Genomic DNA, 72,089 nt, shown 5'->3' with positions numbered 1-72,089 from the left:
CGTCTCAGTGATCTCCAGCTTACCATTCAAAATCTCTACCAAGGCTCCATTCAAACTTTCTGCTACACTCAAAGTGGCATCAGTAGTCATTGCTAGACCAACTCCATTTCCATACTCCTCAGACAAAGCTGTCCCATGGGGATATGACACTAATGTTTACATTCATGGAGTTAAGCAGGATCCCTCGACTAAAGAGGACGCAACACTAACTACTTCAGCTGTAAGTAACATTGCAGGCACTAGCAAGATCACGAGAAGTGGAAGAATCTTTTCACCAGAAATTTCTCCAAATATTGCTGCTAGTCCAATCCAGGTTCCAATTCCTATTCCAGATGTCAACACTCGAGGCAAAGAGCCACTGATCGAACCAGTTCAAAATCCGGTAGAGATCACTGCTGAGGATCCATCAAAGCAAGAGATGGACGAAATATTGAAAATCATCTGCAAAAGTGATTACAATATTGTCGAACAACTGGGGCATACTGCTTCAAAAATCTCAATGTTATCTCTGCTAAAATATTCAGAAGCTCATGCTAAAGCTCTAATGAAGTTCCTTCAAGCTGCGCATGTGCCTCAAGAAATCCCAATCGACCAATTTGAGAATTGTGTCGCCAGTCTTACAGTGCCCAATGGTCTTGGTTTCTCTGATGTGGATCTAACCCCTGCTGGAAGAAATCACAACAAGGCCCTGCACATCTCTATCGAATGCAACGGCACCACTCTGTCTCATGTGCTAATAGACAATGGTTCCTCTCTAAACGTGTTACCAAAAGTAATACTGGAAAAACTTGACTTCAAAGGAGTTGTGCTACAACCAAGTGATGTGGTTGTAAGAGCCTTCGATGGGTCAACAAGAACGGTGTACGGAGAAGTTAAGCTCCCAATCAGAGTGGGCTCTCAAACTTTCGATGTTATCTTTTCCGTAATAGACGTTCTTCCAACATACTCCTGTTTACTAGGACGCCCTTGGATACATGGGGCAAACGCTGTAACTTCTACCCTGCATCAGAAGTTAAAATACCCAGTAAAAGGAAAGGTTGTCACAGTCTATGGCGAAGAAGAATATATGGTCAGTCACTTGAGCAACGACAAGTATGTTGAGATGGAGGGCGAATCCATCGAAACTCCGTATCAAGCTTTTGAGGTTGTATCTCCAGATATCTCTACCACCAAGCATATTCCTGCTACTCCAGCTACAACTATGGCTTCTCTCAAAGATGCCAAAGCCATGATTGAACAGGGTGATCGCACAGTATGGGGACAACTCCCTGATATACCCTACAAGTCCGACAAGCTAGGTCTGGGCTATAATGGTGAAAATCAAAAGAATGATCAAAATCCTCGCTCTGAAGGGTTAATATCACACTTCGCCAGCCAAGAAGTAAACGCCATTGATGATGAAGGGACATACTTGAACCACATCATTCAGCCATATCCAGACGAAATTCCACCCATTACCATGGGAATGTGGGATGCTGTGGGAGGACCAAATGACGGTTACAACTACCAGTATATCACACCTCAGAATTCTTACATTGCTCTGGAAGATCTTACTCCAACAGAAGAGAGTAATCAAAATGACGGAAGTATCACAAGTCCCGTCACTCAGCAATATCAAAATCCACCCAAAGAAGTATGGGACACGCTAGGAGAACCCAGCGGCAAATACGACTATATGGTGAAATATTCCGCTCCTCCGAGCTTTTCAACTCCCATCAAAGACATTGTCCCGACTGGATGGGACGAACAGTACGACGACAACTTCGCTCTTGAAGAAGCCAGGAAGATGCCAAACAACGAAGGTTATTTTCTGTCACAGTACACTCCTTATCAGGATGCACAAGTCTCTATTCAAAACATCATTCCTACTGCATGGGACGGCCTTATCGAGCATCTCGCTCAGCCAATAGAGGGACCTCCACCTGGATTCTCATATCCAACAAATCATCCAACTTATCCTGAAGAATTACCTACGCATTTTCCCACTAGCGGAATCAATGCTACGGAAGACGAAAAGAACAACTGCAACTGGAACAGCTGGGTGCTCCCTGCTAACAACGGTGGATTGAACAACTGGAAAGCAGAGGATGTGATCTCCTTTGATCAGGAGTAAATGCCATTTCCTGTTTTCTTTGTGTATATTGTGCAAAGATAAAAGTGGTTCCTGAACAATCGAACCATGAGCTTGAAAGCCGTGTGCCTTAGCACAACGGTCCTTCTACAAAAAGGGTTTGTCATATCATGATTATGTGCATTCAATAAAATCATGGGATGCTTGCATGTTCAAAATTTTGTGATCCTTTTTCTTTCTTTATTCGCTTTCAAATAGCTATGTTTTTCTCTTCATACACACTCACATATCTACCATGCAGATTCACATACACGCTGGATCCAGTCAATAACGACTCTGCTATTGCCCGTCATGACTTTGAAAATCCGATCTACCAAACTGAGGACGAAAGTGAGGAAGATTGTGAAGTGCCAAGAGAAATTGCAAGACTTCTAGAACAAGAAGAAAAAGCCATACAGCCTCATGAGGAGCCGATTGAGGTCATCAACTTGGGCAGTGACGAAGAAAAGAAAGAGGTCAGAATTGGGGCTGACTTAGAAAACAGTGTCAAGCAAAGACTGATTCAATTGTTGCAAGACTACGCCGAGATATTCGCCTGGTCTTATCAAGATATGCCTGGCCTTGACACGGACATTGTAGTTCATCGCCTGCCAATCAAAGAAGGAAGCACTCCGGTCAAACAGAGACTGCGAAGGAGTAAGCCTGATATGTCAAAAAAGATCAAAGACGAGGTTGAAAAACAATTCAATGCCGGATTCCTAAAAGTTGTAAGTTATCCTCCTTGGATAGCTAACATCGTGCCTGTACCCAAAAAAGACGGGAAAGTCAGAATGTGTGTAGACTACAGAGATCTGAACCGGGCAAGCCCTAAAGATGATTTCCCTTTACCGCACATCGATGTACTAGTTGACAATACCGCACAATGCAAGGTATTCTCCTTTATGGACGGATTCTCAGGGTACAATCAAATCAAGATGGCACCCGAAGACATGGAAAAAACAACCTTCACAACTCCCTGGGGAACCTTTTGTTACAAAGTAATGCCCTTTGGTCTAAAAAATGCTGGAGCTACCTACCAACGAGCAATGGTAACACTATTTCATGATATGATTCATCAGGAAATAGAGGTGTATGTCGATGACATGATCGCAAAATCCAACACCGAAGAAGAACATTTGAGTCATTTACACAAGCTGTTTGACAGACTCAAGAAATACAGATTGCGACTGAACCCGAACAAGTGTACCTTTGGAGTAAGATCCGGTAAACTCTTAGGTTTCATCGTCAGCAGTAAAGGTATTGAGGTTGATCCTGCCAAGGTCAAAGCCATTCAAGAAATGCCTATACCCCGTACCGAGAAACAAGTCAGAGGATTCTTGGGACGTCTAAACTACATAGCCAGATTCATTGCCCATATGACTCCTACTTGTGTGCCAATCTTCAAATTACTGAAGAAAGATCAAGTGGAAAGATGGAATGACAAATGCCAGTTAGCCTTTGATAAAATCAAAGAATACCTTCAAAAACCGCCAATCTTGTTACCTCCTGTGGAAGGCAGACCTCTGATAATGTACCTAACTGTGTTAGAAGATTCAATGGGGTGTGTACTCGGACAACATGACGATTCCGGTCGAAAGGAGCACGCAATCTACTATCTTAGCAAAAAGTTTACCGATTGTGAAACAAGATACTCACTACTCGAAAAAACTTGCTGTGCCTTAGCATGGGCGGCTCGCCGACTAAGACAGTATATGCTAAATCACACCACTTTCCTGATCTCCAAGATGGATCCAATCAAATACGTGTTCGAAAAACCTGCTCTCTCTGGAAGGATTGCAAGATGGCAAATGATCCTAACAGAATATGACATTCAATACACTTCGCAAAAAGCAATCAAAGGAAGTGTGGTAGCTGATCATTTAGCTCATCAAGCAGTAGATGATTATCAGGCATTGAACTTTGACTTCCCAGACGAAGACATTATGCTAGTCAATGACTACAAACAACCAGGATCCCGATGGACTATGGTTTTTGACGGAGCTTCTAATGCGCTCGGCAATGGCATCGGAGCTGTGATCATTTCCCCCACAGGAGGTCATACACCCTTCACCGCCAGATTGTGTTTCAATTGCACCAACAATATAGCCGAATACGAAGCATGCATTCTGGGTCTCAAAGCTGCAATTGATCTAAAAATCAAATTCCTTGAAGTCTACGGAGACTCGGCCTTGGTAATCTACCAAGTCAAAGGGGAATGGGACACAAAGCACCCAAATCTAATTCCATACAAAGAACATGTGTTGAGTTTGATTCCTTACTTCGAGGAGATCACTTTCGAACACATCCCACGCGAAGAAAATCAACTAGCTGATGCCTTAGCTACCATGTCATCCATGTTCAAAATCAATTGGGACGACGAAGCTCCTATGATCACCATTTACAGGCAAGACGAACCAGCCTATTGCAATGAGATCGATACCAAACAAATGGAAGACAAATCATGGTTCCATGAAATACAAAGGTATCTCGAAACCCAGGAGTACCCTGAAGGGGCATCTATTAACGACAGAAAGTTTCTAAGGAGATTTGCCTCCAAATTCTTCCTAAGCAATGGAACTTTGTACAAGCGCAACCATGACTCGACTTTACTTCGTTGCGTAAACAAGAAGAAAGCAGAACAAATCATGGAAGACATACACAATGGTACCTTCGGTACTCATTCCAACGGACATACAATGGCTAAAAAGATCTTGAGAGCAGGTTACTACTGGTCTACCATGGAGACAGATTGCCATCATCATTCCAAAACTTGTCACAAATGCCAGATATATGCCGACAAAGTGCATGTACCTCCAGTTCCATTAAACGTTCTGACGGCTCCTTGGCCTTTCGCAATGTGGGGTATTGATATGATTGGAGAAATCAAACCTACTGCTTCCAACGGACATCGCTTTATCCTGGTCGCTATTGACTACTTCACAAAGTGGGTAGAGGCAGCTTCATATGCTTCTGTCACCAAGAATGTGGTAGCCAGGTTTATCAAGCACAATCTCATTTGTCGGTACGGCATCCCCGAAAGGATCATCACTGACAATGGCACGAATCTAAACAACAAAATGATTACTGAACTCTGCACGCAGTTCCAGATCAAACATCATAATTCTTCTCCATATCGACCAAAGATGAACGGCGCTGTCGAAGCCGCCAACAAAAACATCAAGAAAATCATACAAAAGATGACAGTAACCTACAAAGACTGGCATGAGATGTTACCTTTTGCTCTTCATGGTTATCGCACATCTGCGCGTACTTCAACAGGGGCAACTCCATTCTTGTTAGTCTACGGTATGGAAGCAGTTCTCCCAATCGAAATCCAGATTCCTTCCTTAAGGATCATGAAAGAAGCCGATCTAGACGAAGACGATTGGATTCAAACTCGATTCGACCAAATACACTTGATCGATGAGAAAAGACTTGCAGCTATCTGTCATGGCCAGCTATACCAAAAGCGCATGATCAAAGCATTCAACAAGAAAGTCAAAAGTCAAGCATACCAAACTGGTGGCTTGGTTATCAAACGCATCATCTTACCACAAGGTGATCCCAGAGGCAAATGGACCCCCACCTACGAGGGACCATTCATAATCAAGAAAATATTCTCCGGCGGTGCCATGTTGCTTACCACCATGGATGGCGAGGATTTCCCACACCCTGTGAATGCGGACATAGTCAAAAAGTACTTTGCTTAAAAAAAAAAAAAATACAGCTCGCTAAGTTGAAAACCTGAAAGGGCAACTTAGGCAAAAATGAGCGTCTCGGTGGATTGAAAACCCGAAAGGGCGATCCAGGCAAAAATTAGAGACAAAACAAATACAATCCCGGTAGGCTGAAAACCTGAAAGGGCAGCCTAGGCAAAAATTAGGGAATAAAGCATACAACTATGTCCCGCTCAGCTGCCTACTCACCGACAAGGTTCAACACCTCAAAGACACCGATCAGTCCAATCACTTTCTTCCAACAAGTGAGGGATGAGATGCTCGAAGACAGATTGGCAATAGCAGAATTGAAACTTGACTGGATCGTTCTCACATAGCTATTTCTTTTCATAAATACTTTTCAAAACTTTCTGACAATTTCCTACTTCTAGGATTGTTGTCTCCCTATACTAATCCGCCTATCACGGCACCTTTTCAAAAATCAATGCAGCTTATAACTAACATTTTCATTTTTTCTGTTTTGAATACGCGAGCATCCCAATGATATTTTGAATGAACATATGCATTTGAATATGATTGATGTTTACCAGGAAAAACAGGAATAGCATTCCGGACATGTCCCAATTATTTGGACATTATCCTAAACCAGCATCAGAAGGAAGTTTCCCCAATGGAGACACATTCCTCAACAAATCCCTCAAAAAGATTTTTCTTTCGAAAGAAGTCTTATTCCCCAGCAGGGTTGTTCCAGATTACTGTCTTCAGAAGGTGTGATCTCCGCACCCAAACTTGGTCAGATAGTGCATCGGAGGATTATGCATCTTCCTCATTCCCACTCCAAAGGGCGTCACAGTCCGAACTCTCAAAACTACTGTTCATCCCCGAGCAGTAATCAAAGATCCTTCAATAGAACATCCTGGTTCTCAAAGAATTTCCCCAACCCAGGGTACTCAAGCGAGACAGAAGATCATCAACAACCACGATGCCTTCACTTCCAAATGGCTAGCAGGGATTTATTTTCCCAATCACAATGCCTTCATTTCTTGACGACTAAGCTGGGATTTATTTTCCCAATCAGGAGCTTGATACGCTCTAAGCTGCATAAACCATGCATCACATTCACACTCATATTCACATTCACAATCATGCATCATACGCATATTCATACACAACATAACTTGCATATTTCTCCTCTAGCTCGAGGATCTCATATCATACATGCATCATAGACATCGCATATTATTAACTTGATTTTTCAGGTAGACAGATGTCTTCAGCAAAGATGTTCTCACTCACATGCAGTGTTCATCCTGAATCTTATTCAGAAAAGCAGTCCTTTCAGATACAATCAAACCAAAGATTCACTCTGAAGAACTCTCATTCTCAACTCATTTATCATCTAACATTGCTAGTCTAAGGCGATACCTCAGACGGTTCCAGAACGATCTAGCATTTCAGATCTAAGGCGATACCTCCGACGGTTCCAGAACGATCTAGCATTTCAGATCTAAGGCGAAACCTCAGACGGTTCCAGAACGATCTAACATTGCAGATCTAAAGTGATACCTCAAACGGTTCCACAATGATCAACTTTCAAATCCTTCATCAAGATATAATCAACAGATTCATTCTGATGAACAAACCATCAACACATTGTCCAGGTGGCATCCGAAAGCCCATCTCAGGTAATGTTTCAATCTGCCAACAACATTTCACAGACAACATTCAAATGCAACTTCCAACATCTCTGCTGATCAAGGTAAGTGCAAATTTTCAGGGCATCTATTTATTCAATCATCTTCTACCCTCAGATTTCAGACAATCTCTTCAGGTTTAAGAAGATTGAATAGGGGCAACTGTTATACCCCAAAATTTGCCCACCTATTTTTCAAGAAAACTCCAATCTGAAAATTAAGGGTCTCATATAATCATGGATTTTTATTTCAACAAATATCCTGACATATGAAATACTTAGTTTTTAGAATTTTTCTTATACAGTAATTTGGCTTGCAGTTGAATTTATTCTTACGCAAACGCCAAATACTGTTTATTACTTCACACATGCTATTTATTTATTTACAGATAAATAGTACTGACACAATTGGTACAGAGTTAAATCTTTTTGCAGGCGCAGAATCAGGAAACTCAGACTGTACTGGTAACAGTATATATTAGTTATTTATTATGTCTGTGTTTTTAACAAGTCATGTAAATAACTTTAATTTTTCAAACATAAAACAAAAACAACAAAAAAAGAAAATTAACTTTGACTGTTGATTTTTCACTCTAACTGCTGCATCAATACCTGGACAGTCAGTTGACAGCCAAACTGCTGGCAGTACAATTCTCAGTGTTTTGTACCATCAATCAAATCAATCTTTCACAATTCAAATTTCCAAGATTTTTGTGTTAGAAGTCTTCTGAATATCACGCGATTAGCAGAAACTCAGCACTGCACAAAAATCAGGTACGCTTAACTGTCTCCTACACAAACAGTCCCTAATCAGGGTTTTTCTTGTTTTTACAGGAGCAACAAGTTTTTGAGAGCTCAAATGGATTTCATATACATCCATACATCTCAAAGTACCATCATACAAATTTTCAAACTTCAATTCACTCAGACGCACCGTCAGCAGCTCAAACAGTCAACAGACGACCCGTTTGACCAAAAAAGTCAACTGACAGTCAAAAATGAAATTTTTTGTCAAAGTCCATATTTTGTCAAAGGATTCAACATTTGATCATTGGATGATCACAATTCATCAAGGAAAGATCAAAAATCAACAAAACCCTAAGATTCAAAATTAGGGTTTTTGCCTGAAAAGTCAACTCAACTTTGACTGATCATAACTCTCTCATCCTTCATCCAAAAAATGTCAACCAAAGCTCATTTTGAAGGAAATTCAATTATCTTTCAAATGCAATTGATCCCATGGTCATAGCATTCACCATTTGAAAAATATGGCCAAAGACATTACAGGTCATTTTCAAAGTCAACAAAAAGACACTTTTTTCAAATGGACACACAAGGAGAACCAAAAATCATTTTGATATGAGACCAAAGACATTGGTTAGAGGACTCTTTGAGGTTTCCAAAAAGTGCAAGATCTCCTTCATATGACAAAAATTGAAGGATTTACACCTTGTTGAAGTTGGCTAAATTTTGGGAAAATGCATGAAATCAACATTGCTCAAAAATGTTTTTTTTCCAAATGAGTCCAAGTTTTTATGGTCCAAACATCTTTGCCATGTTACTATGGGCCTCCCACGACCAAGACAAAGCCCACATCTTTATTGGCCATTTTTTGCATAATTTTATCTTACTTTAAGATTAAAATTAAAAGGAAAATGCATGGATAATGGTTGCTTGGCCTCCAAGTATGACTCACTTCAAGGAATCTTCATTTTTTCTGCAAGAATTGAAGAGCAAGACAAGAGCATTGAATGGAGTCAAGCTTGGTCAACAATTCAAAGATTTTTAATATTTTAAAAATCAAACTTTCAACAAAGACAACAAAGCTTCTTAGCTTGAGTTCCAAGCAACTTTGGGCTATAAAAGAAGCATCATACTTCAGCAAAAGGAGGGACACACGAAATAGGGCAAGAGTATAGCAAGAAATATCACAAAAATTCTCAAAATTTGCATATACTTTGTAATTTTCAAATTCAAATTTCCAATCAATATCAATACCAATAAACACTTCTAATCATCTCCTCAAACATTATAGAGTAAGATTGAGCTCTAAATATAGACATATGAGAGTCGTATAAAGCACTTAAAGCTCTTCATGTACATATGAGTTTTATTTTCGTTTTTGTATATGCAACTAATTTCACTGCAAACTAACCACCCTAACATCCTTATGGGGACCTATATGTGTGATCTGGGCCTTAGCATGAGTGTTCCAACGTGAGGATCAGGCTCCACCATTAAAACGAGTCCATGAGTGTTTAAGCTTCATCTTCTTCGTATCCATAGCTAGGAGCTTCAAACCTTAAAACAAATGACATATTTGGATTCAGGACACTCTAATTAGTGGATCTGGGTCACTTGTTTCTATTGCTAACTCGTATTTTTTGCAGGTTCATAGGTTGTTAAAAAACTGGAATTTTAACGTCCAAATAGGGGAGGTTAAAAACCCCCGCTATTTGAAGCTGAAAACCTCACTTCTGGAGGTTGAAGACGACCACGCGTCCAAGCGTGGTTCGTCTGAATTTTCAGCGCGCCAAGGTGGCCCTTCCCTCAAATCTTATTCGCTGGTCAATCCAGCGTGGGCCCCTGCAAAGACTTTGAATCCCCTTGGATTCAGTGTACACCATCATACCATGCACCTACAAATCTGTGCCCTTGGATCAATCTCAAAGCCAATCCAACGCCTCACACATGCAAGCTCACCATGCTCCTTCATTAATTGCCACACCAGATCAGTATCCTTATATTTTTAATTTTATTTTCTATTTTTATTTTAGTTTCTTTGATAAATTAATTAAAAATAGTTAAAAACTTCCAAAAATTCCACAAAAAATATTTTAAACTTCTAAAATAATATATTATTTTATGAAACAAAAATATTTTATTTTTCTTCAAAATTTCAATATTTTTCATAATTAATTAGTATGTATTTGTATATTTGCTTATTAATTATTTTAATTAGTCAAAAAATCATAAAAAAAATTGTTCTTTGTGTTAAATATTGTTTATATATCATAAACTAATTTTGTACATATTTAGGATAATTTTCTCTTTAAGTTTTAATTATTTGTGTAATTATTTGCATAATTATGTTTTGATTAACTTAAAATATCCAAAAACAAATTTCAAAAATTCCAAAAAAATTAGTTTTGTTCTAAAATCAATTAACAAACCTTTTGTACATATTTTTAAACTTATTTGCTAGGTTTAATCATATTTCCATCTTTTCTTTATTTTAAATTAATTAATAATGCATTAATAATATTTAAAATAAATCACAAAAATACAAAAATATGCCTTTTATTTCTTGCAATTTAAAATTCCTAGATAAATGTATAGGATGTCAAATTCATGTAAATAGGCTAGTTTACATTTCCCGCACAATCGATGTAATAGCGTAGATTTACTTTCTGCACTTTACATTTCCGCATTTTAATTTCCAGCACCCATATAAACTGCGTGTATGTCAAAGATAAAACTGAACCGTCAGATCACTAACTTCAAAGATAAATATCTGAATTCAATCACAATCACATTTGCACCTCCTAGGGTAACCCCTTTTCACTCTTTTCAAAATCAAAGTTACATTTCTACTGTTTCGAGTACAAAATCGAACCTTTTGTTTATATCCGACGAATGGATAGATTTTTAAAGGGAACAAGGATAAAGACCTCCTAACTCAGGGTAGACCTCCTAGTTTGCTTGCTCAAAATCAAAACAAACAAAATTCTCATACACTGTTGTTTTTTAAAACGAATTTTCCAAAAGACAATATTTTGTATACATCCAAACACGGATCATTACAAAATTAACGATCTTTTCAAAACATCTTTCGAAAGATAAACAAGCATTTGTATATATCCGCACAAGGATCATTACAAATTCTATTTGCAAAGGTATTTCAAAAACACAGGTAAAGCATTCCGAATCAATTGAAAAGTAAAGCAAATGAGCTAAGCAAACTAAAGAGCCCATGGATAACCATGGATACAAAGGGTGCTAACACCTTCCCTTTGTATAACCTACCCCCTTACCCAGAATCTCTCAAAGGTCTTTTTTCTGTTTCTTTTATAAACCTTTCCTTCATTGGATAAAATAAAAGGTCGGTGGCGACTCTGTAAACTTTTTCAAAAGTGACGCGAAAGCGTCCGATCGACAAAAAAGAGTCAGTTCACGTATCCCACCCACGGAGGGGTATGGCCCGAAAGGACGGTCCACACAGACTATGCTGAGTGATAAAAGGAACGTTAGAAGCTACTAAAGGCAAAGTCAGTTAAAGCAGGAAAAGCAAGGCTCGAGGTAGTTGACAAAAGAGTGAAACATTAAATGCAAGGCTGTACTGAACATGCAACACATTAAATGCTCACAACGGTCATCTTCTCATGACGCCTATATATAGAAGTTCTGATGAGAAGCTTAATACAACACTTTCACGAAAAATACATAAATGTTGTCAAATTGAAAAGCTCTCAAACATCATCTTCAACCTCACATTGCTTTTGTAATATCGTAATGAGATTAAGCTTAGAACTTAAGAGAATACCACAGTTGTGATTATAGCTAATTAAGAAGCATTGAAAAACTCTTGTAAGAATTTGTTTACATTCATTTGTAAAGGAACTAGAGAAGATCAAGTTGTGATCGGATTCTCTAGAAGTCTTAGAGGGTATCTAAGCATTGAGTTCCTAGAGTGATCATGTTGTGATCAGAATACTCTAGAAGACTTGGAGGGTATCTAAGTGGAAAACCATTGTAATCAAGGTGGATTAGTGGATTATATCCTCAGGTGAGGTAAATCACTCCAAGGGGGTGGATTGGAGTAGTTTCGTTAACAACGAACCAGGATAAAAATCATTGTGCAAATTGTTTTTATCTTAAGAGTTTTAAAGTTACACTTATTCAAACCCCCCCTTTCTAAGTGTTTTTCTATCCTTCAATTGGAATTAGAGCGCCGGTTCTAAGGTGCAAGCACTTAATCGTGTTTAGAAAAGATTCAGGAAGAGAAAAACGCGAAGTTAATATGGCTGATGCTACTCCTACTCCTACTACATCTGGCTCTGATGAGCAGTATAATGGAAATGGAAACAATGGCTACACTAGACCACCAGTATTTGATGGTGAAAACTTTGAATATTGGAAAGATATACTCGAAAGTTACTTTCTTCGATTAGATGGTGACTTATGGGATCTTCTGGTGGATGGTTACAAACATCCAGTGAAAGCTAATGGAGTAAAGCTGTTAAGACAAGAAATGAGTGATGATCAAATGAAGCAATTCAGAAATCGTTACAATGAATGATATCTCTCATTCTAAGTATGAGAAGATATCTAACAGGGAAACTGCCCATGATATATATAAATCATTAAAAATGACTCATGAAGGAAATGCCCAAGTCAAGGAGACCAAAGCTCTTGCCTTGATCCAGAAATATGAAGCCTTCAAGATGGAGGATGATGAAAACATTGAAACAATATTCTCAGGATTTCAAACTCTAACTGCTGGATTAAGAGTTCTTGACAAGGGATACACAAAGGCTGATCGTGTCAAGAAGATCATCAGAAGCTTGCCAAGAAGATGGGGTCCTAAGGTGACTACATTCAAAATTGCCAAGAACCTGAATGAAGTTTCTCTTGAAGAACTGATCAGTGCTTTGAAGAGTCATAAAATTGAGCTAGATGCTAATGAACCTCAGAAGAAAGGTAAGTCTATTGCGTTAAAATCTAATTATATAAAATGTGCTAACGCATTTCAGGCAGAAGAAGAAGATTCTGAAGAATTAGAATCAGAAGAAGAAGATGATGAACTGTCCATGATCTCCAGAAGGGTAAACCAACTCTGGAAGAGCAAACAAAGGAAGTTCTAGAACTTCAGAAGTTCTAAGAAGCCTGAAAGAGGAGAATCTTCTGGAAGTAGAAGATCTGACAAGAAGAAGGTCACTTGTTATGAGTGCAATGAGTCTGGACACTACAAGAATGAATGTCCAAAGCTTCAGAAGGAGAAGCCCAAAAATAAGTTTGGTAAGAAGAAGGGTCTTATGGCAACTTGGGATGATTCAGACTCATCAGAATCAGAATTAGACTCTGAAGGCGAGCTGGGAAACATTGCGCTGATGGCCACAGTTGATGATGGATCAGAATCTACATTAGAATCAGAATCAGATTCTTTAGAGGTAGTTTCTAAACTTTCTAGAGATGAGCTAGCTTCCAGTTTAGCAGAAATTCTTGAAATCAAAGCTAAGCTTAGTATCAAGTACAAGAAGCTGAGAAAGCTCTTTGTATCTGAAACTAAGAAGCTTGAATTAGAAAATTCTGAACTTAAAGAAAAAGTTTTAAATCTATCCAAAGATGCTGATTCATCTTCTAGTTCAGAAAGTTCTACTCCAAGCCTGAACAATATTCTTAAAGAATATGACTTGAGTTTCAGGAAATTCTTATCTAGAAGTATTGGTAGAAGTCATCTTGCTTCTATGATATATGTTGTTTCTGGAAACAAGAGAGTTGACATTGGCTATGAGGGTGAAACCCCATACAAACTTGAACCTATAGATGATATGAAAATTACATACAAACCATTGTATGATCAGTTCAAGTATGGCCACTCATATGATATTAGACTCACCTCACATGCTAAGAGTTTTCATGTTGCACACACACTAAGAAGCATGTGACACAACCTAGAAAATATCATGTTGCTCAACCTAAGAATAATCATGTTTTTCCTCCTATTGTTTATCATGCTAAACCCAAGTTCAATCAGAACTTGAGGAAATCTAACAAGAAAGGACCCAAGAAATTGTGGGTACCTGAGGAGAAGATAATTTTTGTTGCAGATATCCTTGGCTGCAATGAAGATAAAGCACAACATGTCATGGTACCTGGACTCTGGGTGCTCGCGACACATGACGGGAAAAAGGTCTATGTTCTAAGACTTGGTGGTTAAGTCCGTTGGAGAAGTCAAGTTTGGAGGAGATCAGAACGGCAAGATAATTGGCTCAGGAACCATAAGTATTGGTAACTCTCCTTCTATAACTAATGTACTTCTTGTAGATGGATTAACTCATAACCTTTTGTCCATAAGTCAATTAAGTGACAATGGTTATGACATAATCTTTGATCAAAAGTCTTGCAAGGCTGTAAGTTAGAAGGATGGCTCAATCCTATTTACAGGCAAGAGAAACAAAAACATTTATAAGATTGATCTTTTTGATCTTAAGAATAAGAAGGTGACTTGCCTTATGTCTGTTAGCGGAGAGCAATGGGTCTAGCACAGAAGATTAGGCCATGCTAGTTTGAGAAAGATTTCTCACATTAACAAACTAAATCTGGTCAAAGGGCTCCCAAATCTGAAATATAGATAAGATGCTCTTTGCGAAGCATGTCAGAAGGGGAAGTTCTCCAAACCTGCATTCAAATTTAATAATGTTGTCTCTTCCTCTAGGCCGCTAGAACTTCTGCACATTGATCTGTTTGGCCTAGTCAAAACAACATATGTCATAGGGAAGAAATATGGATTAGTCATCGTAGATGATTATAGGCGCTGGACATGAGTAAAGTTCGTAAAACACAAGGATGAGTCTCATTCAGTGTTCTTTGACTTCTGCACTCAGATTCAATCTGAGAAAGAGTGTAAAATCATAAAGTTCAGAAGTGATCATGGTGGCAAATTTGAGAACTGATTCTTTGAGATTTATTTCAAAAAAAATGGTATTGCCCATGATTTCTCTTGCCCTAAAACTCCACAACAAAATGGAGTTGTATAGCGAAAGAATAGGACTCTATAAGAAATGGCCAGAACCATGATCAACGAAACCAATATGGCTAAGCATTTCTGGGCAGAAGCAATAAATACTGCATGTTATATTCAGAATAGAATCTCTATAAGACGTCTTCTTAATAAGACTCCTTATGAATTGTGGAAGAACAGAAAGCCCAACATTTCATATTTTCATCCTTTTGGATGTATTTGTTTTATTCTGAACACTAAGGATCATCTGAGTAAGTTTGATTATAAGGCACATAAGTGTTTCCTTTTTGGATATTCTGAACGCTCAAAAGGCTACAGAGTATACAATATTGAAACATTGATTGTTGAAGAATAAATCAATATCATATTTGATGATAAGCTTGGTCTTGAAAAACCAAAGCAGTTTGAGAAACCCGTCGTAAGAAACCTGCTATGCAATGTTATGAATAAAAATGCAATGTTTTCAAGGATCTTTAAGGAATTTAACTAGAAACATTAGAAAATGATTTGGTCGTCTCTTCGTTTGAAGAACTCTCATTCTTGGTTGTTCTTCTATGGGAATCAAGCTCACCATATCTAGTGGGTCATAGCCTCTGATTTGGGGTACGGTTTCTGAGTTTAAAAGCACATGGCTTGAGGAAAATAAATTCTCTTGCCCCTTGATAGGTATTGCATCTATGAATTGGAAGACATAAGGCCGGAGGAAAATAAATCCTCTTGCCCCTTGATGAGAATTTAGTCCCTGATAATGGCACATGAAATTGTGCGCCCTAAATACCTAAGATCCTTGAAAGGGTTAGTTAATATGCTATGTTATGATGTCATGATGTCATGCGAATGTAATGCATCAGGAAAAACATAAGGTAACCAGGACGAATAAGTCCTACATACAAATCCTGCAAGGAAATCAAAGGGTTAGTAGCACACACAAGCAAGTTACACAAGTGTCCTTAGGTTTAAAGACTTGCATGAAGTTCATAGGTAAGTACCCTCCCCACTAAAGTTTATTTGGCTCAACCTGTCCTAGATAAAGATCGGGTTCTAGGGAGCTCATATCATTGACCTTTCTCGAAGGCACTATTTTAGTTCAGCAATCGAATCACCGACCGGAAACATCCTGAAAGTCCAGTCCATATGAGTGTAGCTTTGATTATCAACCAACTTCGGTCGGAACCAAAGCCAGTCGTCTCTCTACCTTCTAAAAGGCGAAAGTCAAGTTCAACTAAGGTTCTAAGCGCAAATTAGTTATTAATGACGCTACATGGTAGTCAAATGTTTCCTCGAGTCGGATCCCAAGGAACATCTCAACAAATCTAAAGTGTCGCACTAATGATGGCCACCAGATCAACCATAACAGAATATGTCGTACAGTCTCTTAGGTCTCTTTCCATATACCTAAGGTACACTAGATCCGGGTGTAGGATCTTTCACACAGCTATATACCTAAACAGCCCTTGAAATATAAAGCAGAAAAATCAAACAATTAAAAGTATTAAAGTGATGCTAGCTCTAAGGTATCCCTCTTTTATTAGTATCCCCAATAGAGTCTCCAGTTATGTAATACGGTGGGAGAACTGACTTTTTTAAATGTTGCGGATAGCAAGAGTCGCCACCTACTTTTACTGTATCCAATTAGGAAAGGAAAAAAGAATAGGAAAGACCTTTTTAAAAGAGATTGAGTTTGGGGGGTAGGTTATACAAAGGGAAGGTGTAAGAATCTTTTGTATCCATGGTTATCCATGAGCTCTTAATTTCTTAGCTCACTTTGAATTGTTTGAAAGAAAGTGTAGTGTGTGTATATAAAAGATTTTGAAAAATGACTTTAACTTGTAAATAAGTGTAGCCTTTGAAATTGTTTTCAAAAGGAGGTGTAAAAAGAATTTTGTTTTGGTTTTTGAATTGAGCAAGCAATTAGGAGGTAGCTACCCTAAAGTTATAAGATCTAACTTGTTCTTTAAGTCTTTACTTAGGAGATAGTACTATCTATACCATTTGAGGGTAGGTAGTTCTATGCATTGGATGTGCGAGTCATCGAACGATCATCGTTTTGCCATAGGGCTATCCATACCATAAGAGGGTAGGAAGTCCTATGAATTGATGAGATTAGTCATAAAGGCAACAAGTAAGGATACCTTAGCAATCGAAAGGGACTATCATCATTAATCAAGGGACAAGATCATGTTAATCGTAGGTAACTCGAAGATACTATGATCTTTTTATGATGATTTTTATTCGTAGGCAGCAGGCTAAGGTATCCCTACATCCGAGGGACTTGACTATTTAATGAAAGACAGCATAAAAGGGATTACCCTAAAGGCGAGTGTGTGCAACAATTACATGTGTTAGATTCGAATATTTACTTATTCTTGAGTTAAATGTGATCCTAACGATTGATTTTATCTTTCCGTACAATCCTAAGCATATACCTAGCAGTTAATATATTTACAGGAAAATTAAGTGCGGAAATTAAATCCTACGCTATTACATGGCTTCGGGATTAGGGGGTACATAACCAAAAATCGGGGGATGCGGAAAAGTAAAGTGCGGAAATTAATTCCTAATTACTATTACAAAAACCTTTTGCAACCTATACATCGTTTCTAGAATTTTAAATACGAAATTAAATAAAAATATAAACACGCATGCGAAAATCAACGGAGTATGAGATGAGAAGAAGAATCGCGAAGAAATTCAAGGTTTGAAGATAAAAAGAAGATAAACCTATACATTAAAGGTTAACCTAAAATTAGTTTAAGGCTAAATAAATTATAACGTAATGATAAAAACGAGGATAAAACCTAATAAACCTAAAATTAAATTAATTAGCCTAAAAATATTTATTAGCCTGAAAATAACGCGAATGAGAAACCTTAATTAAATTAATTAGTTAAAAAACCTAAATGGTTAAAAACCTTATGGCGGACAACATTCACCTAAGGGAGAAAATAAACCTAATGGGTAAGATAAACCTAAAGGGTTAAAAACCTACATGACAGTTAATGGACAACACCTACCTAACCTGCGTTTTTAGAGTTTTTAGGATTATCTATGGTTTTTGAAGTTTAAGGTTAAACCTACAAAAAACACCTAATTAAATTAATTACAAAACTAAATTAGCTACTTAATTAAAATTATTAAACCTAAAATTAAATCCTAATTACTCAGTTAATTAATTATTAGGAACTAAAGTAAATAATTAACCTAATTAAAGTATTTAAATAAGAAAAGATCTATATTAAAAAAAACCTAATCCTAATTTGGGTGGACTAATTAGGGGTTAAATATTAGTTAATGGATTAATTTGGATAAAAATAAAATAAAAGGAAACAACAAAAATAAATAAATAAAAACTGAAAAAAGAAAAGAAGGAGAAGAAAAAAAAATGTAGCTGGGCGCTTAGATCTTGTACTGTTGTATCTTGAGGGTGCACCATGTGGAACGCTTTTTGTGGCCTTTAGATCTGGCTTTGATGAAGATTTGATGGTGGAGTCTCGAGGGTGCGCCTTGCACATGTGTGGGAAAGTGAGCACTGAATCTGAAATAAAGAAATTAAAAAAAACAAATGGCAACATCTGGGTTCGAACCCACGTCTTTTAACTCAATCCCTGCGCTGCTTGGCTGAGTGTGATGTTTATCTTCGTTGTTAATAAGACTTTAATGGAATAATATATAATAAAAGTGATTAGCATATTAAATGAAACCAAAATTTTCCACGCGTGGGACCCAGATGCATTTGACTGACCAATTGGAATGGTAGAGAGGAGGCAATCTTGTTGACTGACCAATTGCATCAAACGAAAATGCCACGCATGATGGTCAATTTAGTCACGCGTACTGTTTATCTTCTTCCCCAGCTTTCCTGCATATTTTCTTACCACTTTTGCTTCCGATTTAGCTGCAGATTTTCTGCAGTTTATTTTTCTTCCACGGCCACGATCTGGAACCTGCGAAATCACACCCAAACAATGACCAAGGTTTCCCAAATCACCTAATTAAGGTGCTATGAATTCAATGGAATTGTTAGTTTCAACAAATATATCTTGTATCTATGAAAAAGAAAGTGCATGTCCTTATTGCCCTAACTATGGCACAAGCTCAAACCTACCGTGAAACTTTGGAACGATGCTTCTAATCATCTCTAAACTTCATCATGAACATAAATACTTGCATGTAACCAATCTCTAACGCATGAATTGACGAGTTTGAATTTTAAAAGTCTTAGCACGATAATGCTCCTTGTAGAACACGATTTGCTGCACTCTAGGCTTTGAGGATGATTGGGAATTGATCCTAGAACCTTCGGAAGTGTAATGCAACATTTAGAATCACGTGGGAGAGGATGCCCTTGAAGATCACACTTGCTCTAGTTTTGTCTACTTTTTGAACTTTCTTAACCCTAGTTCTTTCTTCTAATTTCCGTCCCCTTTCTTGTGATCATTTCCAGAATATTTAAAGTGGTGGATTAAGGTCAAAAAAGGCTTGGGCTTTTGGTTTCTAGGTGAGTTGGAAAATTGCATAAAATATTTCTATTTTTGGCTTCCAATCTTATTCTTCTCTTCCCAATCTCCCTTGCACGAATTTGAAACATATACTTGAGATATTAATCAATTGGAATTGATTGAAAATTTAATTTGAAACCATCTATTTCATATTTTATATGAGTTATTAATGTTTAAATGAATAAAAATTCAAATAAATAAAAATAAATATCGTAAAAAATAAAATAATAGGTTTAAGAGTCATTATATGGGCCATGGTCACGTCGGGAATCCATATCTTAAGCCCATTGGTTCAACAAATCCATTTTCTCACATTGGCTTTTATGCACTTTTCCAAAATTGACCAACTTCAACAAGTCATAACTCTCTCAATTTTTATTGTATGAGAATGTTCTAGGACTTTTTGGAAAGCCCAAAAAGTCCTTTACAATCCACTTTGGTACATACTTTGCATTCGGATATCTTATCTTGATGATAATCGTCCTGACAAAAAATAGCTTTTTGTGAACTTCTAGAAGGACCTGTAATATTTTGGCCCGTATCTCTTTAATGGTGCATTTCTTGGTCTTGGGCCCAACATCAAAGTTGTAGAGAATTGAACTTCATTGAGAATGAGCGTTGGTTGGAGAATTTATAATAAAGTATGAGAGACTTATGGCTAGTCAAAGTTCAGTTGACTTTCTTCTATAAAATCCTAATTAAGAAATTATGAGTTTTGTTGATTTCTGAGCTTTTCTTGATGAATCATGATCAACCCTTGATCAAATGATGAAATGTAACTTCAAAATGTCGATGTTGAAGAAAAATCAGGAGTTTTTAGTATAATTTGACCATAGTTAACTTTTTGGTCAAACTAGTTGACTGTTGATCATTAGAGCCATTGATTGAACAAACTTGTGAATCAGAGCTTGAAACTTTGCATGAGGATCCTTTGAAGCATATGAGAGGCCATGAAGTCCATTTGAGGTATCAAAAACTGATTTTACTTGAAGAGAGACAAAACCCCAATCGGAGGCTTTTTGCTTATGAGATAGGTAAGTGTGCCCAATTCTTCCATAGTCTTGAGCAATTGAAAGTCATGTGAGTCAAAATATGATGAAATATGATGGGAAAATTTTGGGGTATGACACTTACAAAAAAACCCCAATAATAGATAATACCAAGAGAAGAAGAAAGATGAATCGAAACCTCTCCTAATGTTAAGACTATTAATGCATATCCAACTCCAAATCATCAAGATGCAACCTCTAATGTTATTTTCTAAGCCTCTATACTTGAAATAATTTTTTGATGGAGTTGGGAGTAAAAAGCCCCAAAACCATACCCTAAAAATCTATTCTAAAACTATATATACAAGTTTTTGTATAGACCAATTCGCCCGGTGCCAAAAGATTTGTCTGGCGAAACGTCATTTTCCTCAACAATATATCTATATTCACCCGATGAATAGAAGTTTCGCCCGACGAGCTTGTTTCATGTCCAGATTCGCCGAGTGTAACACCCCAAATCTACCCAACGAATATTTAATAAAATCAGAGTGCAGAAATTCAACATACAATTGGGATGTCACATTCAACGTAAAACAACAAACAACTTAATCACATATATCATAGATACATAGCACATAACTCGGATGAACCGATAAAACCTGTTTACTCTTTTAAAAAAATAAAACAACTTTTATTAATAACAATAATATTATCAATTATTCAACTTCACTTCACATAATATTTTTATTAAACAAAAACAACTTCACCAACATCATATTACTTCATAAATTCCACTTAAAAGTTAACAAATTATAGTTATAACAACAATTAAAAGACAATCGTTCATCCCCCGAGTGCTACGTATCAGAGCAAGACCCAACTCGAACTAACAGTAACTAAAGACCTGATAAAGTCACTTCAAACTTCCACCGCTATCTTGAGTACCTGTCCATTTCCCATGGAAGGGAAACATCATTCAGAAGGGTGAGATATCCAACAATATAAACAAGCGTATGATAAATAATATATTAAGATTATATCATACAATTTCACCACTTCATACTTATTCAAACAACAGCCATAATAACAAATAGCAACAACGATTATAATAATTATTTACCAACAACAAGTATAATAACAATTATCAGCAACAAGTATAACAACAACAACTTATAACAACAATAACAACAACAACGTAATAACAACAACAACGTAATGACAACAACAACTTCAAATGCGACTCAACTGTGCAAATGCATGTGGTACCATTGGAGCAAAACTCCCAACTTAAACATATGCCAAGTTATCGAGGCATCTCAACTTAAACAGGTTCCATTAAGGCCAACTTAAACAGGTGCCGTCAAGGCCAACTTAAACATTTTGCCCATCTAGGCCAACGTAATATGAAAATGTATGCATGCAACAATAACAACAACTACAACATCACAACACAACAATGCAACAACCGCAAACAACTTAATCAACCTTGGTCATAAGACCTGCAACTTAATCAACGCATCATCAATAACTTAAACAACATTGGTCATAGGACCTGCAACTTAATCAACGTATCAACAACAACAACCAGAACAACAACAATGAAAACAACAACTTAAACATGCATCAATTGCATCAACTTAATCATTACAAAACAACCCCTAAACATCTAGGTACTAATTCTTCAATTTATTAATTAATCTACTACCAACAATTCTTATCATTCTAATTCATATTCTACTATTCGTTAATTCTATTATTAATTCCAATTATGCTACTAATTCAGCCTACTACATATATCATCGTTATTACTACTGATATTGCTTCTTCACACCAATTCCATCTTTATACAACTTAATCCATTAACTACATATCACATCACTAAGAATCATCACTATAATTTCTACTAATTAAATTAATCAATTCCAACGGTATAATATACTAATTAATTTAAACCAATTTCTTCACTAATAATAATTATAATTCTTCTCAAGTTAATCCTAATAAGGCTTGATCCCAACAACCAACATAAAACATCAACAGCCAGAAATAAAAACATATTTCTAAAACTCGTATAGCACGCGCCGCGAACCTCTCTTGCGCCGTGAACACCACAGAAACCTTCAGCTTGCGCCGCGTCCAAACCTTGGAGCTTACCTGCGCTGACAGCATCTTCCAACAAAATTAAAACTCAATTTTCTTCCTTTGATTCCAGTACAACTCAATTTCGACCATCACAGGAACATAGCAATATTATAGTTATACTCCACCAACATCTAGCAATTTTCTACAACTAATTCCTCAATAATTATAATTATACACCCTAGGTTAATTTCCCACAACGATTGATTGAACTTTTATAACCTTATTCACAAACGTCAATCAATTTCAACATTCAACAATACAATCACAACACACAAAACAGAGGCAATCATACAACCATAACCCCCAGATATCATTCATCATAATCCCGTTTATAGAGCTAGAACCCCACCCTTACCTTGGATATGAGATTTCTCTACTCTCCCAGTTGCCATAACTTATGCCGCCGCTTCCAATTTTCCTCCGGAAATCTTTTCTAACAACATGCAGAGACGCACCAAAAACCTGTTCGGAAATTGCTTTGTCAGACGGACTTAAAATCAACTAAACGAAAATCGCTACGGTCAGAAGTTACCTCTACGAGTCTGGAACGTTGTGTCCAAAAACTGCGACAATCCAACGGTTGGATTGGGAGATACGATTGATTTACCAAGGTGTCTCACTGCAGAAACTTGCTGCGAAAATTGGACTTCCTCTAGCTTTTCTCTTCCGCCATGGCTCTCTTCTTCACCTCTCCTCTTTCTCCAACTTTTCTTCTTTCTCCATGTCTACTGGGACCTAACTTCTCTTCAATTAACCTAATTTCTTTCTTTTATTCAACCTAACCATATAATAATATTATTATTTCCATTAACCTTATTGCGCTTAAGTGATACACCCCTCTACTACTTCTTAACACCATAATTTGAGTCCAACACTATTCCTAAACATATTTCTAACATACATCCTCAAACTTATTTTAACCAAATTAATTGATTTCTCGACATGTCAACTTAATAAATAATTCCAACTTTGCTATTTCTCACACACAACTTAACCCGACTAAATATTCCGATACAATTTCTCATTTAATCCAATGTTATTTTCTACAGCTTCGTCAATCCACCAATTGAATAATACTTCATAGTAATAAACCAATTAATTCTCTTAGGATAATACCGATAATTCCCAACTTCAACAATTTCCAATAATTAATTCCTTTAATAATTTAATTAACTAATTAATTAAATTCAGGGTGTTACAACTCTCCCCCACTTGAATATTTTCGTCCTCGAAAATCTATCTGACACAACCATCCTCAACCTCGCTTATACTCGACTATACATCATCACAACATACTCTTAACAACAAGATTCTCGTTATAGCATCCATCACTTTACTCACCATCAAGATAGCAAGATTCGTCTATACCATCCAACACGATTTTCGTCCACTATCAACAAGGGATTAAGGTGATCAAGTCCTCAATTTGTCAATAGACAGCCGACAACGATATCGAAGTATAAACCATCATTACCAACATTAATAGTGTTCTTTTCCAAATTGTACTCACCGACTCGCATTTCCGATCCTAACTCACAATTCAAAACTTCCCAACAACTTCTACAACTTTTTCCAAATTTTCAGCAAGAATCACCCAACTTCAAACACACTTATCTCTTTCAATACAAACCTCCCAAAAACAAATTATATTCCAAAATGAAGGGAATTTTGTGTAGATTCCAGAACTTCAAGAATCGCTTAAATCCGTTTTTCGACTATAAAGTTATCATCCTTGTAATGGGACTGGTCCAGAATTCCCGTATGCAGAATTTTCCAAAAATCAGCATTAGACTCAAATATTAAAATGCATTTTTCTTCCTCTTCACAAATTTTCTGAAGACAAATCTTAAATGCAAACTGTAGGGAATTTCATAAGCTTTCCAAAAAGTCCAGAATCGCTTCAATCAGAATCACGAGTAAAAAGTTATGCCCCTTTTACAGACAGTTGTTCCATAACTGCAAAAATCAGAATTTGAGGTTGATGGACATAAGTTCCATCTCTCTCTCTCTTGCTTCCAAGATCTACCAACATCCTTTCTTCATTCAAGGCGCTCCAACTTGTCAAACAACTAAAATCTTAAATCCATGTTACCTCGGAAAACAACACAACTTAAACAATACTTACACTGTCGCCAACTACAGCACACCAACATCTTACAACTGAATAGATCCAAGAAGCATCACTTCTCCCCCACTTAGCTTCAAGCCAACTCCTGCAACCAACTACTAGAAAACAAACAAGTACCGACAGTGTTTCACACACTTGTCGCATACAAAGGGATAGGTAATATTAGACAACACATGCCGGACAGACCGACCTGCTCTGATACCAATTGTAACACCCCAAATCTACCCGACGAATATTTAATAAAATCAGAGTGTGGAAATTCAACATACAATTGGGATGTCACATTCAACGTAAAACAACAAACAACTTAATCACATATATCATAAATACATAGCACATAACTCGGATGAACCGATAAAACCTGTTTACTCTTTTAAAAAAATAAAACAACTTTTATTAATAATAATAATAATATCAATTATTCAACTTCACTTCGCATAATATTTTTATTAAGCTAAAAAAACTTCACCAACATCATATTACTTCATAAATTCCACTTAAAAGTTAACAACTTATAGTTATAACAACAATTAAAAGACAATCATTCATCCCCCGAGTGCTACGTATCAGAGCAAGACCCAACTCGAACTAACAGTAACTAAAGACTTCATAAAGTCACTTCAAACTTTCACCGCTATCTTGAGTACCTGTCCATTTCCCATGGAAGGGATACATCATTCAGAAGGGTGAAATATCCAACAATATAAACAAGCGTATGATAAATAATATATTAAGATTAGATCATACAATTTCACCACTTCATACTTATTCAAACAACAGTCATAATAACAAATAGCAACAACGGTTATAATAATTATTTACCAACAACAAGTATAATAACAATTATCAGCTACAAGTATAACAACAACAACAACTTATAACAACAATAACAACAACAACGTAATAACAACAACAACTTGAAATGCGACTTAACTGTGCAAATGCATGTGGTACCATTGGAGCAGAACTCCCAACTTAATCATATGCCAAGTTATCGAGGCATCTCAACTTAAACAGGTTCCATTAAGGCCAACTTAAACAGGTGCCGTCAAGGCCAACTTAAACATTTTGCCAATCCAGGCCAACGTAATATGCAAATGTATGCATGCAACAATAACAACAACTACAACGTCACAACACAACAATGCAACAACCGCAAACAACTTAATCAACCTTGGTCATAAGACCTGCAACTTAATCAACGCATCATCAATAACTTAAACAACATTGGTCATAAGACCTGCAACTTAATCAACGTATCAACAACAACAACAACCAAAACAACAGCAATGAAAACAACAACTTAAACATGCATCAATTGCATCAACTTAATCATTACGAAACAACCCCTAAACATCTAGGTACTAATTCTTCAATTTATTAATTAATCTACTACAGACAATTCTAATCATTCTAATTCCAATTCTACTATTCGTTAATTCTATTATTAATTCCAATTATGCTACTAATTCAGCCTGCTACATATATCATCGTTATTACTACTGCTATTTCTTCTTCACACCAATTCCATCTTTATACAACTTAATCCATTAACTACATATCTCATCACTAAGAATCATCACTATAAATTCTACTAAATAAATTAATCAATTCCAAAATATTCTAATTAATTTAAACCAATTTCTTCACTAATAATAATTATAATTCTTCTCACGTTAATCCTACTAAGGCTTGATCCCAACAACCAACATAAAACATCAACATCCAGAAATAAAAACATAATTCTAAAACTCGTATAGCACGCGCTGCGAACCTCTCTTTGCGTCGCGAACACCACAGAAACCTTCAGTTCGCGCCGCGTCCAAACCTTGGCGCTTACTTCCGCTGACAGCATCTTCCAACAAAATTAAAACTCAATTTTCTTCCTTTGATTCCAGTACAATTCAATTTCGACCATCACAGGAACATAGCAATATTATAGTTATACTCGACCAACGTCTAGCAATTTTCTACAATTAATTCCTCAATAATTATAATTATAACCCCTAGGTTAATTTCCCACAACCATTGATTGTCTTTTTATAACCTTATTCACAGACGTCAATCAATTTCAACATTCAACAATACAATCACAACACACAAAACAGAGGCAATCATACAACCATAACCCCCAGATATCATTCATCATAATCCCGTTTATAGAGCTAGAACCCCACTCTTACCTTGGATATGAGATTGCTCTACTCTCCCGGTTGCCATAACTTATGCCGCCGCTTCCAACTTTTCTCCGAAAATCTTTTCTAACAACGTGCAGAGATGCACCAAAAACCTATTCGAAAATCGCTTTGTCAGACAGACTTAATATCAGCAAAACGAAAATCGCTCCGGTCAGAAGTTACCTCTATGCGTATGGACCGTTGTATCCAAACACCGCGACGATCCAACGGTTGGATTGGGAGATACGATTGATTTACCAAGGTGTCTCACTGCAGAAACTTGCTGCGAAAATTGGACTTCCTCTAGCTTTTCTCTTCCGCCATGGCTCTCTTCTTCACCTCTCCTCTTTCTCAAGCTTTTCTTCTTTCTCCATGTCTACTGGGACCTAACTTCTCTTCAATTAACCTAATTTCTTTCTTTTATTCAACCTAACCTTATTGTGAGATATTGGATCGAACTCTAGTATGGTCGAAGGGTAGCTTCTTGGTTCGACAAGATTAAGCATGAAGTCGAAGGTTGTTCACATGCTTGTGTCGAAGATGCTAGGGTTGTTAGCATGTTAAATTAGGTTTAGTGTTTAAACCCTAATTTGTTAAGTTAGCCTGTGTATTAAGTTGGTTTGTGTAATGGGCCTTGCTGAAAAAGCCCATTAGTTAGTATGTTAGGTTTTATTATAAATAGCATACTAGTCTCTCATCATTGCTAAGCTGCAAATCCTAATTTAGGGTGAGAGAGGTTATTTGTTATTCTTGTAAACTTGTAATCTTGTTTTTAAGAGAAAGTGAAAGAATAGCAGTTATAACCAATTCCTGTGTTCCTCTTCTTCCTTGTCCTTTATTCTTCTCTTGCATTATACTTTGTTCTTGGTATTGAATTCACAACAAATTGGTGCGGTGAGCGTGCAGAAGATGCCTTCAACAAAGTATGAGATTGAAAAGTTCACCGGAGTGAATGATTTCGGTCTGTGGCGCTTGAAGATGAAAGCCCTGCTGGTTCAGCAGGGTTGTTTGGAAGCGTTGAAGGGAGAGGCGGCCATGAATGTTGCATTAACGGCTGCGGAGAAGACGAATATGATCGAGAAAGCACACAGCGCAATTTTGTTGAGCCTTGGTGATAAGGTTCTCTGGCAGGTATCAAAGGAGACGACGACATCAGGGTTATGGGTAAAACTTGAAAGTTTGTATATGACCAAATCACTGGTAAATCGACTCTACCTGAAGCAAGCTTTGTATTCATTCAAGATGATTGAAGACAAAGTGTTGGCTGAGCAGTTGGATTTGTTCAATAAGCTGATTCTTGATCTTGAAAATATTGATGTAAAGATCGATGATGAAGATCAAGCGCTGTTACTATTGTGCGCTTTGCCTCGATCACATGCTCACTTCAAAGAAACTCTCTTGTATGGAAGGGAGTCCCTGACGTTTGAAGAAGTTCAATCAGCCCTGTATTCTAAGGACTTGAATGAACGAAAGGAGCATAAACCTTCGACTGTTGGTGAAGGTTTGGCCGTTAAAGGAAAATTCTTGCGAAAGAATGGTAGGTTCGACAAGAAGGGCAAAAGTCAGTCGAAGTCTTACAGTGGCGAAGCATCTGGCATTCGATGCTATCATTGTAAGAAGGAGGGTCACACAAGAAAGGTGTGCCCTGAACGTCTGAAAGATCATGGAGGTAAGGATAATGGCAATGCAGCCATTGTTCAAGATGATTTCGAATCATCTGATGTTCTTGTGGTTTCAAGCAGTGACTCGAGAAGAGAGTGGATTATGGATTCAGGTTGCACTTGGCACATGACTCCAAACAAAGACTTGTTCGAGGAATTATGTGATCAAGATGGTGGATCAGTATTGCTAGGAAACAACAAGGCTTGCAAGATTGCAGGTATTGGATCTATTAGATTCAAGCTCCATGATGAGTCAATAAGGTTGTTGACTGAAGTCAGGTATGTTCCTGATTTGAAGAGAAATCTGCTTTCTCTTGGTGAATTCGACAAGAAAGGATATGTTTTCCAAGGAGAGAAAAGTATCCTAAGAGTCATGAAGGGTGCGAAGGAAGTCTTGAGAGGCGTGAAGAAACAAGGCTTGTATACCCTTGAGGCTGAAGTTGTAAGTGGTTAGACAAATGTTGCATCCACGAAACCATTGTCGAAGACAGAAATCTGGCACATGAGATTGGGCCATGTCAGTGAAAGGGGTCTGGTCGAATTAGGGAAACAAAATCTGCTTGGTAGAGATAAAGTCGAAAAGCTGAAGTTTTGTGAACCCTGTGTATTTGGAAAATCTTGCAGAGTGAAGTTCAACAAAGGCAAACAAAGAACACATGGATCCCTTGACTACATCCATGCTGATCTTTGGGGGCCTGCAAGGTGTGCATCACATTCTGGGGCAAGGTATTTCCTATCCATAGTAGATGATTATTCCAGAAAATTATGGGTATTCATCCAGAAGACTAAGGATGAAACTTTTGAGAATTTCAAAAGCTGGAAGACTCTGGTTGAAAATCAGACTGGCAGAAAGGTCAAGAGGTTGAGAACCGACAATGGCCTTGAATTTTGCAATGAGGCATTCGACAACTTTTGTGTTGCCTCCGGTATTGCAAGGCATAGAACTACTGCAGGTACTCCACAACAAAATGGTTTGGCTGAAAGGTTTAATCGAACTATTTTGGAAAGAGTCAGATGCATGTTGACTAGTGCCGGTTTAAAGAAGGTGTTCTGGGCTGAGGCTGTTTCGACAGCAACATATCTGATAAACAGATGTCCTTCGACAGTGTTAGATATGAAGACACTTGAAGAAGTTTGGTCGGGACATCCACCAGATCTCGACAAACTGAGAGTATTTGGCTGCATAGCCTATGCTCACATTAGGCAAGACAAGGTCGAACCTAGAGCTCTGAAATGCATGTTCATGGGATACCCTGAAGGAGTCAAAGCTTATAGGCTATGGTGCCTAGAGCCAGGTCACAGGAGGTGTATCACCAGTCGAGATGTAGTTTTCAATGAAGCTGAAATGGCTTTTAAGAAAGCTGATGATGTTGGTCAAAGTATAGAAACATATGACGAAGAGCTGGAACAGGTAGAGATTCCTGTTGAGGTGGAGAATGTTGATGCTGAATTGCATATCCCAGATGAAGTCGAAGAAGAATTAGAAGATGCTGAAGTTGAGGAAACTGACGATGACTACCTATTGTCGAGAGATAGGTCGAGAAGAGTCATTAAGGCACCTCAGAGACCTGGGTATGCAGATCTTATAGCTTATGCCTAAATCTCTGCAAGTGAGGTTCTAGACGAAGAACCTAGAGACTACAAGGAAGTTATGAGGAGTCGAAATAAGACTGAATGGTTGAAGGCCATGAATGATGAGATGAAATCTCTTCATGATAATCACACTTGGGAACTGATCAAGAAACCTGCTGGGGCAAGGTTAGTCAGCTGTAAATGGATTTTCAAAGTTAAAGAAGGAATTGAAGGAGTGACGTCGAAAAGATACAAGGCAAGGTTAGTTGCAAGGGGTTTCACTCAGAAAGAAGGTGTCGACTTCAATGATGTGTTCTCTCTTGTTGTGAAGCATAGGTCCATTCGAATGTTACTTGCCATGGTGGCACAGTTCGACCTTGAACTGGAACAGATGGATGTGAAGACTGCGTTCTTGTATGGTGATCTAGATGAAACAATCCTGATGAGGCAACCTGAAGGGTATGTCGAAAAGGGGAAGGAAGATTATGTGTGCAAGCTAAAGAGATCTTTATATGGGCTGAAACAATCTCCTCGACAGTGGAATAGGAGATTCGACAAGTTCATGGCACGCATAAGTTTCATTAGAAGTCATTTCGACCACTGTGTTTACTTCAGATTTCGACCTGGTAATTCATTTGTTATTTTGTTGCTTTATGTGGATGATATTCTCATGGCAAGCAACAATGTTAAAGATGTGACGAGGGTAAAGGCTGAACTCAATAAGGAGTTTGATATGAAGGATCTGGGAGTAGCTTCCAGGATTCTTGGAATTGACATTCGAAGAGATAGAAAGAAGTCGAAGTTATGCCTATCTCAAGAGGCATATCTACGGAAGATTCTTGAAAAGTTTGGTATGTCGAATTCGAAGCCAGTTGTGACTCCAACAAACCCTTAATTCAAGTTGAGTATTGATCAGTGTCCCAATACTGATATCGAAAGATCCTATATGAATAGCATCCTATATTCTAATATAGTCGGTTCTTTGATGTATGCTATGGTCTGTACTAGACCCGACATAGCATACGCAGTAAGTCTTGTAAGCAGGTACATGGAGAATCCTGGAAAGGCTCACTGGCAAGCATTGAAGTGGATTTTAAGGTACATAAATGGGTCTCTGAATAGAATCCTAATTTATGGTGGAGCCTTAGGTGAAGATAGTAAAGCAGTAATCGAAGGATATGTCGACTCTGATTATGTAGGTTGTATGGATTCCAGAAAATCTATTTCTGGATATGTTTTCACTATGTTTGGCACATCAATTAGTTGGAAAGCAACACTTCAGAAGGTTGTTGCTCTATCAACCACTGAAGCGGAGTATATTGCCTTAACTGAAGCGGTGAAAGAAGCATTGTGGCTTGAAGGTTTTGCAAAGGAGCTGAAACTTCAAGGTCGAAGTATCACTGTTAAATGTGATAGTCAGAGTGCAATACACCTGTCGAAGAATTCAGCCTATCATGAGCGAACTAAGCACATTGATGTGAGGCTGCATTTCGTCAGAGGAGTAATCGAGCGTGGAGAAGTCCAAGTGCTGAAGGTTTCGACTGAAGATAATGCTGCTGATATGATCACCAAGACATTGCCGAGTTGCAAGTTTTTCCACTGTATGCAGTTGATAAAGCTGCATGAAGAAAGCTAGTTTGTTCCCTTGAGGTTGTAGAGTTAGATCCAAGGTGGAGATTTGTGAGATATTGGATCGAACTCTAGTATGGTCGAAGGGTAGCTTCTTGGTTCGACAGGATTAAGCATGAAGTCGAAGGTTGTTCACATGCTTGTGTCGAAGATGCTAGGGTTGTTAGCATGTTAAATTAGGTTTATTGTTTAAACCCTAATTTGTTAAGTTAGCTTGTGTATTAAGTTGGCTTGTGTAATGGGCCTTGCTGAAAAAGCCCATTAGTTAGTATGTTAGGTTTTATTATAAATAGCATACTAGTCTCTCATCATTGCTAAGCTGCAAATCCTAATTTAGGGTGCGAGAGGTTATTTGTTATTCTTGTAAACTTGTAATCTTGTTTTTAAGAGAAAGTGAAAGAATAGCAGTTATAACCAATTCCTGTGTTCCTCTTCTTCCTTGTCCTTTATTCTTCTCTTGCATTATACTTAGTTCTTGGTATTGAATTCACAACACTTATAATACTATTATTATTTCCATTAACCTTATTGGACCTAAGTGATACACCCCTCTATTACTTCCTAACACCATAATTTGAGTCCAACACTATTCCTAGACTTATTTCTAACATACATCCTCCAACTTATTTTAACCAAATTAATTGATTTCTTGACATGTCAACTTAATAAATAATTCCAACTTTGCTATTTCTCACACACAACTTAACCCGACTAAATATTCCGATACAATTTCTCATTTAATTCAATGTTATTTTCTACAGCTTCATCAATCCACCAATTGAATAATACTTCATAGTAATAAACCAATCAATTCTCTTAGGATAATACCGATAATTCCCAACTTCAACAATTTCCAATAATTAATTCCTTAAATAATTTAATTAAATAATTAATTAAATTCAGGGTGTTACACCGAGGGGCCTCAAAAAGTAAAGTTACTAGAAGCTACTAATTTTTCCTCGCTCTACCATCTCTTGACAACCTTTGAGCGTGGATTTCGATCCTTCCTCGCCCTAGCATCGCCCGACGAATTTGCCAAGACAAAAGCTCATTTCCTTGTTGCCTCTTTATTCCAAAACATGCACAAATGAAGCCATGTTTTTGCATTTGATTCCAATGATTCAACCATGCATGAATACCTATAGAAATGAGATGACAACGATTAATCTGTACAATATTAACACATAAATGAGACTATACATAAAATGTATATATTTACATACAAGTTGAGGTTTTTTTTACTATATTCCAACAAAATAAGTCTATATGTACCAGAAAACTATACACACATTTAACTAAAATTTAACACTTATCAAACTCTCTCCAAGTAAAACTTTGTTTATCCTCAAACAAGAATTTCACCAACTAATAGAAACAAAAGCAACAACCCTTATACTAAAACTACACCATGTCAAATATTCTAAAACAACACATGATCAATCTGGAATCACATCTAGCACAACATTTTATAAATGGATGAAAGAAAAACATGAGGGACTTCAACTCACACCCAACAATCTTGTTAACAACAGATTGAATTAAGCACTCAGCTAATAAAACTTATATTGAAAGCATGAAAGAAAAAATCACAAAGGACTTTCAAGGGTTGCAATGTGGCTTGGATTACCAATAAGGGCCATATCTCAAGATAGGGGAAACAAGATTTCCTAATCCTATAAGATAATTCACTTCCAACATTTTCAAGCTTGCACAACTTTAGTTTACCCTTTTCAAATATTACAACCTTTAACTCAAAGGTTGGCATACAATGTTTGCCAATTTTATTCTTTCAAAGCATTTTTTCTTTTCTTTTGATTTCTTTTTTTCAACCACTTTCTTTTTCAAAACTTATCAACAAATCTTTTTCTCCCCAACTTGACTACAACCAAACATTATAACAAGAATGCTCCAAAACTTTCTAAGGCAATGGAAATAATTCTAACCACAATTTATGGTTGATGGTTCAAAAAAAAAATTCAAAATCCTTAAAAAAAATAAATGAACTAATTACTCGTGCATAAGTACCATAAATCAACTACAACATGGATTTTAACAAAAAGGCTCAAAGGGGTTAACGAAATCTCGCTCACTCACAAGGAAGGTTTATTTATTTGGTCAAGTGGTTGTGCTCAATTTAAACAAATGCCATGATCATTTTCATGCTTTCAAACTATTCAACATGAATGCAAGATTAAACATAATAAAACCTAGCTAAAACAAAAATTGCTTGTCTCCCATGTATATAGTGAACAATGAAAAGCTTCCTCCAAATTTGGATATGACCTAAACTGATTCAATCATGAAACATGTAGTGCGAATGAATGAATGACATGATACTTGTACAAATTCTAAGTTTCACGTTCATGCTATGGTTTAGAAAGAAATAAACATGTACCTTGACAATGTAATCTCCATTAAAACCATTATCATTATCATAACATTTTCTTGTAGACGCACTCAAATTTGAACAATCACACCATGTCACGTAAAGCCAATAAAAACCAAGTTTTTGGACAAACATAAAACAAATTTCTAACAACCTATTAAAATTTAAATTAATCTAAAATACTAAACACAAAGCTATAAAAACTTAAAAACCATCGGGTTGCCTCCCTAAAAGCACATGTTTAACGTTGTTAGCTTGACGCCTTTATTTATTAACACCCCTCCATATGTCCCTATTAACATGGCTAGTTGTTCACCAACAACTACTCCTAACCAACACTTTGGAAAACGTGAAGGAAAATAAAATATATACAATATAGACAAGTATGGAAAACATGTATAAATATAAAAGTATGGAAAATATAGACAAGTAAATATACAAGTATAACTATACAAGTGTAAATACAATATAGACATTACGTAAAAAAGCTCAAAAACATAGAAACTATTGCAATCTTTTTAATATCTAAACACCAATCCCCCGAAATGGCGCCATTTTGTTGTTACAGTAAAGCAGCAAAAAAAGTAAGTATTTTTGTTTTATTGTCTCCATATGGATTAGAGCAAGGGTTCTAATGCCTATAAATAGTTTTTATGTTTTTAGATTGGTTTGATTGGTTTAAAGGCATAAAGTGCGGAGTGTAAAACATATGAAAAAGAAAATAATGCATTATCTACAGAGGAGAGAACTCTTCGGGATTGGATTTCATCTACCCATGAAATAGTTTAACCTAATGACGAGTTGTACGCAACCAAAGACACTCGTCAATATCATCAAGCATCACCCACAGCAGAGGTTATCCAGTGATTTCTCACGCAACTAAACAATACATAAGCATTAAAAATTAATACCTAGTGTGAATATTAGCTCAAAATATGTTTCTAGAGTTTAGAACCTAATACGTGTTCATTCTAATTCTAGATTTGAAGCTCAAAATATGTTTCTAGAGTTTAAAACCTAATATATGTTCATCCTAGTTCCATATTTAAAGCGTATATGTCTATAGCAACTCAATCCAAACATAAATCAAGAAAACAAGGATGACATCAATATTTATATGTAAGACAAATATTATACAACGCCATGATAAAAAAATAAGCATAAACTAAGAGTAAACGTACAAACAAAACCCCAACAGTAGAGAATACAGAGAGAAGAAAAAAGATGAACCGTCATCTCTGACAGTGTCAAGACGATTGATGCAAATCCAACTCTAGGTCATCAATATGCAACCTCTAATGTTATTTTCCTAGCCTCTCTACTACAAAAAATGGTTCTAATGTAGTTGGGGTAAAAATCCCCAAAGCCATACCCTAAAATTTTTTTCTTAGACTATATATATATATATATATATATATATTTATATATATATATATATATATATATATATATATATATATATATATATATATATATATATATATATATATATATATATTAGTTTTTGTACATACTAATTTACTCGGGGCCAAATTATTCTCCTGGTGAAAAGTTACTTTCCTCAACAAAATATCTATGTTCTCCCGGTGAACAGAAGTTTCGTCCGACAATCTTGCTTTCGCCTCCTTATTCATCTGGTGACCTCAGCACGAATAGTTACTGGAAGCTATTGACTTTGCCTCGCTCTACCTTCGCCCAAAAACCTCAGAGCGATGATTTCAATCCTTGCTCACCCATACTCACCCGACGAATATTCCAAGAAACAAGCACAATTGTTCAAAACTTGCATAATTGAAGCCATGGTTGTTTTTTATTCCAATGCTTCAACCATGCGAGAATACCTAAAAAAAGAGATAAAAAAATCAATCGATACAATATTTACACAGAACTGCGAATATAGACAATATGTACATATTTACATACAAGTTGAGGTTTATTTACTATATTCCAATAAAATAAGTTTATATGTTCCACAAAACTATACATAAATTTTACTACAATTTGACACTTATCACTTTCTTCGATCCGTATATTGAAGGGACTAGTAGCGAGATGGTGGATTAGTGTCGAAAGCTACTTAAGAACTCGCAACATTAAGGAAGACTTAGAGCATCTCCAATGATGCAACCTATTATTTGGTTCTTTGTGGGACCCATTAGTCCATATCATCTTGAAGTAACTCACTCCAATTTTCACTCCAATGATGTAATTTTAAAAAACTCATATTGGGTCCCACAATTTTACTTTGTTGACCAATAACTACATTTTTTATAATATTTTAATGCATAGGACCGTTGCATTGCACACTACCAACTGCTTGTGTGGCGGACTGCTTGCTTGGAAATTTTTTTACAGCTGGCGTACGGAACTGCAAAATCCATGCGTTGGAGATGGTCTTATAACACTTCAAGGAAATATTTTGGGATAAGTAATTCTAGATACATTAATTGTGGGGCCATGAAGAGTATAGTTCGAAAAACTCAGGAAATGAAATATTTATCAAGGTACCAAACCAAGTCAACCACCATAAAGCAACGCTTGTAACAGACCTCACTTTGGATAATGAAAGGCAAAATTAGTGAGACGTTTTAATTTGCAGGATCAGGGACTCATAGTGAGTGTTTATCATTAGCAGAGAACCCAAAATGCCACCGTGAGAGGACCCAGTGAGTGGCCTGTTAGATGATGGCAAGCCAAAATCACCAAATAAAATTTGATTTTGAAAGTTAATTGAAAATAGTGCTAGCTGAAAGTATTCCTATATTTCATGTTATTATTATTATAAAAATTAATTATAAAAGTGTTGGAATTCCAATTATGACACCTTTCCTTTGTCATCTCAACAATTTAGTCATCACATAAAAAACAACACTCAAATGACGTGAGACTAAAATCTGTAAAAAAAAATTAAAATATAAAAACTAATAAATTGTATTTTAAAATGGAGGGACTAAATCTTTAATAAAATAAAAACTACGGGGACTAAAGTTTCAATTAATTTAATTGTTAAAAGAAAAAAAAGAAAGAAAGTAGATAATGAATTAAAAATATTATGTCAACATTTTTTTATTAATGTTTTTTTTGTTTTTAAATATAAAACTTTCTAATATAAACTAGAAAGAATGAATTATAAATAAAGTGGAATTTCAATTATTTCTCCTAACCTCTGTAAACTCATAATACTACGTCCATAGATAATAACCATCAAAATCCCTTTTAAAATGGAGAGACTAAAATAAAAAAAAAAACAAAAAAAACTAGAAGAACTAAAGATTCAATTAATTGAATTGTAAAAAGAGAAAACCATTAAAACTAGACAGCCAATTAGACATATTTTTATCATTTCGTTATATTTAAAATATTCAAATTTTATAACTTTTCCTAAATTGAGGTCTATTTTTTTAAAAGTAAAATTGTTATTTAGTTGATTTATATACTACTAAAGAAAAAAATTGAAATAAAAAGTTGATTTTGTGAATGAAAATACAAATTTTAGAAGTCAAATATGTTATACGTTTAATCTCCTTTTTTATTATAGAAAAATAATGAATAAAAAAGGAAACACACATTTTATCTATTTTAACCAAATTTTTGGTCGAATAGTTAAAATTTCTTATAACTGCAAAAAAATAATTATTGAATGGATTGTGAATATATCATCAAAATGTTTTAGATTAATAAAATATTTTTTTGGTAATCCTTAAATATAAAAATATTTTTTCTTTATTTATATAATTTTTTCCTTAAAAGTATTTCTTTTAAAATATTTCTTTCTAAAAAAGGAAAAATAATTAAATCTTTTATCAGCGCTATCGCGAAATATGTCATACCTAAATATCAAGACGCGTTTTCTTATAACAATTATTATTATTATTATAATTATTATTATTATTATTATTATTATTATTATTATTATTATTATTATTATTATTATTATTATTATTATTATTATTATTATTACTATTATATATATATATATATATATATATATATATATATATATATATATATATATATATATATATATATATATATATATATATATATATATATATATATATATATATATATATATATATATATATATATATATATATATATATATATATATATATATATATATATATATATATATATATGAGGAGGGTTATATTTACTTCAAGAGTAAATTATTATAACTTACTCCACATCTTAACCATTTGTTATTTTCAATCTAATGGTTAAAAATATTAAGTAATTAAATATGGAGAGAGAAAAATATTCCTTATTATTTTTAACTATTAGATTGAAAAGAATTAATGGTCAAAATGTGGGGTAAGTTTCAATAACTTACTCTTGGACTAAATATAATCTTCCTCTATATTTCTTATTATTTTTAACCATTAGATTGAAAAGAATAAATGGTCGAGATGTGGAGTAAGTTATAATAACTTACTCTTGAAGTAAATATAATCTTTCTCTCTCTATATATATATATATATATATATATATATATATATATATATATATATATATATATATATATATATATATATATATATATATATCCCAATGTAAGTTATCCAATACATAATTTCTTCCATTTTTTTATTTCAGTATTTTGTTGATTCTCTTCGTAAATTCTTTAGAATGCTAAAGGTACTTATATCAAATTGATTAAATATTTGCGGGAAGATTTTTTTTTCATTGGTTTGTTTGGTTTTTCATTAGTTTGTTTGGATTTGGCAGCTTTAATATATGTATCACTGTCTTAATTTTATTTTTCTTTGTTTAAATTCATTGTTAGGTTGATTTTCATTGAATGTGATCTTTTACCCAAGATTCTTCATTTTTTCATGATTTTTAGTTCCTTCTATGCGATCTCTTTTCAGATTCATTCAAACATTAGCAACTTAAAATATGTTTTAAAGTTTTTTTTTTGTTTTTTTTATTGTTGCCACAAAATTGAGTTTTTTAGTATTTTTTTAAAGTACTTCAAATTTAAAAATAATAATTTCGTGAATATTTGGGAGACGAGATCAGATGATACATATCAACATTTTATGAGTGAATTTTTTAATTTTATTATTTATTGAATTAAAATTAGTTGAATAGTATGAATCGTTCTAGTGGTGAATATCTTATGTTTTTTTTTTCTTAGAGTGTGAGGGAATCAGGTACAAAGAAACCTATAACAAGCGATGATGCACACATGTATCTAGAAGAAGTAAAGGATGCGTTTAAAGATGAGAAGTACAAGTACAGTGAATTTCTAAGGACCATGAAAGATTTCAATCTCAAAAGGTTTGATTTATTAGTATCAAGATAAAATGTTTTTAATTGGTTTATTGTAATTTATTTGATTCTTTTTCTTTAATGTAATTTCAGAATCGATGTTACGGATGTGGTGGCAAGAGTGGAGATATTGTTTAAGGGGCATGAAGAATTATTATTGAAATTTAATGACTTCTTGCCAGATGCATTTGAAATCAAATCTTCACCAAAGAAGCCAAGTATATCGGTAGTGAATAAAGAAGATGCTAACAAATATTTGGAAAAAGTGAAGGTATAAGGATTCTTGAGTTATAGGATATATTATTTTCATACACATTTTTTTAGTGTTTAGAGAAAAATATTAATATAATTTTCTTGTTTATTTTGTTAATATAATGGGTCCTTTCTATGCAGAATCGCTTTCAACATCAACTTGATGTATACGATTCATTTCTAGACATCATGATTATGTACAAAAACAAAGATAAAAGCCTTGAAGAGATATATGACATGGTATGTGGTGTGTTTTCTAGACATTTCATTTTTATTTTCTTTTGTAGTTCTCATTTGAATTATAATTAGATCATATTTTGCAGGTCATTTCACTTTTTGAAGACCATCATGATCTCGTTGATGGATTTACTATTTTTCTTCCATAAAATAACATGTGGTGTATACAAATTTTCTCTCATAAACTCGCATGTCATGAGTTAATAAGTACCAATGGTTTTGTCAAGGAGAGAGTTTATTTTAAAGATTTAATTTTAATGTTTGTACTTTAAGGAACTGCTTCAATAAGATTTTATCAATTTAGTTTAATATTTTTTGGACAATGATGAAGATTTTTATATGAGAATAAAACAAAGATAAATTGATCGACGAAATTAATTACAACAGAAACAATTAAGTAATAATCTAGTTAAAAATTATTTTGGAAAATTTAATTTGTGCATGTTTGTTCTATGGTAGGATTGTCGTCTTTGTTAAGGGGAGTCCGGCACAAGAGATTAATATTAAGAAACCTTTTTCCTTTGGTGATATTTGATTGAGATATTCAAACATATGTATGGTAATACTAAATATTTATTAATGGCTTAAAGAGGATGATTCTAAATATGTTAGAATCTTGCCATGAATCTCAAGTATTTTGTGTATATCTTATTTAGCCTTAGAGGCAATTTTTTACGGGTTATGCTCTTATGTGTTAATATATAAAATTATATGATTGGCATGGCGGAAGACTTCTTCATTATAGATATGTGCAACTAATTCTACAAAATTATCATGAGATCGATGGCATGAGGTGTTTAAACCTAAAAATGTATGAGGTCTTGGGGTAAGGTGTTAAAAAAGCTATTTTTTGGCCATTTTAGTTGGTGTATCAAATTATTCTATATGTCGTAATCGGTTACAATAGTTAACACATAAACAATAGTGAAATTGTTAGGGCTGTGACTCTGTACGTAAGCGGTTACAGCTGTTACTTCTGATTTTTCTGTTTTAGTTTTAAATGTGTTTTTAGCTTCCCACTCATTTTATAACTTGATGTATATAAGGGATCCAGTGCTCCCTAGTTTGGTTAAAGCCAATTTCACTACTCACCCTTAATTACTCTCTATCTCTCTTAACTTTTCTCAATTCTCTAAACTTCATCTTCTCCAATTGAACCTAATTTTCCATTGATACACCTTAATATATGTTGTATGTTCTAATATTTGGCATCAAGAGACCTGGTTCTGATCCAATTCCGTTGCAACAATGAGTATTGTTTCCAACGATTGAATCCCTACTAAGCTACCGATTCTTGATTCTTGATTTGGAGAATTATGAATCCCTACTAAGTGGTTGAAATAAATGAAGGTTTTCTTTGGGTATCAAGAAGTTCTCGATATCGTTAACAATGGTGTTACACCACTTGGGGATGAATCCACTACCTCGATTTCATTTTGGAAGCATTGTGATGATGAGGGTATAATGCGTGAGATTGTTTTGCCCTATACGTCCCACCAATTGGTATTGCCGAGAGGAAAAATCATTTGATTATGAATATGATATGAAGCATGTTAAGAAGTAAAAGCCTCTGAAGGAACTATGGGGAGAAGTTCTTTCTACAGCCACCTATTTGTTGAATAGATGCCCTACTAAGAAGCTTGAGAAACATACATTGGAAGAGGTATGGTCTGAACTCAAACTAAATATAAGCCATTTGAGAGTTTTCGGTTCGGTAGCGTATCGACATGTGTCAGGTCAACTTAGAAAGAAGTTGGACAACAAGGGAGAGGAAATTATTTTTGTTGGATATCAATCCACGGGTGGTTACAAACTGTTTGATTTGAGAAATCAGAAGATTACGATTAGTCGAGATGTAATTTTAGATGAAAATGGAAGCAGCAGTCCCACTGTAACCGGTTACATCCACCTAGTGCAATTTGGTGTAACCAGTTACCAACAGCAAAAACAGAATCCTAGTGCAGAACAAGGTGTAATCAGTTAAATTCAATAATGAAGGTGATTTCATTCATTTTGCGCTTATGGTCGAAGGTGAACCGGTGAACACGGAGCAGGCTCTAAGCGATCCAAAGTGGATTTGTGTAATGAAATAGGTGCTGAAATGTATTCAAAAGAATGACACTTGTGGTTTAGTTGATCTACCTCATGGAAAGATGCCAATGTGTGTGCGTTAGGTCTATAAAGTGAAGGAAAATCTCAAAGGAGAGATAATCAAGTATAAGGCTCGATTGGTTTGCGAAGAGATTTTTACAATGTGAAGGTATAGAATTTAAGGAAGTATTTGCACATGTGGATAGGCTTGAGACCATCTGTTTGCTTGTTGTGATTTCTAACAACAATAATTAAGGGATTTATCAAATGGATGTCAAATCTACATTTTTAGATGGCCCGCTTCGTGAAGAGGTTTATGGTAAGCAGCCCCCTAGATTTGTAGTGAAGAATCAAGAGATGACATGCTACAGGTTGCATAAAGCATTATATTGTTTGAAACAAGATCCAAGAGCTTGGAACAAACGCATTAATGGCTTTCTTGTTGATATTGGTTTCAATCGGTGTGTGTCCAAACATGGTGTTTATGTGAGATCGGATACGACTAATGGTGTGATCATTATTTACCTATATGTAGATTATCTTTTGATTACCGGCACCTGCGAGAAGAATATCTCAAGGTTCAAGAGTGAATTTATGAATGAGTTCGAGATAACGGACTTTGGGATGATAACATATTTCCTTGGCATATAGTTCCAACAGAAAAAAACAAGACTGCACATGCATCAAAGGAGGTACGCACTTGAGATCTTGAAAAGGTGCAAAATAAAGCATTATAATGCAACAATTACTCCATGTGAATCAAGGCTACAACTGTCCAAGAGTGAGGATAAGCAAGATGTGGATCCAACTCAATATCAGAGATTGATTGGATCATTGCGGTACTTGTGCAATACGCGACCAGACTTGGCATTTAGTGTCGGTATTGCTAGTAGATTCATGGAGAGACCAAAGGTGTCTTGTATGGCGGCGGTCAAGAGGATACTTAGATACATCAAAGGAACTCTCGATTGTGGAATTCTCTTTCTGGCATCAGATACGGGCCGAAAATGTGATTTACTTGGTTTCACCGATTCCAACTGGTGTGGTGATAAAGATTATAGAAATTCAATGTGTGGATACATCTCCATTGATACACCTTATTTGATTTTGTATGTTCTAACATAAGGGACTTCTAGAAAATAAAGATCCAGGTTTTCGAAAATATAAATTATCCTTGAAATTTACCTAGGGACACAACTAATTTAAACTATTTTATTTTTAAAAATTAATTAATGAAGCTAGGTAAATTTCTAATACATTGTTATTCTATGAGAATAATGGATTCCCATATAAACCTCATTACTATATGTCAAGCTACATATTTGTATATATCCACAATTTATGGTTAGTATTTTTAACGGTCAAAACCCTAATGTAATTACCCAGGAGCTAAACATTTGGATATCAATTTTATAGGGGATAACCCTTCGGGGTAATGATTTCTGACCAATTTTTTGTGCGAGCCCCGACCTCTCTGTAATTTCTTAGAAATAAATTTTATAAGGCTTTCTACTAGTTTTTAAAGGTTGATTCCTTAAGGTAAAAAAAGTGTTTTTCTTGTAGCATGATTATCAATTACAAAGGTCGTGCTGATGGGTGTGTCTATCAAAAAGTTCATCTTAGTTGGACTTTGTGTATTTTTTGTAGTTTTCATGTACACTCATATAGCAATATGTTTTTTATTTGTGATTTTTCCATTCATGTTTGGAATAGTATGATTAGTTGAGTGGGTGGGGTATACGATGTCAATAAATTTATTTCTCATTTAATTTTAAATATTTAGTCATTATGGGATGAGAAACCGATTGATTCTAGTTTGACTTTCATGTGGAGATTTAGGTACTTAGATTCTAAGATTGCTTATTGTTATACCCCAAAATTTGCCCGCATCTTTTTCAAAAGAAGGCAACAGACTTCTGTCTAAAAATTGGGAGTTTCATATAATCTTGAATTTTATTTCATAAATATCCTGATTTTATGAATACTCAGTTTTTAGAATATTTCTTATACGATATTTTGGTTCGCTGTTGAATTTATTCTTACACAAACGCCAAGTACTGTTTATCACTTCACACACGCTGTTTATTTGAGATTTATTTGCAGATAAATAGTACTAACGCAATTGGTACAAAATTAAATTTTTGCAGGCGCAGAGTCCGGGGATTCAGACTGTACTGGTAACAATTAATTTATTATTGGTTTTGTTTCCCACTAATTTTTGTACTATATTATTATTTTCAAAATCTCTTCCTTTATTTTCAAATCTCTTGCTTTCATTTCAAATCTCTTTCTTTCAAATCAAATCCTAACTTTATTCTATACATCTCTCTTTTCAAACCCTACCATACACTTTCTTTCAAATCCTACTACTACTCAAATTTTCCTTTTTTTTTGTACGGTATCACTTCATTCCCCAACGTCTCTATCCTTCTTTTCACTCTATAAATACCCCTCATTTTTTCCATAAATTCTCACTTAATATTTCACTCACTTCCCAAAATTTTATCTCATAATTATTTTCTCTTCTTCCCCGGCAAAAATGGCAAAGTGGATGGATACGATTTTTCTTATGGTCATCACTGTTTTGGTGGTGATCATGTCTTTTTTCTGTCTACATAGTCCTGAAAAATGCGGACCTGGGATACTTACACTCCCGTGCATCTATATGTTGTTATTTATAGCATGGGTTTTTAATCGTCATTTTTAAAGTTTGTCGTATCTTTCGCTTTCAAATAATGTACCGTTCATTATATTTGTCGTACTGTTCGTTATATTGTGTAATATTTGTACTATCAGTATTAAATGTTGTACTATCTGTCGTACTGTAGTTTAATTATCAAGATAATATTATGTGTGTTTATTGCTAGTTAAATATTTATTTTTCTGTGCATTAAATATTTTTCAAGATTATTATCGGTAATTTCATTCGCGTACGGTATATTTTATTTATTTATTATGTTTGTGTTTTTTCTAACAATTCAGGTAAATAAATTTTCACCATTAACACAACAAAAAAAAGCAAAAAAGAAAAAAATTAACTTTAACTGTTAAAGTTTTCAGTTTAACTGTTACGTTAATTCCCGGACAGTCAGTTAACAGTCAAACCCGCTGACAGCACGATTCTCCGTGTTTTGTATCACCATTCAAATCAATATTTTGCATTTCAAAATTCCAAGATTTTTGTTCTAGAAGTCTTCTGATAATCACATGATCAGCAGAGACTCAACACTGCACAAAAATCAGGTACGCTTAACTGTCTCCTACACAAACAGTCCCTAACTAAGGTTTTTGTTTTTTTTTCAGGAGAACAAGTTTTTTGAGACCTCAAATGGATTTCATGGATCACCATATGTCTCAAAGTACCACCAGACAAATTTTCAAACTTCAATTCGCTCGGACGCACAGTCAGCAGCTCAAACAGTCAATAGACGACCAGTTTGACCGAAAAGTCAACAGACAGTAAAAAATGAAATTTTTTGTCAACATCCATATTTTGTCAAAAGATTCATTATTTGATCAATGGTTGATCATAATTCATCAAGAAAAGTTCAAAAATCGACAAAACCCTAAGTTTCAAAATTAGGGTTTTCTCCTAAAAAGTCAACTTAACTTTGACCGGCCATAACTCTCTCCTCGTTCATTCAAAAAATTCCAACCAAAGCTTGTTTTGAAGAAAATTCAATTATATTTCAAATGAAATTGATCCCATGGTCATTGGATTTACCATTTGAAAAATATGAGCTCAGACATTACAGGTCATTTTCAAAGTCAACAAAAAGTGGTTTTTGGTAAAAGGCCATAAAATCAAGATAACTTCTCCAAATGCAAAAAATTTTCCGAAGTAGCTTGTAGAGGACATCTTGAGGTTTCTAAAAAGTACAAGAACTCCTTCATATGATCAAAATTGAGGGAGATATGCCTTGTTGAAGTTGGCTATTTTTTGGGAAAATGCATGAAACTAGCATTGATCAAAATGGTTTTTTTTCCAAAAGAGGCCAAGCATTCATGATCCAAACATGTTTCTAATGATGTTAAAGGGCTCCCATGACCAACATTAGGCCCATGATGATCAAGAAGAAAAAGAAGCCCAAGGGATCTGTAGGTTTAAGTCACCTTGCAAGGAAAGTCAAAATCCCAGTCAGGAGGTCCAAAAATGCGCCGATCCCTGAAATAGTCGGTTAAGGTGATCAAGGAGACAATCACAGCAACCAGGGTTTTGCCAAACCATCTCTCTCTTCTAACGGAGAAGATTATCATTCCAAAGACGAACAGGGTGATAGCAAATACCAGCAGTTGGAAGAACGCATGAAAACTATGGAGATACAAAAAATACCTGGTTTAGACTTCAACGATCTTGGACTAGTCTCAGATGTTGTTATTCCTCCAAAGTTCAAAGTTCCTGTATTTGCAAAGTATGATGGAGTCTTTTGCCCAAAACTGCATCTAAGGTCCTATGTGAGAAAGATACTACCTCATACGGGAAATAACAAATTGTGGATTCATTTCTTCCGGGAAAGTATGTCGGGTACACAACTCGAGTGGTACTACCAACTAGAAAGTGCAAAAGTTCACACCTGGGAAGATTTTGTTGCTGCTTTCTGCAAACAGTATCAATACAATGCTGACCTTGCACCGACCCGTACTCAACTACGGGGCATGACTATGGCACCAAAAGAAAGTTTCAAAGAGTATGCACAAAAATGGAGAGATCTAGCTGGAAGGGTTCAACCACCCTTATCTGATCGCGAGCTGGTCGACATGTTCATGGGCACTTTAACTGGCCCTTTCTACAGTCATTTGCTGGGAAGCTCGTCGTCAGGTTTCACTGACCTGATATTAACTGGAGAACCTGTCAAAAGCGGTATTCAAAGTGGAAAAATTCAAGTAGGCTCCTCCTCTGGTACTACAAAGAGGCCCATCAGTGGGAGAAACGAAGTCAATACAATGCACAGTCAGAAAAGTCGCAAAAGTGAACATCACCAATCTGTAGGGGCTGTTCTGATCTCTGCATCTGCACCTCAAAAAGATCAACCGCTAAAGTACACGCGTCGACCAGATGCACCAAGAAGAAACTTCACCAAAATCAACATGCCAATCTCTCAAGCATTGCAGCACTTGTTAAAAGCAAATTTGATTACATTGAAAGACCCTCCAAAGAATGTCAACACTTCCTCTCCTAGTTATCGCCCCGACGCAACATGTGCATACCATTCTAATTGTCCAGGACATGACGCAGATCACTGTTGGGCCCTGAAAAATAAAATCCAAGACATGATAGATGCTGGAGAAATTGAGTTCGATCCGCCAGAGACTCCAACTGTCATCACTGCGCCTATGCCAAAACACGACAAGATTGTTAATGCTATCATGGATACTGTTTATATCTATGATGTGAGAGAGATGTCAACTCCGCTCCTTGAAGTCAAAATAAAGCTAATACGAGCTGGTTTATTCCCAGGTTGTGACCCTGATTGCTTTTATTGTGCACACCTACCCAATGGTTGTAAGAATCTGAAAATAGGAATTCAAAAGTGGATGGATCGTCGTATCATTATGTTTGAGAAGCTCCCTTCTATAGATAATCTGTGCGAAGTTTTTTCAAATGGGATGAAGATAGAGGACGTCTCAGTGGTTTCTAACATATCGTTGAAAATCCCTACCAAGGCTCCCTTCAAAATTTCTGCTGCACCCAGAGTGGCATCTGTAATCATCACCAGTCCAGTTCCATTTCCCTACTCCTCAGACAAAGTTGTCCCGTGGAGTTATGACACTAATGTTTATGTCCATGGAGTTAAGCAAGACACCTTGATTGAAGAGGCCATGAATTTTACTACTCCAACTGTTGATAATATTGTGGGGACTAGTAAAATTACAAGAAGTTGAAGGATCTTTTCACCAGAAATTTCTCCAAATATTTCTACTAATCCAGTCCAGGTCCCAGTTCCTAATCAAGATATCAACACTTGAGGTAAAGAGCCGCTAGTTGAACCAGTTCAAGTACCTGTGGAAGTCACTGTTGAAGATCCGTCAAGGCAAGAAATGGAGGAAATATTGAAAATCATCTGCAAAAGTGATTACAATATTGTCGAACAACTGGGGCACACTGCTTCAAAAATTTCAATGTTGTCTCTGCTAAAGTATTCAGAAGCTCATGCTAAGGCCTTAATGAAGTTCTTGAAAGCTGCACATGTACCACAGGAGATTCCAGTCGACCAATTTGAAAATTGTGTTGCCAGTCTAACAGTGGATAACGGTCTCGGTTTCTCTGATGCTGATTTAACTCTTGCTGGGAAAAATCACAATAAAGCCCTTCACATCTCTATTGGATGTAACGGCACCACTTTGTCTCATGTGCTGGTAGACAACGGTTCCTCTTTGAACGTGTTACCAAAAGCAGTACTGGAAAAACTTGACTTCGAAGGAGTTGTGTTACAACCAAGCAATGTTGTGGTAAGAGCCTTCGACGGGTCAGCAAGAACAGTATACGGAGAAGTTAAGCTCCCAATCAGAGTGGGCTCTCAGATCTTTGATTCTACCTTTTACGTGATGGACATTCATCCAGCATACTCCTGTTTACTAGGACGCCCTTGGATACATGGGGAAAGCGCTGTAACCTCTACCCTGCATCAGAAGTTAAAATATCCTATAAAAGCCAAGGTCGTCACGGTTCATGGTGAAGAAGAATATGTGGTTAGCCACCTGAGTAACTCCAAGTATGTTGAGGTGGATGGCGAATTCATCGAAACTCCCTGCCAATCTTCTGAGGTGGTTCCTCTAGCTATCTCTACTGCCAAACATATTTCTACTATTCCTGCTACAAAAATAACTCCAACTATGGCTTCTCTCAAAGATGCTAAAGCTGTGATCGAAGAGGGTGGTTGCACAGTATGGGGACAACTCCTTGATGTATCTTACAAGTTCGATAAGCTAGGTCTAGGCTATGCTAATGGAACTCAGAAGAATGATCAAAGTCCTCGTTCTGGAGGATTAATGTCCCATTTCATCATCCAAGAAGTAAATGCTATAGAAGACGACGGAGTGATCTTGAACCATATTATTCAGTAATATCCAAATGAAGTTCCACCTGTTTCCAAGGAAGTTTGGGATACTTTGGGAGAACCAAGCGACAGGTATGATTTTCTAGTGAAGTACACTGCTCCTCAGAGTTCTTTTATTGCCATTGAAGACATTGTCTCGAATTGATGGGGTGATCAGTTCGAAGATTGCAAAAGTTTCACAAGTTCCATTATCGAGCAATACCAAAGTCCACCTAGTCCAAAAGAAGTCTGGGATACGCTGGGAGAACCAAGTGGTAAGTATGACTTTATGGTGAAGTATTCCGCTCCCCTGAGCTCGCAAATCGCTATCGAAGACATTACCCCAACTGGATGGGATAAACATTTCAAAGACAATATGACACTCACAAGCCCTGTCGCTCCTGAAGAATTTTGGGAGACACCAAATGACGAGAATGATTTTCTGATGCAGTACACTGCACCCCAGAGTGCACAAGTCTCTATCAAAGACATCATCCCGACTGGATGGGACGATCTTATCAGGTATCTCTCTCAGCCAACAGAGGTATCTCATCCTGGGCTCTCGTATCCAGCAGAGTATCATGCTCATCCTGAAGGATCAACAGCTCATCTCGTCACCAAAGAAGTCAATGTTGTGGAAGACGAAGAAGACAATTGCAACTGGAGTAACTAGATATTCCCTACTCACAACAATGGATTGAACAACTGGGAAGCTGAAGATGTTATCTCCTTTGATCAGGAGTAAATGAAATTTCCTGTTTTCGTTGTTTATATGTTCAAAGATAAAAATGGTTCCTGTACTATCGAACCATGAACTTAAAATCCAGGTGCCTTGCCCGAACCACACTGGTCCTTTTTATAAGGGTTTGTCATACCATGATCATATGTTCATTCAATAAAATCATGGGACGTTTGCATATTCAAATTTTGCGATCCTTTTTGTTTCTTTCTTTGCTTTATTAATTTTCAAATAGCTATGTATTCTTACACACACCCACATAATAAATGCAGATTCATATTCACTCTGGATCCTGTTGATAACGATTCTGCTATTGCCAGTCATGACTTTGAAAATCCGATCTACCAAACTGAGGACGAAAGTGAGGAAGATTTTGAAGTACCTAGGGAACTTGCAAGGCTATTAGAACAAGAAGAAAGGACTATACAGCCGCATGAAGAACCAATTGAGGTTATCAACCTGGGCAGTGACGAAGATAAGAAAGAAGTCAAGATAGGGGCTGATTTAGAAACAGTGTCAAGCAAAGACTGATTCAAATGTTACAAGACTACGTTGAGATATTCTCTTGGTCCTACGAAGATATGCCTGGTCTCGATACCGATATTATGGTCCATCACCTGCCAATCAAAGAAGGTAGCACTCCAGTTAAGCAGAAACTGCGGAGAAGTAGGCCCGATATGTCCAACGCTGGTTTTCTAAAAGTTGTAAGTTATCCTCCATGGATAGATAACATCGTGCCTGTGCCTAAAAAAGACGGTAAAGTCAGAATGTGTGTAGACTACAGAGATCTGAATCGAGCAAGCCCCAAAGATGATTTCCCCTTACCTCACATCGATGTACTGGTTGACAATACTGCACAATGCAAGGTATTTTCCTTTATGGACGGATTTTCAGGTTACAACCAAATCAAGATGGCGCCCGAAGACATGGAAAAAACAACCTTTACAACACCCTAGGGAACCTTTTGTTACAAAGTAATGCCCTTTGGTTTAAAGAATGCAGGAGCAACGTATCAGCGTGCAATGGAAGCTTTGTTCCATGATATGATTCATCAAGAAATAGAGGTTTATGTCGATGATATGATTGCAAAGTCCAACACCGAAGAAGAACACCTAGGTCATCTGCACAAGCTGTTTGACAGACTCAAGAAGTACAGGTTGCGACTAAATCCGAACAAGTGTACCTTTGGAGTAAGATCCGGTAAACTCTTAGGCTTCATCGTCAGCAGCAAAGGTATTGAAGTTGATCCTGCTAAGGTCAAAGCGATTGAAGAAATGCCCATACCCCGTACCGAGAAACAAGTTAGAGGATTCTTGGGACGTATGAATTACATCACCAGATTTATTGCCCATATGACTACTACTTGTGTGCCGATTTTCAAATTGTTGAAGAAAGATCAAGTGGAAAGATGGAACGACAAATTCCAATTAGCCTTTGACAAGATCAAAGAATATCTTCAAAAACCACCAATCTTGTTACCTCCAGTGGAAGGAAGACCTCTGATAATGTACCTAACAGTGTTAGAAGATTCAATGGGGTGTGTACTGGGGCAACATGACGAGTCTGGCCGAAAGGAGCATGCAATCTACTATCTTAGTAAAAAGTTTACCCATTGTGAAACAAGATACTCATTGCTCGAGAAAACTTGCTGCGCCTTGGCATGGGCGGTGTAGCGGGGAAATTCTGAGAACGAAGCCACTAGATTGACTCTGTCGCACGCTCGCGAAAAATGAACAGAGTCGCCACCAATATATTTATCCCATAAGGGAAAGGAATATCAGAAAACCTAACAAAGGAGGGAACAAGGTCTTGCGACCAGAGAATCAAGGTACGGGAGTCGGTTACGCGAGGGGAAGGTGCTAGCACCCCTCACGCCCATCGTACTCGATGGTATCCACCTATGTCTGTTTCTATCTAAAGGGTGTATAACTATGTCTATGTCTAAATGCAAAATGAATGCAAAATGTAGGGAAAATAAAGAATTGTACTCGCACGGGCCCTACCCCGCTGCCTACGTATCCTTTTCAGGAATCAGAGTTACCGTAGCTCGGCTAAAGATTTTCTGTTTGTTTTTGTGTTTTTTAGTTGGGCGGCGTTAACGCTCACGCTCTTGCATAAGGGATCGCCTAGGATGCAATGGAGCGGAGATAACTTGCCCTTAAGAAAAAGAAAAAAAAGATTGGTTTGTGTCTTTTAGGGTAATTCCATGATGACGAGAACCTACTACAAGGCTTCGTACCACTTCCTTACTTTGTTTTAAATCTGACCATTTATTAGTGTTTTAAGTGTTTTTGGTTGGTGTTTTTTAAGGGAATTTTGTTTGTGACTTAGATCATACCAAAAAGAGTTTTGTTTTGCATATTTAGAGAACGCACATCGTGGCCTACGCCACAATCGTTTCTCTAAATGCGGTTAAGAAATACATCGAGGCTTCACACCTCAATCATTTCTTCTCCGCTGAGTAAAAGAGATACAAAAAGAGTTTTTTTGCGAGTATTTAGAGAATGCACATCGAGGCCTACACCACGATCGTTTCTCTAAACAACGGTTAAGAAATACATCGAGGCCTCACACCTCAATCATTTCTTCTCCGCTAAGTAGGAAAGAACGTACATCGAGGCCTACGCCTCAATCATTTCTTTCCTACCATGAAATATAGCAACGGTATGATCTTCATCGGTATTTATTAAGTATTTTAAAAGTTGAAAAGAAAAGAATGAAAGAAGGGAACTACTTCTAAATCTAATCTAAGTTGTCTAATATAAGGGATTTAAAATGAAAAAACTATACAATTTATTAACAAAAAACTATACATGAAATAGGTAAAGGAAAATCAATATGCGGCAAATAAAATTGAGAATTATAGCAAACAAACGGTATTCCCAAACACACATATATCAATTAGTTCTATAAAAAAGCAAGACTAAAATTAATTCCTAAGTCTATTAACAAGTTTTATTTACAAGGGAGTATCGATACAAAGAAAATTCAAATATATTGTGAAGAGAAAGATTTATTAAAAGGGTTAAAACAAATGAGAAAAATTAACAAAAATCATGGCGATTATTTACACACCCTACAACATCTATGAACAATTTTTATGTACTTTTATTAGAATTAAAAAGAAATTTAAGAAGCAAAAATAAAAGAAAACAAAAAATAAAATGAAAACTAGAACTAAACTACCAGGGGGTGCACTAGCATTTTCAAATGAATTAAAATCAGTTGTGGGCAAAATACAGGGCCCAAAATAGGGGGTGTGAAAAGTAAGGGCGCTCAGGCCCGGTCCATTGGCTCGTGAGTGTATTAGCAAAACGGGGGTATAATCCACAAAGTAACACAGCCCACTCAATTCCGTGGCCCAGTCACACTAACTACTCACTTCCATCTTTTATTATTCCACTTTATTTTTAGTCAGCAAAGCAATTATTTCTTTTATTCTTGTTGTTCAGCAATTATTTTCATGTGGTTTTGTGTGTGAAACGTGATATGGCACACACATTATATCAATTGGTCAAAGATTTTAAGTCACAAAAGACAAAAACAAGCCATAGGCCAATCAACAGCCAACACACAATATTCCAATCATGCAAATAAGAAAGAGAACGAAATTGTTGCAAGCACAGGACCTCTTAGAGCCGGCCACGTAAGCAAGACGGCGGACACACCATGCACACACACAGATGCCGGAGAACAACCTCCGGTCATCTTCTCCGGCACACATGCTCACCGGACCGCCACCAACTGCCCGAAAAACCAGAAACTCCACCTCCATTCCATTCGATTTCTTATGTAGAGTCCGAATCCGAACTCCCTTCCATCTAATTCCCTTTCTAATTTGTAAACCGAACAGAGGATCAAAGCCCTAACCTCTAACCATTTAACAAAACCTCAAGCTATCTACACCAAAACATTCCTCACGCCATGCTTAATCTAAAAACACAATTCAGACGTTCAAGTAACCATTATTTCATGCAATCCGAATCATAGTTCAAGAACTAAAAAACTACGCACAAATTGCATCAAATACCGCCACAACACAGCTCATACATTTGCTAACATGTGAGAGGGATCAAGGCTTACCTACTAGTGAATCTTGCAACCGATCTTTGAAAAAGACTTCCGCTCTTCTTGGAATGCTAACGATGATGATATCAAGCGGAGTAACTTCAGACCTATGGATGATGATGCGAAGACGATGATTGTTATGACCGAAGGTGATGATGAAGATCAGCGAAGGTGATGAGCGCAAATCGCATGTGAAGATGCAGTTGCGTTGTTGTTGCTCGCGGAGGAAGGATGAGCCGGATGGTGGTGCAGTGGCGGTGATGAAGGTTGTTGTGGTTGTTGCGTGGTGGTGATGAAGTGATGTGTGGTGGTGGTTAGGGAGGTTACGGTGGAGAGAGAAAGGGATGAGAGGTGAGAGAGAATAGGAGTGGAGGGAGAGTGATGAGAGAGTGGTTCGGTTATGGAGTTTGTTAGAGGGTTGTAACAAACTTTTTTTTGAGAGAGAGAGAATAGAGAGAGAGGAGAGGTTTTCAAGTGTGAGAGCGTGAGAAGAATGAAAAAAATGTCCCTGAGTTTGTGAGGGGTTAGAAGTTTTATAGTGAGGTTGCACCTGGAAGTTATGGTGGAGAGTGGAGTAGAAGATTATTTCCCACGTATGCATGATACAGTGAATTACAACTGCCTTATGCTGAGGCAAAGAAGTGCACGCATGTCCAGTCATAGCCGCATGAAAACTCATTTGATGTCCCACTTTATGCCTTGGTAACTCAGCTTCCGTGCCACTTTTTGGTCCAAACCTGAGCTCATTGTGAAGAGGAGATAGAGGATAAGGAGTTTCCAGTTGGAGGCCCTTCGAAATAAAGTTTAAAAGTATGAGTAATATGGCCAAGAACTCATGGTGTCACCATTGTTAAAGTCATACGCGCGCTTGATGTAAATTGGCCCGTGTCTTGGTTGACACGTAGCTTAGTGACGGTGCGACTTCAGGCATTTGTATCTCAGCAATCGCGTGACCAAAAACGATGATACTTTGTTCATTGGATTTCGGGCATGGAGAAGAATAGCATGATATTAGATTTGACTCCCCATAATGTTTGTACCTCTCTAAATTTGAGTTTTAGTTAAGCATACCAAGTGTTTGACAGAATTCCCTTGCGTGACCTATAATTCTGCCCAGCCAGATGTGTAGTTTTATCCAGTGCGAGAGTGCTACTTTGGAGCTTCACAATTGATTCAATATTCATCCAAATGGCTTGATTCTTGCTTCATTGTGTACAGGACATGGCAAAGGGTAGATGCATACCGAGTTTCCATTTGTAGGATTCTTTAATTGCCCTTAAAATGGCTTCAAATATGGCACATCACGTGTTTGATGAAATGCTTTACGTGTGCCCTGAAGTCTGCCCAGCTTTGTAACTTGATCCAAGTGAAAAACTTCCACTTAGAACTTCAATAACTCTTCAATCAGGAATCAAATGAAAAAGTGTCCAACTACAAAGTTGTTCTCCTCCATGAGATGAACAACTTTGATGTTGGGAATTTTTCCAGAAGACGTCGTTTGCCACGTGTAATTATGCTGTGAAGTAGGCTGATCATCAAGCTTTTGAAGGCCAAAATTTTTCTAAGTATGAAAACTTTCCATTTTTGATTTTTTTTCTATTTTTGGCAACTTTTGTCAAACTCTCGATTTTATTCATTTTTTTGACTTTCCTTGACCGATTTTCCACCAAAAGTCAATATTTGAGTAATTCTTCTGATTTTGACCCAAAAGTCAACTGTTCTGATTTTTCCGACTATTGATGAAATTCCCGATTAAACCTCTTCCACTCACATCCAGTCAAATAAACACATCCACACAGTCAGTATGAGAAGTTTTCCCACACATAGAAGCCATTCCTGATTAAATGTTGACCAGAAAGTCAACTGGTTGACTTTGGTCAAAGAAACCCTGATTTAAAGGACCAGATGATTTGCAAGCTTGTACCCTCTAGTCAATGCCCTGATTTGAAGCAGAGAGACACCCCAATCCAGGAGGACTTCAATGAAAATAGAGCCACATGATTATACCTCAGTTTTCTTTGTTCTCTGATCAAACTTCTTTGCAATAGAGCTCTTTCTTTGCTAGCCTTTTGAATAGTACCAATGATATGAATGCATGAATGTGAGTTATGACCTAAGTGATGTATGTACATGAATGTAAAACCTAAGCCAGTTAGAAGTTAAAGGGTAGGACAAATTTGGGGTATGACAGCTGCCCCTATTTAATCGTCTTATACTCGAAAGTGAGATTGGCGCTAGCCTTTCGAACATTCGAGGTAGAAGAAGATTAAATATCAGAGTACCAGAAATTTGTCTTAAAGAGAAGATGGTGTAAGTGTTATTCTTATTTTTTGTTTTGATATCTGCTGGGGAAAGAGATTTCTTTGGTTTTTCTGGTGGGAGAATTTACAATGGGTAATGGATTTGAATGGTGGTGATAGCTTGTAACGTGGTAACGGTGCCGATACAAGGTTTTCCAAGGGGGGTGTTACATGAAACAACGACTGGAAGGGAATAGATCTCGTGCGATCTACGACTCAACATCGACTCGACAACAGGAGAGGAAAGAAAAGATCTCGTACGATCTTTAGGACTGAAACAAAAGGGGTCTCGTGCGATCTAAGACTCAACATCGAAAGAAGATCTCGTGGCGATCAACTCGTCAACATAAGAAAAGGGAATAAGATCTCGTGGCGATCTTATGACTCAACATCGAAAGAAAATCTCGTGCGATTTTCCATACTTTGGAAAGGAATAAGATCTCGTGGCGATCTTATGACTCAACATCGAAAGAAAATCTCGTGCGATTTTCCACACTTTGGAAAGGAATAAGATCTCGTGGCGATCTTATGACTCAACATCGAAAGAAAGTCTCGTGCGATTTTCCACACTTTGGAAAGGAATAAGATCTCGTGGCGATCTTATGACTCAACATCGAAAGAAAATCTCGTGCGATTTTCCACACTTTGGAAAGGAATAAGATCTCGTGGCGATCTTATGACTCAACATCGAAAGAAAATCTCGTGCGATTTTCCACACTTTGGAAAGGAATAAGATCTCGTGGCGATCTTATGACTCAACATTGAAAGAAAATCTCGTGCGATTTTCCACACTTTGGAAAGGAATAAGATCTCGTGGCGATCCTATGACTCAACATCGACTCGACATCGAGGGACAAAAGAAGACATTGTGTCAGACACTCATCAGAGATTGAAGATACCTCGCATCGGCGCCGTGGTTGGAAGAGATTTGAAATGTAGTAGCAGATATCAATCGGAATTTGTAAGGACAACCTTTTGTGTGGGGATGTATTATTGTCTTGACTGGGTGCGGATTTGTATTATCTGGCTTATGCTCCGTATGAATGTTTGAGTTTTTATGGCGTAATGATCCACTGTAATGGATATGCTACGCTTTCGAGGATGCAATGCTATATGCAATGGATTCTATATGCAGAGAGTGCCAAATAAAGGCCCTTGGTGGGACAGAGGGGTAGGATCATTGGGGTCCGTTGCTTGTGATCTTGAGACGCCATTGTGGATGGGCGTTGAAAACCTCATAGTGCCAAAGATGATTGGCAACTGTGTGGAGGATTAGAACATAACTCTGTTGGGGAGGAAGTGACTTTGCTCGACTTTCCTTACATCTTATACTGCTTGGGGAGACGTGGGTTCTGATGGACACTTCTTTGTCGGCCGTGTAGGGGAGAGACATGGATTTCTTCCGGTGTCTTGTGCTTACCAGTACTGATGAATTATATGCTTGAACTTTCACGCGGGATGATGACGACCTTTGTGGCATGTCGTAAGCCAAGATGACGACTAGAACCTGCAACCTGCACAGAAAACAACGTTTGGACGCACATGGTGCCCCTTAGAGCACTTTTATGTCTATGTAACATCATGTTTCGTTTTGATCTTGTGATCATTATTCCCCATGTTTTCAATGCAATGTTTAATAACGAATTAAGTCACACCTCGCATGCGAAAAAAAGAAAAGCAGGAAAGAACACTTCTTATCAAAAGATTACTTTATTGATGGAATGCCTATGAATAGGCTTCTGTACAAGGAAGCAACTCCTAAATGAGGTAGTTGCGAAAGGAAAATAAAATGCAAAAGGCAAAATGGCAAAGAGAAATGCTCGAATTTCCATTAAAACTGACGCTGCTACAGTTCCCATATCCTCGGTCCTCTCAATGCTTTGCTTCAGAAGGGTAATGATTGGATTGATCTGTCCGTTCTGCCAAGGGCGTATAGGGGTCTTTGTGAAGGATATTCAGACTGCAGCCTCTCGCTTTTGATCCCTAACTTTTGCCTGGATCGCCCTTTCGGGTTTTCAATCCAGCGGGATGCCCCCTTTTTGCCTAAGTCGCCCTTTCGGGTTTTCAACTTAGCGGGTTATTCTTTTTTGTTTGTTTTATCCCTAATTTTTGCCCAAACCCTTTTGGTTTGCCGGGATGCCCTTATTTTTGCCTAGGTACGTCGACCTAGCGGGTCTTTTATGCGTAGTATTTTTTGACTGAGTCTGAATTGACTGGAAGCGGAACGTCTTCCCCATCCATCTTTGTCAGAATTAAAGCACCACCTGAAAATGCTTTCTTCACAATGTATGGTCCCTCATAGTTGGGAGTCCATTTGCCCCTTGGATCAGTGTGAATTGGCAAGATCTTCCTTACGACTAGGTCACCTGTGTGGAATTCTCGAGGCCGAATCTTCTTGTCATACGCTTTCTTGATCCTCTTTTGATACAACTGGCCATGGCAGATAGCAGATAAGCGTTTCTCCTCAATTAGATTGAGATGATCAAGCCTCGTTTGAACCCATTCTGTTTCATCGAGTTTGGCGTCCATCAAGACTCTCAACGAAGGAATTTCCACTTCGACAGGTAGTACGGCCTCCATGCCGTAGACAAGAGAAAAGGGAGTTGCCCCAGTTGAAGTACGAACCGAAGTCCTATAGCCATGCAAAGCAAATGGCAACATCTCATGCCAATCTTTATACGTTCTAACCATTTTCTGGACAATCTTCTTTATATTCTTGTTAGCAGCTTCGACTGCGCCATTCATCTTTGGCCGATAGGGTGATGAATTGTGGTGTTCAATCTTGAACTCTTCGCACAACTCCGCCATCATCTTGTTATTAAGATTGGACCCATTATCAGTGATGATCTTGTTTGGAACCCCATATCGGCATATGATCTCTTTCTTGATGAAGCGAGTAACGACTTGCTTGGTTACGTTCTTGTAAGAAGCAGCTTCAACCCATTTGGTGAAATAGTCGATAGCAACAAGAATAAATCTGTGCCCATTTGAAGCTTGTGGCTCTATGCGCCCAATCATGTCTATGCCCCACATAGCAAAGGGCCAAGGCGACGTCAGGACATTCAGAGGAGTCGGAGGAACATGAATTCTGTCAGCATACACTTGACATTTGTGACATTTCTTCACATACACATAACAATCACTTTCAATCGTCATCCAATAATATCCTGCTCGCAAGATCTTTTTGGCCATAGAATGTCCACTGGAATGAGTTCCAAAAGATCCTTCATGAATTTCCCGCATGATCAATTCTGCTTCGTGTCTATCCACGCATCTGAGCAAAACTGAATCATAGTTTCTTTTGTACAGGACGTCTCCTGACAAGAAGAATTTGGATGCTAACCTTCGAAGCGTTCGCTTATCACCAATCGTAGCATCTTCGGGATACTCTTGCTTCTCAACATACCTCTTGATGTCGTAATACCATGGCTTTTCGTCATACACATCTTCAGTAGTGAGACAATGAGCAGGGAACACATGGGCAGGCTCTTTGTAACGGAGGATCGTTATGTCTGGCACTTCTTTAGGGGAGCTAACTCTGAACATAGCTGCCAAAGTAGCCAAAGCATCTGCCAATTGATTTTCCTCTCGGGGGATGTGATTGAAAGTGATTTCCTCAAAAGCGGGCAACAACCCCAAAATATAGTCCTTGTAAGGAACTAAGTTGGGGTGTCGTGTTTCCCAATCACCTCTTACTTGATGTATGACCAATGCAGAATCCCCATAAACCTCAAGGATCTTGATCCTCATATCAATGGCTGCTTCGAGGCCCATCATGCAAGCTTCGTACTCTGCGACATTGTTTGTGCAATCAAAGCATATTCTAGCTGTGAAAGGGATGTGAGTTTGACGAGGAGAAGTCAAAACTGCCCCAATACCATGGCCCATAGCATTTGATGCACCGTCGAATGTGAGAGTCCATCGCTCTCCTGGTTCGGGTCCCTCATTATCATCCAGTTTCATGATATCTTCATCAGGAAAGTCAAACTTCATTGACTGATACTCTTCTAATGGCTGATGAGCAAGATGATCTGCAAGGACACTTCCTTTGATGGCCTTCTGTGTGACATACTGGATATCATATTCTGATAAAAGCATTTGCCACCGGGCTAGCCTTCCTGTAAGGGCCGGTTTTTCAAAGATGTACTTTATCGGGTCCATTTTGGAAATCAATAGAGTGGTGTGGGTCAGCATATACTGTCTCAGTCGGCGAGCAGCCCATACCAAAGCACAGCAAGTTTTCTCGAGTAGTGAGTAGCGGGATTCACAATCGGTAAACTTTTTGCTCAGGTAATAAATGGCGCACTCTTTTCGACCGGACTCGTCATGTTGGCCCAGCACACACCCCATAGATCCTTCAAGCACAGTTAAGTACATAAGAAGCGGCCTTCCAGGAACCGGAGGCATGAGGATTGGCGGCTCTTGGAGATACTGCTTGATCTTTTCGAAGGCTTCCTGACAACGATCATCCCAACGGATATCTTGATTTTTGCGCAGCAGTTTGAAGATGGGTTCACAAGTGTCAGTGAGATGAGAAATGAACCTAGCTATGTAATTCAATCTTCCAAGGAACCCTCGAACTTCTTTTTCATTCTTCGGTGCTGGCATGTTCTGTATTGCTCTTACTTTATCAGGGTCGACCTCAATCCCTCGTTGGCTCACAATGAATCCAAGTAACTTTCCAGATCGCACTCCAAAAGTGCACTTGTTTGGATTAAGCCTCAACTTGAATTTACGCAAACGATCAAACAGTTTCTCAAGATATGCCAAGTGTTCCTCCTCAGTTTGGGATTTTGCAATCATATCATCGACGTACACCTCAATCTCTTTATGGATCATGTCATGGAAGAGGGTCACCATTGCTCGTTGATATGTTGCACCAGCATTCTTAAGACCAAAAGGCATCACCTTATAACAATACGTACCCCACGGAGTGGTAAAGGTAGTCTTGGTCATATCTTCAGGAGCCATCTTTATTTGATTATAGCCAGAAAAACCATCCATGAAAGAGAACACTGAATACTGAGCAGTGTTGTCAACTAGCACATCAATATGAGGCAGAGGGAAATCATCCTTCGGACTTGCCCTATTCAAATCTCGGTAGTCAACACACATGCGTACCTTTCCGTCCTTCTTAGGAACAGGTACTATGTTTGCAATCCAAGGAGGATACTCACACACAGATAAGAAACCAGCCTTCAACTGTTTTTCAACTTCTTCCTTGATTTTCAAAGCCATATCAGGTCGTGTTCTTCGTGGTTTTTGCTTTACAGGCGGACATTCTGGTTTGAGAGGTAGCCTATGCATAACTATATCTGTGTCTAAACCAGGCATGTCTTCATATGACCATGCGAAGATATCAACATACTCTCGAAGCAGCTCAACCAACCTTCTCTTTACATCACTTTGCAAAGCGGCACCTATCTTGACCTCTCTTTTTGCTTCTTCCGTACCGAGGTTGATGATTTCTATGGCTTCTTGATGTGGCTGAATAGATTTCTCTTCTTGTCTCAAAAGTCTTGCCAATTCCTCGGGGACTTCACAATCTTCCCCACTATCCTCATCAGCTTGGTCAATTGGATTCTCAAGGATATCAGGACGTGGAACTGTAACATTATCATTTTTGATGGAATTCGAGCCGGATCTGCACGATGGATGATTTATGCCTTAGAATGCCACACATAAAAAGGAAAAAAAAGAAAAAGCTTTGCCATTTTTGAAAAAGTTTTCAAAGTAAAAAACAAAAATGAAAGAAATGGAACAGTAATTGCATGCGAAGATATGATTTTCATTCAATATTAAACAAATTGAAACACATGGGGGGCCCTTCTTTATACAAGAGGTCAAAAATGCTTAGGGCGAAGCATATGACTTATTGAAACAAGAAAATTACATCTCCATAAAAGTGACTTTGGGGATGTCCAAGATAGTCCAATTGTTGAGTTCCTGTCCAGGCGCAGCACGGCAAATGAATCTGGAGAGATCTTCTTCATCATCGTCATCCACGGCGAGAACTTGACTTCCAGAACTGGTGCTTGCACTGACGAACACTTGTGAAATGGGGGGGATCACCTTCTTTCCAGGAATTATGCTGAGCTAAGTAGAAGAAGATGGTTGATACCCAAGGCCATACTTGTCTCGCTTCTCATGAACATCAATCAGCTTGCCCCAGGCACTATGGGGAGTACCAGCTTCTAAGAAAGCCTTAGCATCATTTAAAGACGAGAGGGGCGCTCCGAGTTCCTTCTTATTCTCGACCACAGGGAGTTTGTCAACTGACACAATCTCTAAGGCCTGAAAAGGTGTCTCTTGTATCTCTCCCTCCACTTCAACATAACGGTATGATGCCAGATTATTGACTATCAAATCCTCCTCACCAGTGATCACAACAATCTTGTCATTCACAACGAATTTCAAACACTGATGGAGGGTAGATGTCACAGCTCCAGCAGCATGAATCCAAGGACGACCCAAGAGGCAAGTGTATGAAGGGTTTATATCCATAACGTAGAAGGCAATGTAGAACATGTGAGGACCGATCAAGACAGGCAGATCAATTTCTCCTTCTACGGACCTTCTAGAACCATCAAATGCTCTAACACTCATGGTGCATGGTCTCATCATAATCCCATCCATACTCAGCTTAAACAAAGTAGCCTTGGGCATCACATTAAGAGAAGAACCTGTATCAATCAGAACTCGAGACAACACAGCATCCAGACACTTGACGGAGATATGCAATGCTTTGTTGTGTGCCCTACCCTCAGGTGGGAGTTCATCATCAGAAAAACCCAAACAATTACCAGCAGCAATGTTGGTCACAACCCCTTCAAACTGAGGCACGGTAATGTCTTGAGTCACGTGAGCGGAAGCCAGAACTTTCATCAGAGCATCACGATGAGCTTCAGAATGTACCAAGAGAGACAGGATGGAGATCTTGGCTTGGGTCTGATCAAGTTGGTCAATCACTTTGTAATCACTTTTCTTAATGATTTTCAAGAGTTGCTCGGCATCTTGGGCATTACGTGTTACAGGAGGATCAACAGCAACTTGCTTTCCTTTTGCTTGTGTACTAGCCTCTTTGTTGGTCTCTTTAGGAGGCGGAGGAGGGGCAGCAAAGATCCGACCACTACGGGTAATGCCACTAGTGCCAGTAATATTTGTGATACTCGAAGTACCCACTGGAGGACAGTCAAACTTCTTCCCTCGAATATACACGGCATTATAACTCCAAGGAACAGCCTTAGAATCATTCACAGGAGAGGGAACAAGAGGCGAGGTTGAAGGCGTCGAAGGAACACTTGGAACCTGAATAACCAACGGAGTCCTCGGAGCCTGAATGACCAAAGGAGTACTCGGAGCATGAATGACCAAAGAAGTGTCCTGAGTCTTTGATATCTCCGCAGGGTAGTAAGGGATCTCTAAAGTAGCCACATCTCCGACAGGAACGACCCTTTCCACTCTAAGAACACCTTCATCCATTAATTCCTGGATTTCTTCTTTCAACCTAGTGCACTCCTCAGGATTAGAAGAACATTGCAAACAGTAGTCATGTAGTTCACACAAAACCTTTTGTTGCATAAGATACTCTCTGATAACTGCTAGCGGCATCCTAACCTCATTAACATCCTTTACCAGGATCTGATCATCACATAACTCAATAGCATTGGTCGTACCAGCATGAGGAGGCATAGGATTATTCTGCACATTAGGACCAGTAGGAGCGAACGAGATAAGCTTGTCGTCAAGGAGGTCCTGAACCTTCAATTTGAATGCTCTACACTTTTCAATAGTATGGCCTGGAGCCCCTGAATGAAATTCACATCGAGCATTAACATCATAACCGGGAGGGAGAGGACTAGGTGGAGGTCCAAGTTCACGGGGTTGTACCAATTGACCAGCAAGCAGCTGAGGGAGAAGCTGAGCATATGACATCGGAACCGGATCAATACGCCTATCTTGAAATCTTGTTCTTTGCGGGCCCCTTTGACCTTGAGGCCTAGGGTTCTGTTGACGATTCTGAGGAGCAGCAGCTTGTTGTTGTGGTACGAAAGGCTGTTGGGGTGCCATCCACGGTTGTGGAAGAGCAGCAGCATATGCCTGAGGGACATATGGGCTAGGAACAGCATAAGGCATCGGATAATAAGGAGGTGGAACAGCAGAATATGCAGGAGCTCGGACTTGGTCAACAGAAGCGGTGATAGTCTCACCCTCTTTCTTCTTCACAAACCCAGAATACGGCTTCTTACCATTACCACTTGAGTTGCTAGGATTAGTAACACCTTGAATGGTACCAGCTTTGACACAGTTCTCAACCCTCTCACCAATGATGACCACATCCGAAAAAGAAGGAGAAGTATTACTAACCATGTGCTGAAGATACGGCCCTTTCAAAGTCCCCATAAACAGATCAATCAACTCTCGGTCCAATAAAGGAGGTTGGACTCGAGCAGCGAGTTCACGCCACCTCTGGGCGTATTCTTTAAAAGACTCTTCAGATTTCTGTGACATATTTTGCAGCTGGGCACGGCTAGGAGCCATAGCAGTATTGTAGTGGTATTGTTTCAAGAAGGCATCAACAAGTTCTCCCCAAGTACTGACATTATACCTCTCGAGTTTCATATACCACTCCAACGGGGCTCCAGTGAGACTATCCTGGAAGAAGTGCATAAGCAGAGGTTCGTTCTCAGCGTGAGCGGCCATCTTACGGCAGTAGGAACGGATGTGAGTCTCTGGGCAGGTAACTCCCTTGTACTTATCAAAATCTGGCACCTTGAACTTCGGGGGAATAACAATCCCAGGTACCAAGCACATAGCAGCAGTGTTAAAACTCGAAGTTTTAGCAACCTCAACGGCCTTAAGGCGTTCTTCAAGAGCTTGGTACATCTTAGCGGTCTCAGTCAGCTCAGCAGTAAGATCATGTTCGAGATCAATAACCTCATGGTGGTCGTCCACTACCTTCAGTGTCTCATTAATAGGAGTCTCTTTAGTTTTCACCCCTCCGTCAGCAGAATTGGTAGGAGTATCTTTGACCAAACTAGCGACACTCTTTCTGAGTTCATCCTGTCCTTGAACAACGGCATGGAGAGTCTCCATAAGTTGGGCCATTCTCTCCCCCATAACATCCATATCCCTACGGAGGGCAGCTTGGTTCTGCTCAAATTGATCCATGAGTCTCTCGTTGCTCCGGGTACGGTAAGGATGTAAGAAAGTCAGCTTCGTCGTCGGAAAAGAAATTTGCTGCTAAAAGGGACCCCAATTAGTTTCTTGTACAATAACCTGAAAAATGCAATGTGATAATGTGAATGTATGAGTGCATGTGTGCGTATGACGTGATGTGCCATTTTCAGAGTATCCAAGATTTAATATTGATCCAGAATAGCTAACAATGTGACAAAAGATAAGTGTCAAGAGAAACTAGTTCTTTTTATTCATAACCAGAAATTTAAACTTGGGCAAGCCATACATCAACAAGATAGTTCAACAATGGAAATAAAAGACCCCATCCAACAAGTCTGGTGGTGGTCGAAACATACAGACTCAAACATCAATCCATCTGAATATAAAACAGAGGTCCTCCTTGTCTGAAGTGCTCATCGCTCCACTTCTTAGTTTCATCAAATAGCTTCTTGGTTGCTTCTCGATCTCTTCCTTTAAGAAGGCTTTGGATCACCTCATCTTTGCGAAACAAATGCCCATCCAGCTTCTTGCAGCACTCCCTGAGTTCGTCACATCCTTTGCATTCTGGGAGATAATCTTTCTCAGATATGTCCTCCATCATTCGATCTCTGAGCTTGGCATTTTCTTCTGTTAGTCGAGTATTACGGAGGTGACTTCCTTTCAGTTGAGTCTCAACTGCCATTCTTCGAGTGGTCTCTTCTTCCAGTTTCTTTTTCAGATTCTTCACTTCAACTCTAGCATCCCTTTCTATCTTGAGCTTATAAGCTTTCAAGTCTTCTCGGTACTCTCGCTTGAGTTTCTCTTCTGTCTCTTTCATGGCCCTTTTCAGGATCTTTTGGTGATCTTCGACAGTAACAGTAGTATCTCTTTCACCTTTTTCGGTTCTAGCCCTCTTTTGAACTCTGGAAGATCCTCCCTTCAGCATTTTGGCTTCGTGTGTCAACTCAACCTTTTTCTGGTCCACAAGACAATGTTTCGGTTGCGCATCTGACTTCTTTTCGTGCAATTGGGTGCATTCCATATCTACCTGGATACGATTCTCAGCAGGTACAGTGGCAATTGGAATCTTAGGTGGTTGCTCGTACAAGGGGTTAACCTTCGGAAAAGGCAACAGGCGATCTTTAACTCTATTTTCAACCCAATCCGTGTAGGCTTGTTTGGCAACGGCATTCTTTTCACCTAGAGAAATCTGATCACTCGTATGAATGTTATTCCAGGCACTCACCACTTTTTCTAAACCTTTTAGATCGGTTCCCTTCTCAAAGCAAACGGATTCAAATATCTCTTTGTCCAAAGGCTTGTTTTCAAGTGCAAAACCCAATTGACGCAGCGCTAGCTTAGGATTATAATTGATAACACCTTTTGTTCCTATGAGGGGAACATTGTCAAAAGCACCACAACTAGTTATAACCTTCTCTACGTCCATCCCAGTAGGACACCAGACAATGTCATTTCCGGTAAGCCCCATGATCCTTTGAGGCCATTTCTGAGTAGAAGTAATGAAAGGACCACGTATAGGCAGGTGGGACTTAAACCAGGTGTATAACAACGGCAAACAATTTCTTATGGCTCCTCCTTTCCCATATCGAGAGTGAACAGAATAGTACGTATCGGCTAGCAAAGTAGGGACCGGATTCTTCTCCACAAAAAGACATATAGCAGCCAGATCAATGAACTTGTGAATGTTAGGGAACATCACGATCCCATAAATCAAAACGGCCAGAAGGGCGTTGAAGGCTTCCCACATCTTTTTGTTAGCCAACTCTTGGGCCTTCTCAACCAAGAAACTCATATAGAAACCCTGAGTGCTACCATTCTTCTTCCAATTCCCAAGAACGTCTTCTATGCTCAAATAAAGAGCGTTGGCAATGTTGTTCAAATCAGGTTTCTCTGGGACACACACGAAAGGAACCTTGTGTTGAATCTTGATATTGAGAAAGTGAGAGTACTCCTCGAGAGTGGGAGCCAACTGATAGCCTGAGAAGGTGAAACAACGCAAGTCAGGATCATAGAACTGGAGAAGAGTAGATAAACCCCATTCATCGACGTGTGAGTCCAAAAGAGTCAAGATGTTTCCATAATTCTCAGTGAACACAGTTTTATTATGACCAGTGATCAATCCACCCAATTGCCCCAACTGAACCAAACCTTCGCGATGGAAACTGTAAGTGTGAGTACGCCTTGTAGCTTCTCTGGTAGCGGTCACGTTGCTAGCCATCCTGGATGAAAAGTAATAACCTCGGATACCCTGAAAAATGGCATGCATATGAGAAATAATACTATTTTTCTTCTTTTCTTTTTTCCCTTTTTTTTTTTTTTACTACATCTTTTCTTTCTTTTCTTTTCTCTTTTTTTGGAAGGTAAATATGCCATGATGTAAATGATGCAATGGAGGTTTCCCCACATAGGAGAAGTGTATGTTGCCTCTGGGTAAGATCGGACGTTGCAGGATCAAAGGTCCGGCATAGGCACAATGAAACCATGAGAACACAAGTCATCAGCAGAACAGAACGGTCACCAACGGTACCTGTCATGTATATCCCTCCCCACTCACGGGTGTAGTCTAGGTCAAGGTAGGTCAAAAAAGCCAACAGAGGATTGAAAGTAGGCGTAATCATACGATATTGCCTCTTTCAACCAAGCTCTGCCCGTGGATACATGATCGGATCAATCAGACATACGTCTTCTGTCCGTCATGGCCACTCTATTCCTAGTTCCTAAGGTATCACTCATGGCCTGGGTATTGGGCCTTTTACCTCATAGAACAATCCCACCCAACCTGCAAAACAGAACAGAAGACCCCAAGGAACACAGAATATAATCCATATGCATGATGTGCAAACAGAAATAAACATGATATGCAAGCAGAAAAATAAACATGCAAGCATATATACAAGGTATAGACATAAAAGCAAATAAACACCCAGTAAATAAACAAACAAACGCAGGCTAGGATCGACTCACTAAGGATGGACCAGCAACAGGTCTAGCAACATCCCCAGCAGAGTCGCCAGCTGTCGCACGCTCGCGAAAAATGAACAGAGTCGCCACCAATATATTTATCCCATAAGGGAAAGGAATATCAGAAAACCTAACAAAGGAGGGAACAAGGTCTTGCGACCAGAGAATCAAGGTACGGGAGTCGGTTACGCGAGGGGAAGGTGCTAGCACCCCTCACGCCCATCGTACTCGATGGTATCCACCTATGTCTGTTTCTATCTAAAGGGTGTATAACTATGTCTATGTCTAAATGCAAAATGAATGCAAAATGTAGGGAAAATAAAGAATTGTACTCGCACGGGCCCTACCCCGCTGCCTACGTATCCTTTTCAGGAATCAGAGTTACCGTAGCTCGGCTAAAGATTTTCTGTTTGTTTTTGTGTTTTTTAGTTGGGCGGCGTTAACGCTCACGCTCTTGCATAAGGGATCGCCTAGGATGCAATGGAGCGGAGATAACTTGCCCTTAAGAAAAAGAAAAAAAAGATTGGTTTGTGTCTTTTAGGGTAATTCCATGATGACGAGAACCTACTACAAGGCTTCGTACCACTTCCTTACTTTGTTTTAAATCTGACCATTTATTAGTGTTTTAAGTGTTTTTGGTTGGTGTTTTTTAAGGGAATTTTGTTTGTGACTTAGATCATACCAAAAAGAGTTTTGTTTTGCATATTTAGAGAACGCACATCGAGGCCTACGCCACAATCGTTTCTCTAAATGCGGTTAAGAAATACATCGAGGCTTCACACCTCAATCATTTCTTCTCCGCTGAGTAAAAGAGATACAAAAAGAGTTTTTTTGCGAGTATTTAGAGAATGCACATCGAGGCCTACACCACGATCGTTTCTCTAAACAACGGTTAAGAAATACATCGAGGCCTCACACCTCAATCATTTCTTCTCCGCTAAGTAGGAAAGAACGTACATCGAGGCCTACGCCTCAATCATTTCTTTCCTACCATGAAATATAGCAACGGTATGATCTTCATCGGTATTTATTAAGTATTTTAAAAGTTGAAAAGAAAAGAATGAAAGAAGGGAACTACTTCTAAATCTAATCTAAGTTGTCTAATATAAGGGATTTAAAATGAAAAAACTATACAATTTATTAACAAAAAACTATACATGAAATAGGTAAAGGAAAATCAATATGCGGCAAATAAAATTGAGAATTATAGCAAACAAACGGTATTCCCAAACACACATATATCAATTAGTTCTATAAAAAAGCAAGACTAAAATTAATTCCTAAGTCTATTAACAAGTTTTATTTACAAGGGAGTATCGATACAAAGAAAATTCAAATATATTGTGAAGAGAAAGATTTATTAAAAGGGTTAAAACAAATGAGAAAAATTAACAAAAATCATGGCGATTATTTACACACCCTACAACATCTATGAACAATTTTTATGTACTTTTATTAGAATTAAAAAGAAATTTAAGAAGCAAAAATAAAAGAAAACAAAAAATAAAATGAAAACTAGAACTAAACTACCAGGGGGTGCACTAGCATTTTCAAATGAATTAAAATCAGTTGTGGGCAAAATACAGGGCCCAAAATAGGGGGTGTGAAAAGTAAGGGCGCTCAGGCCCGGTCCATTGGCTCGTGAGTGTATTAGCAAAACGGGGGTATAATCCACAAAGTAACACAGCCCACTCAATTCCGTGGCCCAGTCACACTAACTACTCACTTCCATCTTTTATTATTCCACTTTATTTTTAGTCAGCAAAGCAATTATTTCTTTTATTCTTGTTGTTCAGCAATTATTTTCATGTGGTTTTGTGTGTGAAACGTGATATGGCACACACATTATATCAATTGGTCAAAGATTTTAAGTCACAAAAGACAAAAACAAGCCATAGGCCAATCAACAGCCAACACACAATATTCCAATCATGCAAATAAGAAAGAGAACGAAATTGTTGCAAGCACAGGACCTCTTAGAGCCGGCCACGTAAGCAAGACGGCGGACACACCATGCACACACACAGATGCCGGAGAACAACCTCCGGTCATCTTCTCCGGCACACATGCTCACCGGACCGCCACCAACTGCCCGAAAAACCAGAAACTCCACCTCCATTCCATTCGATTTCTTATGTAGAGTCCGAATCCGAACTCCCTTCCATCTAATTCCCTTTCTAATTTGTAAACCGAACAGAGGATCAAAGCCCTAACCTCTAACCATTTAACAAAACCTCAAGCTATCTACACCAAAACATTCCTCACGCCATGCTTAATCTAAAAACACAATTCAGACGTTCAAGTAACCATTATTTCATGCAATCCGAATCATAGTTCAAGAACTAAAAAACTACGCACAAATTGCATCAAATACCGCCACAACACAGCTCATACATTTGCTAACATGTGAGAGGGATCAAGGCTTACCTACTAGTGAATCTTGCAACCGATCTTTGAAAAAGACTTCCGCTCTTCTTGGAATGCTAACGATGATGATATCAAGCGGAGTAGCTTCAGACCTATGGATGATGATGCGAAGACGATGATTGTTATGACCGAAGGTGATGATGAAGATCAGCGAAGGTGATGAGCGCAAATCGCATGTGAAGATGCAGTTGCGTTGTTGTTGCTCGCGGAGGAAGGATGAGCCGGATGGTGGTGCAGTGGCGGTGATGAAGGTTGTTGTGGTTGTTGCGTGGTGGTGATGAAGTGATGTGTGGTGGTGGTTAGGGAGGTTACGGTGGAGAGAGAAAGGGATGAGAGGTGAGAGAGAATAGGAGTGGAGGGAGAGTGATGAGAGCGTGGTTCGGTTATGGAGTTTGTTAGAGGGTTGTAACAAACTTTTTTTTGAGAGAGAGAGAATAGAGAGAGAGGAGAGGTTTTCAAGTGTGAGAGCGTGAGAAGAATGAAAAAAATGTCCCTGAGTTTGTGAGGGGTTAGAAGTTTTATAGTGAGGTTGCACCTGGAAGTTATGGTGGAGAGTGGAGTAGAAGATTATTTCCCACGTATGCATGATACAGTGAATTACAACTGCCTTATGCTGAGGCAAAGAAGTGCACGCATGTCCAGTCATAGCCGCATGAAAACTCATTTGATGTCCCACTTTATGCCTTGGTAACTCAGCTTCCGTGCCACTTTTTGGTCCAAACCTGAGCTCATTGTGAAGAGGAGATAGAGGATAAGGAGTTTCCAGTTGGAGGCCCTTCGAAATAAAGTTTAAAAGTATGAGTAATATGGCCAAGAACTCATGGTGTCACCATTGTTAAAGTCATACGCGCGCTTGATGTAAATTGGCCCGTGTCTTGGTTGACACGTAGCTTAGTGACGGTGCGACTTCAGGCATTTGTATCTCAGCAATCGCGTGACCAAAAACGATGATACTTTGTTCATTGGATTTCGGGCATGGAGAAGAATAGCATGATATTAGATTTGACTCCCCATAATGTTTGTACCTCTCTAAATTTGAGTTTTAGTTAAGCATACCAAGTGTTTGACAGAATTCCCTTGCGTGACCTATAATTCTGCCCAGCCAGATGTGTAGTT

General features: G+C 37.8%; 1 protein-coding gene across 1 annotated transcript; it reads left to right on the top strand.

The window, feature by feature from the left end:
* The first annotated feature begins 30,165 nt into the window (after positions 1-30,165).
* LOC131649412 (paired amphipathic helix protein Sin3-like 4) lies at positions 30,166-40,319 on the top strand. Its single transcript, XM_058919171.1, has 5 exons — positions 30,166-30,231; positions 39,548-39,690; positions 39,775-39,952; positions 40,075-40,173; positions 40,257-40,319. Exons 1-5 carry the CDS (start codon positions 30,166-30,168, stop codon positions 40,317-40,319), a joined length of 549 nt encoding a protein of 182 aa, XP_058775154.1.
* Positions 40,320-72,089: the final 31,770 nt, after the last annotated feature.

This window comes from Vicia villosa, linkage group LG2, assembly GCF_029867415.1.
Source record: "Vicia villosa cultivar HV-30 ecotype Madison, WI linkage group LG2, Vvil1.0, whole genome shotgun sequence".
In the NCBI taxonomy this organism is placed as follows: domain Eukaryota; kingdom Viridiplantae; phylum Streptophyta; class Magnoliopsida; order Fabales; family Fabaceae; genus Vicia; species Vicia villosa.
This window is presented reverse-complemented; position numbering and strand designations above follow the sequence as displayed.

What these genes read in the sequence shown, in the direction of transcription:
- LOC131649412 (XM_058919171.1), top strand. Translation starts at nt 30,166, where the DNA reads ATGGCTTTTAAGAAAGCTGATGATGTTGGTCAAAGTATAGAAACATAT. An exon ending in ATGACGAAGAGCTGGAACAG is followed by an intron (nt 30,232 to 39,547) that starts GTAGAGATTCCT and finishes TTTTTTTCTTAG; the next exon opens with AGTGTGAGGGAATCAGGTAC. An exon ending in AATATTTGGAAAAAGTGAAG is followed by an intron (nt 39,953 to 40,074) that starts GTATAAGGATTC and finishes CTTTCTATGCAG; the next exon opens with AATCGCTTTCAACATCAACT.